Source organism: Homo sapiens, chromosome 19 (genome assembly GCF_000001405.40).
Source record: "Homo sapiens chromosome 19, GRCh38.p14 Primary Assembly".
Classification (NCBI taxonomy): Eukaryota; Metazoa; Chordata; class Mammalia; order Primates; family Hominidae; genus Homo; species Homo sapiens.
The window spans coordinates 20765438-20837526 of record NC_000019.10 but is presented as its reverse complement, the minus strand read 5'-3'; the positions used below and the strand labels follow the sequence as shown (position 1 = coordinate 20837526).

Genomic DNA, 72089 nt, shown 5'->3' with positions numbered 1-72089 from the left:
AATATAAGATTATATGATCTACAAGCAGCAATTTTTTATTTATTTTTCCTCAATTTTAATGGATTTTTAAAATTTCTTTGACTAATTCTTCTGCCACATACTTCCAGTGCTACATTAAAGTAGAAGCATTGACAATGGACAGAATATAGTTTGGTATTTGTGTCTGAATTTGATGGAGCAAACACCACTTTAAATTTTCATAAACTGATTTCAGAAGGTAAAGATCTTTTGTTGGGCCCTTAGGGTGATGAGATGCCCTCTGAATTTGTAGTGAAGAGGGGTTGTAGCTTGGTCACAAGGCTGCTGGGTCTGAACTAGGGTTCACCTTTAGTTGGCTTGTTACAGGGGCTTGGGTAGTTGTAATTCCCATTTCATTTTTGGACAGACTGAATATCCTTCAGGGCTTTGCTCCATAGGGCAAACACTAGGGCAAGTTTTTGCAGTTCGGTCTGCATATGGTGGACCTTGTATCAGGATGTTGATGAGTATGGCTTTCAGTGAGTACCAGAGAGCATTTCCTCAGGTAACTGTGTGGGTTTCTATATAGGGAGAACTGACCATAAACAGTGGCTCGGGTAACTGAAACTGAGTCATTGAACTGCCTCAGTGACCCCAGTAAAGGCCCAGATCTGCAGGCCTGCCTGCATGGATGTAAATGGGCACCTTCCTCCAGGTATCTGGAATAGCAGGACCTCTGCCAGACTGTGGCTGGGAGGAGTTTGGGATGGTTACAGAGTAAGTTTAGAATTCTCAGTGGAACCAAGTTGGGTGAACCCTATCCTGGTCTGTAGCTAAAACAGGAGTCCTGCAGTATCCCACATGAATGAGGGCCTGCCTTCCGAATAGAATCCTTCTCAAACTTAAGCTTTAACATCGTTTCACAACTGCGTCCCTGCATCTCACATCTCTCTTAGAGGCACTTATTTGGGAGATGACATCTTGCTACATAACCCAGGCTGGCCTCAAAATCCTCACCTGAAGCAGTTTTCCAACCTAATGTACCATGAAGCTGTCATTATAGATGTGAGCAATAATGCCCTGTTCTCTCATAAAGGCATTTTTGTCAGGGATGGCTGACTTTTTTTGCTGTAAGGGAATATGAAAATAGGGCACTTTTAATCTTTTTATCTTACTGATGTCACTCTCCTTATACATTTTTACTTTCTATTTTCTATTTCAAATTTTTCTGTAATTTTAGATTCAGATATTTAGGACAATATGCTAGAATTTGCATGGTATGCCTCAAGTAAATTAGATAATTAATAGGCACTCCATATTTACTAAAACATTTACATATAAGTTTAAGTTTGATACAGGCAAAAAGGAATTATAGGATTTTCATCTACTTATTTCAGGCTATATCTAAATAATAACATAGTTTATTTCTTAATATTTGTTTCACATATGAGAGGGCCTAACCATATTCTGCAAAATATATATCTTTTTCTGTACTTAACAACGTAAGGCTATTCTTTCCTTTTAAAGTTGGATTACAGCAGTTTCATTTTGTTTAACAATAGCATATATTTAAAACATAAAAAGCAACTCTAGTTTCTTTAAAATGCTAATTTATTGTTTCTCTTTAGAATCTTCTATTTATAATTATACTGCATATTCTCTGAAATTTTACTGCCACACAATGCATGCCAATGATTTAAAATATTTGTATATGATGAGTACATAGTAACAGCTAAATATTGCAGTTACATAGTTTTTTTTTTTTGTTTTTTTTTTGAGAAGCAATTACACTTTCTCACCCAGGCTGGATTGCCGTCGGGTGATCTTGGCTCACTACAACATTCACCTCCCGGGTTCAAGCAATTCTTGTGCCTCAGCCTCCCAAGTAGCTGGTATTACAGGTATGTGCCACCATGCCCAGCTAATTTTTGTATTTTTAGTAGAGATGTGGTTTTACCACTTTAGCCAGGGTGGTCTTAAACTCTTGACCTCAGGTGATCTGTCCCCCTTGGCCTCCCAAAGTGCTGAGATTATAGGCATGAATCACTACACCCTGCCTGACAAATTTTGTTTGATGATACATCAATGTAGTATACCAGATTTTATGAGCAAACATTTCTCTTATTATTGTTTGAAGTTCTATGTTAGTGAGTTTCTCCGGTGTAGATTTATTTATTACTTTTTTTTTTTTTTTGAGAGGGAGTCTCTCTCCGTCACCCAGGCTAAAGTGCAGTGGCACAGTCTCAGCTCACAGCAACTTCTGCCTTCCGAGTTTAAGCCATTCTTCTGCCTCAGCCTCTTGAGTAGCTGGGACTACAGGCACGCCACCAAGCCCAGCTAATTTTTGTATTATTATTAGAGACAGTGTTTCACCTTATTGGCCAGGCTGGTCTCAAACTCCTGACCTCGTGATACGCCTGCCTCAGCCTCCCAAAGTGCTGGGATTATAGTCATGAGCCACCGAGTCCAGCCTCGGTGTAGGTTTCCCAACATCAGTTTATTGTGTCTATTGGTTATACTTACGTATTATAATTTTAGACAATTTGCAATTCCGTTTGTATATTTAAGTCAATATGAGTTTTATCTAAGAAATAAATTGCGCATGTCTATCACAACCGGATTACATGTGTATGTGTGCTAACCTATAAATATGACCCAAATTTTAGTTATGGCTTATTTCATATTCTCTCAGCTAATTTTCGATGGTAATTTTATCTTGTCTGAGTAGTCATGGAGATAGCCTTATTTTCACCATGTGTTTAATGATTAATATATATTTCTTTTTGTGAGAGAAACACTTTTGTGATTTGAAGTTAATTTCCAAAAAGATTTATAATTCTGGATTTTTTAAAGTTTTTCTCTATAAACATTGTTTTAAAAACACATAACATAATATTTACCATCTTAAATTTATTGATGTGTATACTTCAGGGCCAGGCATGGTTGTGGCTCTCATCTGTAATCCCAAGATTTTGGGAGGCCAAGACAGGAGGATCCCTGGAGCCCAAAAGTTTGAGACCAGCCTGGGAAACATAGGGAGACCCCTCTCTATAAAAAGAAAAAATTAATGATAGCCGTGTATGGTGGTGTGAAGCTGTGGTCCCAGCTACATGGGAGATTGAATTGTGCCACTACACTCCAGCTCGGGTGACCCTGTCTCAAAAAAAAAAAAAAAAAAGCTTTTCATTTCAGGCATGTTAAGTTTATTTACATTGTTATGCAAAAGACTTCTAGAAACTTTACATCTTGCAAAACTAAAACTCAGTACTCATTAAGTAACAACTTCTCATTTTACCCTCTCTCCAGCTTTTGACAAACCTTCCATTTTCTGTTTTTATGATTTTGACTACTTAAGATATCTCACATAAGTGGTACAGTATCCATAATTTTGTTACTAGATTAATTCAGGTGACATAAGATTCTCAATGTTCATCTTAAAATGTAACAAGATTTTTTTGAAGGTGGAATAATATTCTATTGTATGTATAGGTTACATTTTTTGATATGTTTATAAATCAAGAGACATCTGGGTTATTGCTTCGGCCCTTTGGCTTTTGTGAATACTGCTGCAATAAAATGGATTTTCAAATATGCCTCCCATATCCTGTGTTGCTTTTTTTTTTTTTTTTCAGATGGAGTCTTGCTCTGTCGCCTAGGCTGTTGACAGTGGTGAGATCTCAGCTAACTGCAACCTCTGCCTCCTGGTTTCAAGCAATTCTTCTGCTTCAGCCTTTCAAGTAGCTGGGGTTACAAGTTCCCACCATGATGCCCAGCTAATTTTTTGTATTTTTAGTAGAGAAGGGATCAGGTTGGTCTCAAACTCCTGATCTCAGTTGATCTGCCCCCCTTGGACTCCCAAATTGCTAGGATTACAGGCTTGAGCCACTGCACCTGGCCTTTGTTACATATTTTGGATATAGACTTATAAATGAGGAGCATTTGTAACTTTCTAAAATAATGGCTGCATCTTTGTTTTCCACCAACAATTAACATGGGTTTCACTTTTATTGCATCGTCAACAGATTTGATGTTTTTAAAAATATTTGTAGTGGTCCTCCTAATGGGTGTGAGGTGATTTTGTTTGTCAGTGGTTTTTTTTGTTTTTTTGTTTTTTTTTTCATTTCTTTACAAGTTAGTAATTTTTTGTGTCCTTTCAAATGCTTTTTCCCATTTGTGTACTTGTCTAATGAAAAATTTTTTGTCCATTTCTAAATCAAGTTATTCAATTTTATTGTTTAAAGAGTTGTTTATATATTTTGAATATTAACTTCTTTCACATGTGATTTGCAAATGTTTTCACCCGTTTTCTAAGGGATGTTGTTACTCTTGAATTGTTTTTTGGTATGCAGAAATTTTGAAGTCTAGTGTAGTTAAACTTTTCTGTTATTTCATTTGCTGCTCATGCATTTAATTTTGTAGCTAAGAAAATGATGCCAAGACCAATGTCATGTCTTTTTTCCGTAGTTTTTCTAAAAGATTTGTTAGTTTTTTTATGTCCAAGCATTTTATTTAAAATATATTTTAATTCAAGGAAATAATCCAACTTTTTTATCAGTTTTGATATTCAGTTTTCAACATCATTTTTTGAAGAGATTATTTTTCTCTGTTTTGTGCTCATGGCAACGTTGTGGAAGATCATTTGATCATATATAGAAGGGTTCATTTCTGAACTCTATTTTGTTCTTTCATCTGTTAATCTTTGTGTCAATATCACACTGTTTATGTTCTGTAGCTTTTAACTGTAGGTTGGATTGACATCTTTGAAAAATGACATTTTTTGACACAGAGCAAGAATATGTTGAAGAGTGTGTTTCATATTCACATAGTTTTGAATATGCCAGTTTGACTTTTGCTTTTAATTCCTAGTTTCATTCAGTTTTTGTTAGAAAACACGCAATGTATAATTTTAGTCTTCTTAACGTAATTTGTTGTTGTTTTGAGACAACATCTTGCATCCCAGGCTGCGGTGCAGTGGCATAATTTTGGCTCACTATAGCCTCAGCCTCCTGGGCTCAAGAGATCCTTTCACTTCAGTTTTCTGAGTAGTTAGGACTACAGACATGCACTACCATGTCTGGATAATTGTTTGCTTGTTTGTAGTTTTAGGATCTCACAATGTTGTCCAGGCTAGTCTCAAACATTTGGCACCAATGGATCCTCTTACCTTGGTATCACAAAGTGTTAGGATTATAGGCAAGAGCCACTGCACCCAGTTAGTATTTTTAAATTTAATAAAACTTGCTGTGTCCTAACAGAATGCATCAGGTGCAAATAGGAATATTGTGTATTATCTTGGTTTTCACTGGAGAGTTTTGTATGTGTCTGTGAAGCCTAGTTCGTTCATAATATTATTTGGACGTCCATGTTCTCCAAACTTCAAGCTGCAATGTAAATCCTCAATGTTGATTGTGGGACCTGGTGGGACATGTTTTTGTCACGGGGGGAAAATTTCTCATGAATGGCTTCGTACAACCTCTTGGTAACCAAAAAGTTTACACTCTATTAATTCAAATGAAAACTGGTTCACTAAAATAATCTGGCACCTTCACCTCACACTTGCTCTGTCTCTTATCATATAATATGTCCAGTTACTCTTTACCTTCCACCATGATTTTAAGCTTCCTGAAATCCTCACCAGAAGCAGATGCTGGCACACACTTATACAGTCTGCCAAACTGTGAGCCAAATAAACCTTTTTTCTTTATAAATTATGCACTCTCAAGTATTCCTCTATATGCAAAATAGTTAATATAGTCTATAATGTCTTAGTTTTCTGTTTCTTATTTTTACCTTAATTTTCTATTTATTACTGCAAATGGGGTCTTGATGTCTACAATTATTATGTTGTTATGTATGTCTTGCTTCACTTTTGTCAATATTTGCTTTATATATTTTAAAGCTCTGATGTTATATACACATATGCAGATAGATAAATAGTTATAGATTCCTGCTAAATCAACTCACTTTATCATAATATAATATCAGTCATTGTCTCATGGCAGTACTTGACTTAAAGCATATTATGTCTAATATAATTATGACCACCTCACTCAATTGTGGTACTATTTTCATGGAATATACTTTTTTTATTCTATTACTTTCAGCCTACTTGAATCAATGCTAAAATGAGTCTCTTGTAGGGAGCATATTGTTTGCTTTATAAAAAAACCAATCAGGCATTCTATTTTTTCTTCATATAATTGTATTTATTTATAAATTCTTTGCTTTTTTATTCCAGATGGAGTTTCGCTCGTTGCCCAGACTGGACAAGTGCAATGGTGCAATCTCAGCTCACTGCAACCTCTGCCTCCCAGGTTCAAGCGATTTTCCTGCCTCAGCCTCCCAAGTAGCTGGGATTACAGGAACCTGCCACCATGCTTGGCTAATTTTTTTCTATTTTTAGTAGAGACCAGGCGGCCTACCTCAGCATCTTAACGTGTTGGGATTACAGGCCTGAGCCACCACACCCAGCCTCGTGTATTTTGGAGATAGGGTCTCACTCTGTCAACCAGGTTGATTTGCTGGGTTCACTGCTGCCCGAACCTCCCAAACTCAGATGATCCTCTCATTTCAGCCTCTCAAGTAGCTGGATTACAAGTATGTGCCATCACACCCAGCTACCTTTTTTGTATTCTTTGCTGAGACAGAGTTTTGCCATACTGCCCATTCTGCTCTTGAACTCCTGGGATCAAGTGATCAGCCTACCTTGGCCTTACAAAGTCCTACGATTACATTTCATTTTATTAAATAGTTTAATTAATTTATATTTAAAATGATTGCTTAAAGAAATGAAGTTGTTATTGCCAGTTATATTGTTATTGTTTTATGTGTTTTTAGTAGTATATTTCCCTCATTTCCTTTTTTACTTTCTTAAATTTAATTTAATTAATTAATTAATTAATTATTATTATACTTTAAGTTTTAGGGTACATGTGCACAATGTGCAGGTTAGTTACATATCTATACATGTGACATGCTGGTGCGCAGCACCCACTAACTCGTCATCTAGCATTAGGTATATCTTCCAATGCTATCCCTCCCCCCTCCCCCCACCCCACAACAGTCCCCAGAGTGTGATGTTCCCCTTCCTGTGTCCATGTGTTCTCATTGTTCAATTCCCACCTATGAGTGAGAATATGTGGTGTTTGGTTTTTTTGTTCTTGCAATAGTTTACTGAGAATGATGATTTCCAATCTCATCCATGTCCCTACAAAGGACATGAACTCATCATTTTTTATAGCTGCATAATATTTCATGGTGTATATGTGCCACATTTTCTTAATCCAGTCTATCATTGTTGGACATTTGGCTTGGTTCCAAGTCTTTGCTATTGTGAATAATGCCACAATAAACATACGTGTGCATGTGTCTTTATAGCAGCATGATTTATAGTCCTTTGGGTATATACCCAGTAATGGGATGGCTGGGTCAAATGGTATTTCTAGTTCTAGATCCCTGAGGAATCGCCACACTGACTTCCACAATGGTTGAACTAGTTTACAGTCCCACCAACAGTGTGAAAGTGTTCCTGTTTCTCCACATCCTCTCCAGCACCTGTTGTTTCATGACTTTTTAATGATTGCCATTCTAACTGGTGTGAGATGGTATCTCATTGTGGTTTTGATTTGCATTTCTCTGATGGCCAGTGATGGTGAGAATTTTTTCATGTGTTTTTTGGCTGCATAAATGTCTTCTTTTGAGAAGTGTCTGTTCATGTCCTTCACCCACTTTTTGATGGGGTTGTTTGTTTTTTTCTTGTAAATTTGTTTGAGTTCATTGTAGATTCTGGATATTAGCCCTTTGTCAGATGAGTAGGTTGCGAAAATTTTCTCCCATTTTGTAGGTTGCCTGTTCACTCTGATGGTAGTTTCTTTTGCTGTGCAGAAGGTCTTTAGTTTAATTAGATCCCATTTGTCAATTTTGGCTTCTGTTGCCATTACTTTTGGTGTTTGAGACATGAGGTCCTTGCCCATGCCTATGTCCTGAGTGGTAATGCCTAGGTTTTCTTCTAGGGTTTTTATGGTTCTAGGTCTAACATTTAAGTCTTTAATCCATATTGAATTAATTTTTATATAAGGTGTAAGGAAGGGATCCAGTTTCAGCTTTCTGCATATGGCTAGACAGTTTTCCCAGCACCAGTTATTAAATAGGGAATCATTTCCCCATTTCTTGTTTTTGTCAGGTTTGCAAAAGATCAGATTCTTGTAGATATGGGGCATTATTTCTGAGGGCTCTGTTCTGTTCCGTTGGTCTATATCTCTGTTTTGGTACCAGTACCATGCTGTTTTGGTTACTGTAGCACTGTAGGATAGTTTGAAGTCAGGTAGTGTGATGCCTCCAGCTTTGTTCTTTTTGCTTAGGATTGACTTGGCAATGCAGGCTCTTTTTTGATTCCATATGAACTTTAAAGTAATTTTTTCCAATTCTGTGAAGAAAGTCATTGGTAGCTTGATGGGGATGGCATTGAATCTATAAATTACCTTGGGCAGCATGGCCATTTTCATGATATTGATTCTTCCTACCCATGAGTATGGAATGTTCTTCCATTTGTTTGTATCCTCTTTTATTTCGTTGAGCAGTGGTTTGTAGTTCTCCTTGAAGAGGTCCTTCACGTCCCTTGTAAGTTGGATTCCTAGGTATTTTATTCTCTTTGAAGCAATTGTGAATGGGAGTTCACTCATGACTTGGCTCTCTGTTTGTCTGTTATTTGTGTATAAGAATACTTGTGATTTTTGCACATTGATTTTGTATCCTGAGACTTTGCTGAAGTTGCCTATCAGCTTAAGGAGATTTTGGGCTGAGACAATGGGATTTTTCTAGATATACAATCATGTCATCTGCAAACAGGTACAATTTGACTTCCTCTTTTCCTAATTGAATACCCTTTATTTCCTTCTCCTGCCTGATTGCCCTGGCCAGAACTTCCAACACTATGTTGAATAGGAGTGGTGAGAGAGGGCAACCCTGTCTTGTGCCAGTTTTCAAAGGGAATGCTTCCAGTTTTTGCCCATTCAGTATGATATTGGTTGTGGCTTTGTCATAGATAGCTCTTATTATTTTGAGATATGTCCCATCAATACCTAATTTATTAAGAGTTTTCAGCATGAAGGTTGTTGAATTTTGTCAAAGGCCTTTTCTGCACCTATTGAGATAACATATGGTGTTTGTTACTGGTTCTGTTTATATGCTGGATTATGTTTATTGATTTGTGTATGTTGAACCAGCCTTGCATCCCAGGGATGAAGCCCACTTGATCATGGTGGATAAGCTTTTTGATGTGCTGCTGGATTCAGTTTGCCAGTATTTTATTGAGGATTTTTGCATCGATGTTCATCAGGGATATTGGTCTAAAATTCTCTCTTTTTGTTGTGTCTCTGCCAGGTTTTGGTATCATATTGATGCTGGCCTCATAAAATGAGTTAGGGAGGATTCCCTCTTTTTCTATTGATTGGAAGAGTTTCAGAAGGAATAGTACCAGCTCCTCCTTGTACCTCTGATAGAATTCAGCTGTGAATCCATCTGGTCCTGGACTTTTTTTGATTGGTAAGCTATTAATTATCACCTCAATCCCGAGGCTGTTACTGGTCTATTCAGAGATTCAACTTCTTCCCGGTTTAGTCTTGGGAGGGTGTATGTGTTGAGGAATTTATCCATTTCTTATATATTCTCTCGTTTATTTGCGTAGAGGTGTTTGTAGTATTCTCTGATGGTAGTTTATATTCCTGTGGGATTGGTGGTGATATCCCCTTTATCATTTTTTATTGCGTCTATTTGATTCTTCTGTTTTCTTCTTTATTAGTCTTGCTAGTGGTCTATCAATTTTGTTGGTCTTTTCAAAAAACCACCTCCTGGATTCATTGATTTTTTTGAAGTGTTTTTTGTGTCTCTATTTCCTTCAGTTCTGTTCTGATCTTAGTTATTTCTTGCCTTCTGCTAGCTTTTGAATGTGTTTGCTCTTGCTTCTCTAGTTCTTTTAATTGTGGTGTTAGCGTGTCAATTTTAGATCTTTCCTGCTTTCTCTTGTGGGCATTTAGTGCTATAAATTTCCCTCTACACACTGCTTTGAATGTGTCCCAGAGATTCTGGCATGTTCTGTCTTTGTTCTCATTGGTTTCAAAGAACATCTTTATTTCTGCCTTTGTTTTGTTATGTACCCAGTAGTCATTCAGGAGCAGGTTGTTCAGTTTCCATGTAGTTGAGCGGTTTTGAGTGAGTTTCTTAATCCTGAGTTCTAGTTTGATTGCACTGTGGTCTGAGAGACAGTTTGTTATAATTTCTGTTCTTTTACATTTGCTGAGGAGTGCTTTACTTCCAACTATGTGTTCAATTTTGGAATAACTGCAGTGTGGTGCTAAGAAGAATGTATATTCTGTTGATTTGGGGTGGAGAGTTCTGTAGATGTCTATTAGGTCTGCTTGGTGCAGAGCTGAGTTGAATTCCTGGATATCCTTGTTAACTTTCTGTCTCGTTGATCTGTCTAATGTTGACAGTGGGGTGTTAAAGTCTCCCATTATTATTGTGTGGGAGTCTAAGTCTCTTTGTAGGTCTCTAACGCTTGCTTTATGAATCTGGGTACTCCTGTATTGGGTGCATATATATTTAGGATAGTTAGCTCTTCTTGTTGAATTGATCCCTTTACTATTATGTAATGGCCTTCTTTGTCTCTTTTGATCTTTGTTGGTTTAAAGTCTGTTTTATCAGAGACTAGAATTGCAACCCCTGCCTTTTTTTTGTTTTCCATTTGCTTGGTAGATCTTCCTCCATCCCTTTATTTTGAGCCTGTATAATATCCTGCAGAGTGTTTTCCAGCTTGGTTCCATTCTCCCCATCACTTTCAAGTACATCAATCAGACGTAGATTTGGTTTTAGTAGAGATAAGGTTTCACCATGTTGGCCAGGCTATTCTTGAACTTCTGACCTCAGGTGATCCACCCACCTCAGCCTCTCAAAGTGCTGGGCTTACAGGTGTGAGCCACAGCATCCAACTGGAAGTTACTTTTTATCTCACTATTCACAACGTTTCATATCAATACAAAGATTGACACATCTACATATATACATAGGAAGACAAAAACCCACATAGAGAATTATATAAATATTTCTATCTAAATATTTATGTATACAAAACATATTCCCCAAGAGATATTTTTAACCTTTTAGCATGCTCTAAAGACGCTAATGTAGAATCAATTTTTCCTTCTTTAGCTAAATAACATTTCAGAATGGAACATATCAACAAAGCTCTATCTTCAAGGGCAAGTCCACAGAAATAAGCTGAAAATAAAGTCATGTAACACATCTGTCCAGGACAGTATTTCAGCGCCCTGCATTTGGTACATGTTCCGTTCACATGCACCATTTGGCGCCTGTCTTGACAAAGTCACAGTCACCATTTAGATAATTGGATGATTGGATCCACCTGGACTGAGCTCCTTGGCTGGTTGAAATCACCAAGGCTGTGCAAATTGGCTGATTGCAATCACCCGGTTTCTGCTCATTTACTTATTTAATTGATCTTGGCTTCAGGGGTAGCATATGGAGATGTCTTCTGACCTACTTTTTTTCTGTGGCTTTTTTTTGAGAGTCGTATGCAGAAATAAACATTACATAGACATAACCATGTGGCTCATTTTGTGTGTATATGTTTAACGAGCCACCTATTTTATATCTGTATGTAAAGAAAGAAGCCTATAAAATAAACTTGATCAGAGGTTATTTCCATTTTCTTTCCGAACAGGTTAGATAAATTCAATCAGCTACTGAGCTCAGTGAAGATTTATTCAAACCAAGCCATACACCACATTTTTTTAAATAAATGTAAAAATGTGTTTAATAATGTGGCTCCTGGGTGTTTTTAATTCTGGTCTCATTAAACCAGCCCGGTGAGCTTCTTTTCATCTTTCTGGAAACTGCCAGAAATGCTTGACACCAGTGGGCTGAGCCTTCCTCACAAAGATTTGACCTGGCAAATAGAGCCACCTGTGACACTTCAGCGAATGTTCACTATCACCCATTTGAAATGTGGCCAAGTACCATGTACCATTATATTTGCTTCCATGATCACCATCTGTCTTCTAAAAAGAGACCTAGACTAATATTTTCTTACCATAAATACCCAACTTCTGCCACAAAGACAAAAAGACAAGAGTGTGATTTTACATCACACACTCTTGGGAATACACACAGTTCTTGTCTTGATGAAAGTTCTAAAGAGAAAGAGTAAGTATTCTCATATTTAGGTTAGAACCTTTGGACTGGGGCTGGTTCATCTCTGACCTTACGTACAACAATAAAAGAAAAGTCAACCCTGATATGGCAGTAAATAACTCCAATGGCCTTAGAAAATTTGTATCATCCAGAAGTGCACAACAAAGTTCAGTGCTTCCTTTGAATATATTAAGTGCAGCAGGATGTATATCAGAGCATTCCTCTATTTCTGTACTATTCTAGAAATAGTATTCTACAGGGAAAATATTTTATGCATGTATGAAAGGTTTTGTATTACTGTTTGTAGCAATACCTATCAATACTTCCACAGTCAACATCTTTATTCTGTATGAATATAAATACAAAGATTGTTACAGCTTCAGATATTATATATATATTTATATATACTTAGGTATATATATGAATATATGTACACACCTGGTAGATACATAAACGCAAACTTATATGAATGTGTATATGTAAATAATGTATACATAAAATATTTTCCCACTTTTTAAAATATAGAGCATATACTAAGGATGCAGATGTAGAATTAATTGCCTTCTGTTTTTTTCAATAGCATAACAGAATAAAACATAGCCATACAATGTGGTTTATATAAACAAAAACCTTCAGCTTCAGGTTTCAGGTCTTGTAAATAAGCTGACAGTAAAGCTGTATGGTACATACTGTCCAGCTTAGCATATAGGGCCCTGCATTTCTTCTTGGTGTGCCTGGGCTATTTACATTTACCATTTTGGGCATGCCTTAATGAATTGGCAGCTGCTAGATAATTGGCTGATTGGGATCACCTGGACTGAGCTAATTAGCTAATTGAATTCACCTGGATTGATTAATTGGCTGATAGAAATCACCTGGGTTAAGCTGATTCACTGATTGAAATCACCTGGGCTGAGTGACGCGGTGGTTTAAAATCACCTGTGCTAAACTAATTGGCTTATAAGATTCACATCAGCTGAGATAACTGGCTGATTAATATCACCTGGAGTAAGTTAGCTGGCTCTTAAAAATTACCTGGGCTAATCAGCTGGGCTGAGCTAATTTGCTGATTGGATTCTCCTGGGATGTGCTAATGGGCTGCTTGGAATCCCCAGAGGTAAGCTAATTGGCTGACTTAAATTATCTGAGCTGAGATAATTTATTCAGAAAAGTTCAACACTTGACCCAGCCAGCAGCTCATGCCTGTAATCCCAGTACTTTGGGCGGCCAAGGCAGAGGGATTACTTGATGTCAGGAGTTCGAGACCAGCCTGGCCAACATGATGAAACCCCATCTATAGTAAAACTGTAAAAATTAGCCAGGTGTGGTGGTGGGCGCCTGTAAGCCCAGGTACTGGCAAGGCTGAGGCAGGAGAATCACTTGAACCCGGAAGGTGGAGGTTGCAGTGAGGCGAGATTGTGCCATTGCACTCCAGCCTGGGCAAGAGTGAAACTTTGTCTCAAAAAAAGAAAAAAATATATATAATATATTATATATTATATAAAAACATATATAATATATTATATATTATATAAAAATATATATTATATATAATATATATTTACATATACAAAATATATATTCATATATAAATATACATATATATTAAATATATATTTACATATATATGATATATATTATATATTATATATTTCTATATATTATATATAATATATAAATATATATCATATATGATATATAGTATATAATATATATCATATATGATATATATCTCATATATATGAGATATATCAAATATCTCATATATATGAGATATATCAAATATCTCATATATATGAGATATATCATAAATATCTCATATGTGAGATATATATCATATATCTCACATATATGAGATATATATCATATATGATATTATATATATTTATATATGATATATCATATATTTATGTAGTATATAAATATAATTATATTTTAAATATAATTTTATATTTAAATTATATATTTAAATATATAATTTAAATATAACTGTATATTTAAAATATAATTTAAACATAACTGTATATTTAAAATATAATTTAAACATAACTGTATATTTAAATATATAATTTAAACATAACTGTATATTTAAATATATAATTTAAACATAACTGTATATTTAAATATATAATTTAAACATAACTGTATATTTAAATATATAATTTAAACATAACTGTATATTTAAATATATAATTTAAACATAACTGTATATTTAAATATATAATTTAAACATAACTGTGTATTTAAATATATAATTTAAACATAACTGTATATTTAAACATATAATTTAAACATAATTGTATATTTAAACATATAATTTAAACATAATTATATATTTAAACATAATTTAAACATAATTATATATTTAAACATATAATTTAAATATAATTATATATTTAAATATATAATTTAAATATAATTATATATTTAAATATATAAACATATAAATATTACATATTATATATAATATATAATGTAAATATATATTTTATACATTACATATTATATATAATATATAATGTAAATATATATTTTATACATTATATATTATATATTATTTTTATATATTATATTTATTATATATTATATATATTTATATATTATATATATTTTATATATATATAGTGTCAGAAGATAACTTGAAGTATTTTAAAGATGTTCTCTAGGAATCTAAAACTATTTTTACTTTTAGTTTCTATAAATATTTCTTAAGCATTTTTAATTTCCAAAAAAAACTTTTACATAATGTCAGTTTCATTTTTCTGAAGAATTTAAATAGAGTAAAATTATACACATCAGAAAACCTACTTTTCTGGTAATGGATCAACTTAATTTTCAGAACATATATGTTAAACTTCACAAAATTTTATGCTGACCAGTTTGCTCAGTAGCCTCTTACATACAACTGGGAGAGATGACACAAAGACGTAGCGTTCATGTTGGGTGAGAGATTAAATGACTACCAGTAGCTAATTTCTGTTTTACTAACAAATGTTGATTTTCATTTCCATATTGTCTCAAGTTATCTTAATAATGAAGTAATAAACTTTATCCAGGAAATTTCAAAAAACTTATCTTTTAATCAGCCATAATAGTATGCAAAAACAGAGAAATGAAGGTTAACAGTCATAATTTATATATTAAAATTAAAATACTTCTAGAGATAAAGACGGGAAAGGAGAAAGAAATATACAAACAAATGAAAGGCAGCCTGGTGAACATGGTGAAAGCCTGCCTCTACTAAAATTACAAAAATTAGCCTGGTGTGGTGGCTTACACCTGTAACCTCAGCTACTCAGGAGGCTTAGGCATGAGTATCACTGAACCTGGGAGGCAGAGTTTGCAGTGAGCAGAGATCACGCCACTGCACTCCAGCATGGGCGACAGAATGAGACTCCATCTCAAACAAAGCAAAACAAAAACAAAATCAAAATAGAAGGAAGGAAGTGGATTACTCACAATAGCTAAGGTATGAAATCAACCTAAGTGTCCATCAATAGGTGAATGGAAAAAGAAAATATGGTATGTGTACACAATGAAATGCTATTCAGCCCTTAAAAATAAGGTCTTGTTATTTGCAACAACATTCATGAACCTGAAAGACATTATACTAAGTAAAATAAGTCAACACGGAAAAAAACAGAAAACATAATCCTTTTTTTTTTTTTTTTGAGGTGGAGTTTTGCTCTTGTCACCCAGGCTGGAGTGCAGTGGCACCATCTCCACTCACTGCAACATCTGCCTCCAGGTTCAAGAGATTCTCCTGCCTCAGCTTCCTCAGTACCTGGGATTACAGGCACTTGCCACCATACCCAGCAAATTTTTATATTTTCTGTAGAGACAGAGTTTTCCTATGTTGGCCAGGCTAGTTTCAAACTCCTGACCTCAAGTGATCCACCCACCTCGGCCTCTCAAAGTGTTGGGATTACAGGCATGAGCCACTGTGCCTGACTCATATAATCCTATTTCTATGTAAAGTGTAAAAAAAAATTTAAACTCATAGAAGCAGACAGTACAATAATGAAACAAAAAAAATCCCCTAAGAGGTTTTTTGTCTGATAAAGAGAGCTTCTTCATGATCTTTCAGGGATTTTTTTTTTTTAATTTTCTGCATTCTCCTGTTCTTCAGCCAATGGTTGAAAAAAGATACAGAGAAGACACATTTGCCTTTTATCCACTTCACTTCCTCTTACTATTAGTCAATGTTGGTACAGCCGAGAATAGCTATTTTCTGGGAGGACAGCCACTTCTCAGCAATATTTGAATGCTTTCTTCACTTTATATCAGTGAAAAACAGGCCAGCAAGTCCTAGGAAAGCACAAGGTGCTATTGCTACTTTAACAATGATCAGGCCGAGCATGGTGGTTCATGCCTGTATTCCCAGTACTTTGAGAGGCCGAGGTGGGTGGATCACAACGTCAGAAGTTTGAGACCAGCCTGGCCAATATGGTGAAACCCTGTCTCTTCTAAAAGTACAGAAATTGCTGAGCACAATGGCTCATGCCTGTAATCCCAGCAGTTTGGGAGGTGGAGGGCAGTGGATTGCTTGAGGTCAGCAGTTTGAGACCAGCCTGGGCAACATGGTGAAATCTGGTCTCTACTAAAAATATAAAAAATTAGCTGGGCGTGGTGGCAGGTGCCTGTAATCCCAGCTTCTTAAGAGGCTGAGGCAGGAGAATCGCTGGAACCTGGAGGCCAAGGTTGCAGTGAGCCATGATTGTGCCACTGCACTCCAGCCAAGATGACAGAGTGACTCCTCTTAAAAAAAAAATAAATTAGCTGGGCATGGTGGTGGGCACCTGTACTCCCAGCTACTAGGGAGGCTGAGGCAGGAGAATCATGTAAACCAGAAAGTTAGAGGTTGCAGGGAGCCAAGATCATGTCACGGCACTCCAACCTGGGTGACCTAGTGAGACTGTCTCAAAAAAAAAAAGTTATTATGAAATCATGAATAGCACTTGTTTGGTTGCTACTCCCATGTCAAACAATGTTATTTGGCTTAAGGTACTGGTTTTTATTTTATTTTATTTTTGAGACGGAGTCTTGCTCTTGTTGCCCAGGCTGGAGGGCAATGGCATGATCTTGGCTCACTGTAACCTCTGTCCCCGAGTTTCCCACAATTCTTCTACCTCAGCCTCCCCAGTAGCTGGGATTACAGGCACCTGCCACCATGCCCAGCTAATTTTTTGTATTTTTAGTAGAGATGGGGGTCTCACCATGTTAGTCAGGCTGGTCTCGAGCTCTAGACCATAGGTGATCCACCTGCCTCAGCCTCCCAAAGTGCTGAGATTACAGGCATGAGCCACCGCATTCAGCCTGGTTTTCTTTTTTTTCTAACTACCGGTAATATAAAATTCTTCACTAAGAAGACTTTATCTTATTCAAATGTTTTGAGATTTCATTGACATTTAACTGTCTGAATTATGTGGAATATTGAAATTTTCCATGAACTCAAATTGATTACCATAGATAATCTTTTAGTAAAAGCTTTTCTGAGGCAGAGTAAGATTTATAACATTTTATTATCATATGGAAGATGTGTATTAGCCATGTTTTCGGTAATCACTCTGAACACAGCACTCTCTGTTCCAAGTGCAAAAAGTAAAGTAGAGGTTCCTCTTCAAAGACTTTCCTCCCCATCTAATTAGGAATAAACAGTAACTTCTCTTAGAAGCAAAATTTATTCAAAGTCCTGTGCTAACATTCTTAAATATCTGCCAGCCATAATAAAAAAATCAATGTACTTTCTTCTTAGCTCCCACAATTTAGCCTAAATATTTGCCCTGGCATGCTTATACTAGTCCAAGCAAGCATTAGGTCATAGCCTGTTACTCTTCCTTATTTGGTGTTTTTACCTTTCTCAGCATTCCACAAGTTACTTCCTCCTTCCTTCATTCTCCTCTGCCTTTGCCTCTTTTAAAAAGTTCTAAGTCGCTAAACAATGGGGGGAAATACAGAATTTGAGGTCTTGTTTCAGCCAATGAAAACTAGACACAGCAGTAGAAAGGATGCGTCAGGTTATAAATGACCTTGTCTCCTTTGTTTGATGTACTTTGATGGCAAAACTGCTGAAGAGTGCACACTTTCCGCAAAAAGTAAAAATGGCCTTGCTAAGAAAATTAATGTTCGAGTGCTATTTCCTTATGGCACCAGAGAACAAGCATTTCTAACCCAGTATGGACCCTGAGTAACTGAGGAAGAATTGGTATCTCTGTAAAAAGGTAGAAGAAAATGCTGAGTGGAGGTGCACCACACTGCACATCAATGCTTTCCACATGCACCTATTAGGGTCTTAATTTAATTGGGCTGTTATTTGCATAGCTAGATACTTACTAAATTTAGTCATACTATTTTTTAGCAGCTAATGGCATCTGTTACCCATTAATTTTATCCATTTGCTTTTTTGAAAAACAAATCTTTTGTTAATTCACTCTAAATTGAGACTACATTTACAATCTTCAATTTTTCAGTGTTGAAGTAAATCAGAGTAGAGCAATGTGTGTATATAATGTGCATTTTCCTGCCTATCAAAATTCTTCTGGCCGGGCACAGTGGCTCATACCTGCAGTCACAGCACTCTGAGGTCAGCTGTTCAAGATGAGCCTGGCTAACAAGGTGAAATCCCATCTCTACTAAAGATACAAAAATTATCCGGGCATAATGGTGGTTGCCTGTTATCCCAGCTACTCGGGAGGCTGAGGCAGGAGAATCGCTTGAACCAGGGAGGCAGAGTTTGCAGTGAAATGAGAACACACCATTGCACTGCAGCCTGGGTGACAGAGAGAGAATCCATCCTTCATTTACTTGGAAACCCTGGGAAGCCACCTATAAAATATTCCCTTTGAATAGTTTAGCCAGGATTTTAGATTTCAAAAGGTCAAAAACAATCATTGAGCAAAGCCAAAATCTTCCTGTTTCTCATTAGTCATCTGGCCATTTCCGTAAGTATGGCAATTACGCCAAGCCATTGAAAAGATGACAATATTCAAGGTGTTTAGTTTAGCCAAGCCATTGAAAAGATGTGGTTTTGGTTAATTTTATCCCATTTCAAATGTTTTCTCTAGTTGTTATTTTGTCCTGTGACTCTAAAAGAAACTGTCTACTAACTAATCATACATTCAAAAAATATTCATATTAAGGTGTTTACAGTTTAATCTTGTATTACAGTATAGTAGAATCCTCTATAGTTAGAAGTTAATTATAAATTCATTGCTTTTAAGGTTTTTGAAATGTGAAAACAATTAGGTACGCTTTTTGAAATAAGTACAATTCTAGGACATTACCCACTGGTCTTCATGGTATTTCTGTAATGAATACTATAAAACTGGGTCACCAGAATGGTGCAGACATGCTGATTAAAACAGAATGAGTTCAGCATTGTTGGTAAACTATCAGTATCCCAGAGGCTGATCATTCACTACAGCTTACTAAATATTGTTCTATGATGCCAGTGAACACTTTTACTCAGGGTACCCTTTTCCTACCATTAATGTGGTCCTGTTGTGGTCTCCTGTTTCTCTTAAGCTATCCCAGATGAGAGGTGATTATTTCTTGCATGAATGAAAGTCCCTTTTTTACCCTCTGCCATAAGATCCTCTTATTCTCCTTACTGAAATCAACATGCAGGAGGCAGGAATGATGACAATATACAAACATGTTTCCTGTTATGTGGCCACCATAAGCAGCTTACAACATGTTCCACCAAGAAGTCACTTACTTTCAGGCCAGCAGGGGTGTTTTTCTATGACGTGTCTCTTTCTCTCAAAACCACATCTGATTAAGTTTAGCACAAGCAGGATAATCTCCATTTTGATAAACACAAAGGCAACACGAGTAACCTAATTTCATGAGTGATTTCCTACCACAGTCACACGTTTCTACACTCAAGAAGAAAGTATTACACAGCTGGTGTGTAACAGACTGGGAATTCAGGGTATTATCTTAGAACGTTGTCTACCCACATAAATAAACTTTTAAAATAGTCTTTTGCCTGTCACAGTGGCTCATACCTGTAATATCAGCACTGTGGGAGGCTGAGGCAGGCAGATCATGAGGTCAGCTGTTTGAGACCAGTCTGGCCAACATGATGAAACCCTGTCTCTTCTAAAAATATGAAAATTAGTCGGGCGTGGTAGCACACACCTGTAATCCCAGCTACTAAAATGGCTGAGGCACAAGAATTGCTTGAACTCAGGAGGTGGAGGTTACAGTGGGCTATCACGCCACTGCACTCCAGCCTGGGTGACAGAGCAAGACTCCATCTTGAAAAAGAAAAAAAAAAGTCTTTCTGCTGCTTTTGTTATCTACATAAACAAAGATATCAACTGGATATAATAATTAACTACTTTCCAGTTTTATTCACTACAAATCTTAACTAACATTTTTTTCTGGCTCATTTTTCCTTTATGCACCATTTTATATGTTCACACACACATAGAACAATAAAAATATATTCAATTATTCAATTCTGGTTGAATGTTCATTAAAATAGGTGTTAAAATGATTTTTTTGTTTGTTTGAAGAGGGGTTTTATTGTTGTATTCAAGAGTGTTGGTTCTGGAGACAAAGTTGCCTGTGCTTTAATAAGCAGATTCCGGGGAGAATCCGAATCATAAGCCATAACATTTTACACTAATAAATTGAATACAAACCAGAAAGTATAGATTTGCTTTTAGCATTTTCAAGGTGTTTAGTTTTGTTAATCATCTAATTAAAATGATTTGTTTTGTTGCAATAATTGCTCTTTCCTTCTGAAAATATGTACAAACTCATACTCACAAAAACACTCGCTTCATAATTTTCATACACCTAAGGTTTATCTTCAGAGTAATATGAGTATATTTAACCCTATGTAAATTAAAACTAAAAGTCTATATGCTTGCAGGCAGAGAGACCACATGTTCAAAGACAGCTATGTAACAAATATTTATTAATAAACTTTCAGGACTCAGAAATGTATGGACTTTATTTCTATTTCTTTTTTTTTTGAAATGAAGTCTCACTCTGTCATCTATGCTGGAGTGTAGTGGTGCGACCTTGGCTCACTGCAACCTCCACCTCCCGGGTTCAAACAATTCTCCTGCCTCAGCCTCCAGGTGTGCACCAAGATGCCTGGTCAATTTTTGTATTTTTAGTAGAGAAGGGGTTTCACCATGTTGGCCAGGCTGGTCTTGAACCCCTAGCCTCAAGCATTCCACCTGCCTTGGCCTCCCAAAGTGCTGGAATTACAGGCGTGAGCCACTGCACCTGGACATATTTTATTTGTATTTTTGTATAATTATTATAACCATAAAAAAATCCTGTAGTCAATAACAATTTAATTGTACATTTTAAAATGAACAAAAGCATATAATTACACTTTTGGTAATACAAAGGATAAATGCTAGAGGTGACGGACACCTTATTTACCCTAATGTAATTACTGCATATTGTAGGCCTGAGTCAAAAGATGCCATATAAGGCATAAATACATACACATACTATATACGCACAAATACAAATAACAAATTCCAAGAAGAAAATAGAGTACAAATTTAATCTGTGGGAACAATATTCTTTAACTCATTTGCAGTTTAAAGCCACGGGCAAAGTGATTACTAGAAATGTTATTCCACTATATGCCAAATTGTGTATTGTTACCATCTTGTAGCTTCACCCTTGAGTAAGGTAGGATCGTTTAAAGTTAGTGGCATAATAATGCTTCATTAAATGCACAGTAGTCTTAACATGGTTAAAAAATAATAAAATTAAGTTCACACATAATCTAACTTTTTTGGGGGGGGTGGAGGCAGTTTTTTTCTTTTTGTCCAGGGTGGAGTGCAATGGCAAGATCTTGGCTCACCACAACCTCTGCCTCCCTTATTCAAGCAATTCTCCTGCCTCAGCCTCCTAAGTATTTTTTGTATTTTTTGTATTTTTAGTAGAGATGGGGTTTCTCCATGTTGGTCAGGCTGGTCTCGAACTCCTGACCTCAGGTGTTCCACCCACCTCGACCTCCCCAAGTGCTGGGATTACAGGCATGCGCCATTGAGCCCAGCCCTAGCAATTTTTAAATGTACTGTATTTCATTACATAAAAGTACAATTAGTAAAATAATATACTATTTTATTTTAATATACTTTTAACTATAATTATTTCCTTGTGACACTATAATGTAGAAAAGTATTGCTCTGAACATTTACCTTATACTTAATAGAGGTTTACTACAAAGAACCTCTCCACTTATATTTTCATTATGCATCTTACATTTTAATGTCCTTATTCTTTTATAGAAAAGGTCATAATATCCAAATAATTTTTAAAAATATCTAATATCTCTAATGCAGCAGCAATTGATCACATGCTTTCACATGTGAATAAAACAGGAATAAATTAACAGCATGAAGTAATTTGAAAGCTGTATTATATCATTATTCAGTTTTCAAAAAATTTTATTCAAGGAAACAAGTGTACTTTCAATGTAATTACAATGCTTCCAAAAATCTTTTTAAAGTTACATACAAATCATTTATCTAAAAACTGTAGTTGTGGATTAGTTTTTATACTCAACACTCTGATTTAGTGTAATGTCTTAAGTGTCAGTGCCTTAGTTATTCTACTGTAAATTCTGACATTTATATACATTCTATTTTGAATTGTTTTTATATTTACTGCATCTGCAAAATTATACTTTAGTATAAACTCTCTGGTGTTTTCTAAGCTGTTGTTTCTGAAAAAAAAAAAGTGTTTCTAAACTTATTACATTTGCAGGACTAATCTCCAACATAAATTCCCTGATGTTGAACAAAGCTTGAGCAATTGCTTCACTGTTTTCCTCTGGTACAAATGTGTGCAACAAGTAAATGCGCTATAACCCCCTTTATAGTTGTAATAGTTGTCTTCAAAATAAATACTTTTCTTCATTTTAAAGGCTTATAGATTCTGAAAGATTTTTTTGACAGTAATTGCACTTTTAATGCTTTTATTAAAAGGAACCTTTTTATGTTAAGATGTGAGTAGGAATTAATGGTTTTTCCATATTCCTTATATTTGTACAATTTTTCTCAAGGATAATAGCTTTCCTGTGAAATAAGGGGTAAGAACTGATTAAATGTTTTGCCACATTCTTCAAACTTGTAGGAGTTTTGCCAGTATGACAGTAGGAGTTTTGCAGTCTTACCTACAATCAAGTGTGGCAACCACATAAAGGCTATGTCACATTATATATAATTCTAGGGTTTCACACCACAATAATTATTGTTATACATAGAGAATTTGGAGGTGTTGGTAAAAGCACTGTCACATGTTTTTTAGGTTTGTAGAGTTCTTCTTCGGCAGGAATTATCACCAAATCTCTTAAGAATTAAGAAATGGTGGCCAGGCATCATGGTTCATGCCTGTAATTCCAGCACTTTAGGAGGCCAAAGCAGGTGGATCGCCTGAGGTCAGGAGTTTGAGACCACCCTGAAAAACATGATAAAATTGCATCTCTACTAAAAATATGAAAATTAGCTGGGCATGGTGGTAGGCACTTGTAATCTTTTTTAATTTTTTTATTTTATTATTATTGTACTTTAAGTTTTAGGGTACATGTGCACAATGTGCAGGTTTGTTACATATGTATACATGTGCCATGTTGGTGTACTGCACCCATTAACTCATCATTTAGCATTAGGTATATCTCCTAATGCTATCCCTTCCCCCTCCCCCCAACCCACAACAGTCCCCAGAGTGTGATGTTCCCCTTCCTGTGTCCATGTGTTCTCAATGTGCAATTTCCACCTATGAGTGAGAACATGCAGTGTTTGGTTTTCTGTCCTTGCGATAGTTTGCTGAGAATGATGATATCCAGTTTCATCCATGTCCCTACAAAGGACATGAACTCATCATTTTTATGGCTGCATAGTATTCCATGGTGTATATGTGCCACATTTTCTTAATCCAGTCTATCGTTGTTGGACATTTGGCTTGGTTCCAAGTCTTTGCTATTGTGAATAGTGCTGCAATAAACATACGTGTGCATGTGTCTTTATAGCAGCATGATTTATAGTCCTTTGGGTATATACCCAGTAATGGGATGGCTGGGTCAAATGGTATTTCTAGTTCTAGCTCCCTGAGGAATCGCCACACTGACTTCCACAATGGTTGAACTAGTTTACAGTCCCACCAACAGTGTAAAAGTGTTCCTATTTCTCCACATCCTCTCCAGCACCTGTTGTTTCATGACTTTTTAATGATTGCCATTCTAACTGGTGTGAGATGGTATCTCATTGTGGTTTTGATTTGCATTTCTCTGATGGCCAGTGATGGTGAGAATTTTTTCATGTGTTTTTTGGCTGCATAAATGTCTTCTTTTGAGAAGTGTCTGTTCATGTCCTTTGCCGACTTTTTGATGGGGTTGTTTGTTCCTGTAAATTTGTTTGAGTTCATTGTAGATTCTGGATATTAGCCCTTTGTCAGATGAGTAGGTTGCGAAAATTTTCTCCCATTTTGTAGGTTGCCTGTTGACTCTGATGGTAGTTTCTTTTGCTGTGCAGAAGGTCTTTAGTTTAATTAGATCCCATTTGTCAATTTTGGCTTTTGTTGCCATTGCTTTTGGTGTTTTAGACATGAAGTCCTTGCCCATGCCTATGTCCTGAATGGTATTGCCTAGGTTTTCTTCTAGGGTTTTTATGGTTTTAGGTCTAACATGTAAGTCTTTAATCCATCTTGAATTAATTTTTGTATAAGGTGTAAGGAAGGGATCCAGTTTCAGCTTTCTACTTATGGCTAGACAGTTTTCCCAGCACCATTTATTAAATAGGGAATCCTTTCCCCATTGCTTGTTTTTGTCAGGTTTGTCAAAGGTCAGATAGTTGTAGATATGTGGCATTATTTCTGAGGGCTCTGTTCTGTTCTATTGATCTATATCTCTGTTTTGGTACCAGTACCATGCTATTTTGGTTATGTAGCCTTGTAGCATAGTTTGAAGTCAGGTAGCGTGATGCCTCCGGCTTTATTCATTTGGCTTAGGATTGACTTGGCAATGTGGGCTCTTTTTTGGTTCCATATGAACTTTAAAGTAGTGTTTTTCAATTCTGTGAAGAAAGTCATTGGTAGCTTGATGGGGATGGCATTGAATCTATAAATTACCTTGGGCAGTATGGGCCATTTTCATGATATTGATTCTTCCTACCCATGAGCATGGAATGCTCTTCCATTTCTTTGCATCCTCTTTTATTTCGTTAAGCAGTGGTTTGTAGTTCTCCTTGAAGAGGTCCTTCATGTCCCTTGTAAGTTGGATTCCTAGGTATTTTATTCTCTTTGAAGCAATTGTGAATGGGAGTTCACTCATGACTTGGCTCTCTGTTTGTCTGTTGTTGGTGTATAAGAATGTTTGTGATTTTTGTACATTGATTTTGTATCCTGAGACTTTGCTGAAGTTGCCTATCAGCTTAAGGAGATTTTGGGCTGAGACAATGGGGTTTTCTAGATATACAATCATGTCATCTGCAAACAGGGACAATTTGACTTCCTCTTTTCCTAATTGAATACCCTTTATTTTCTTCTCCTGCCTCATTGCCCTGGCCAGAACTTCCAACAATATGTTGAATAGGAGTGGTGAGAGAGGGCATCCTGTCTTGTGCCAGTTTTCAAAGGGAATGCTTCCAGTTTTTGCCCATTCAGTATGATATTGGCTGTGGGCTTGTCATAGTTCTTATTATTTTGAGATACATTCCATCAATACCTAATTTATTGAGAGTTTTTAGCACGAAGTGTTGTTGAATTTTGTCAAAGGCCTTTTCTGCATCTATTGAGATAATCATGTGGTTTCTGTCTTTGGTTCTGTTTATATGCTGGATTACATTTATTGATTTGCGTATGTTGAACCAGCCTTGCATCCCAGGGATGAAGCCCACTTGATCATGGTGGATAAGCTTTTTGATGTGCTGCTGGATTCGGTTTGCCAGTATTTTATTGAGGATTTTCACATCAATGTTCATCAAGGATATTGGTCTAAAATTCTCTTTTTTGGTTTTGTCTCTGCCCAGCTTTGGTAACAGGAAGATGCTGGCCTCATAAAATGAGTTAGGGAGGATTCCCTCTTTTCCCATTGATTGGAATAGTTTCAGAAGGAATAGTACCAGCTCCTCCTTGTACCTCTGGTAGAATTCGGCTGTGAATCCATCTGGTCCTGGACTCTTTTTGGTTGGTAAGCTATTGATTATCACCTCAACCCCAGAGGCTGTTATTGGTCTATTCAGAGATTCAACTTCTTCCTGGTTTAGTCTTGGGAGGGTGTACGTGTTGAGGAATTTATCCATTTCTTCTAGATTTTCTAGTTTATTTGCATAGAGGTGTTTGTAGTATTCTCTGATGGTAGTTTGTATTTCTGTGGGATCAGTGATGATATTCCCTTTATCATTTTTTATTGCATCTATTTGATTCTTCTCTCTTTTCTTCATTAGTCTTGCTAGCGGTCTATCAATTTTGTTGATCCTTTCAAAAAACCAGCTCCTGGATACATTAATTTTTTGAAGGTTTTTTTGTGTCTCTATTTCCTTGAGTTCTGCTGATTTTAGTTATTTCTTGCCTTCTGCTAGTTTTTGACTGTGTTTGCTCTTGCAATTCTAGTTCTTTTAATTGTGATGTTAGGGTGTTAATTTTGGATCTTTCCTGCTTTCTCTTGTGGGCATTTAGTGCTATAAATTTCCCTCTACACACTGCTTTGAATGTGTCCCAGAGATTCTGGTATGTTGTGTCTTTGTTCTCATGGGTTTCAAAGAACATCTTTATTCCTGCCTTCATTTCGTTATGTACCCAGTAGTCATTCAGGAGCAGGTTGTTCAGTTTCCAAGTAGTTGAGCGGTTTTGAGTGAGTTTCTTAATCCTGAGTTCTAGTTTGATTGCACTGTGGTCTGAGAGACAGTTTGTTATAATTTTTGTTCCTTTACATTTGCTGAGGAGTGCTTTACTTCCAACTATGTGGTCAATTTTGGAATAGGTGTGGTGTGGTGCTGAAAAAAATGTATATTCTGTTAATTTGGGGTGGAGAGTTCTGTAGATGTCTATTAGGTCCGCTTGGTGCAGAGCTGTGTTCAATTCCTGGATATCCTTGTTAACTTTCTGTCTCATTGATCTAATGTTGACAGTGGGGTGTTTAAGTCTCCCATTATTATTGTGTGGGAGTGTAAGTCTCTTTGTAAGTCACTCAGGACTTGCTTTATGAATCTGGGTGCTCCTGTATTGGGTGCATATATATTTAGGATAGTTATCTCTTCTTGTTGAATTGATCCATTTACCATTATATAATGGCCTTGTCTCTTTTGATCTTTGTTGGTTTAAATTCTGTTTTATCAGAGACTAGGATTGCAACCCCTGCCTCTTTTTTTGTTTGTTTTCCATTTGCTTCGTAGATCTTCCTCCATCCTTTTATTTTGAGCCTATGTGTGTCTCTGCACGTGAGATGGGTTTCCTGAATACAGCACCCTGATGGGTCTTGACTATTTATCCAATTTGCCTGTCTGTGTCTTTTAATTGGAGCATTTAGCCCATTTACATTTAAAGCTAATATTGTTATGTGAGAATTTGATGCTGTCATTATGATGTTAGCTGGTTATTTTGCTCGTTAGTTCATGCAGTTTCTTCCTAGTCTCGATGGTCTTTACATTTTGGCATGATTTTGCAGCGGCTGGTATCAGTTGTTCCTTTCCATGTTTAGTGCTTCCTTCAGGAGCTCTTTTAGGGCAGGCCTGGTGGTGACAAAATCTCTCAGCATTTGCTTGTCTGTAAAGTATTTTATTTCTCCTTCACTTATGAAGCTTAGTTTGGCTGGATATGAAATTCTGGGTTGAAAATTCTTTTCTTTAAGAATGTTGAATATTGGCCCCCACTCTCTTCTGGCTTATAGAGTTTCTGCCAAGAGGTCAGCTGTGAGTCTGATGGGCTTCCCTTTGTGGGTAACCCGACCTTTCTCTCTGGCTGCCCTTAACATTTTTTCCTTCATTTCAACTTTGGTGAATCTGACAATTATGTGTCTTGGAGTTGCTCTTCTCAAGGAGTATCTTTGTGGCGTTCTCTGTATTTCCTGAATCTGAATGTTGGCCTGCCTTGCTAGATTGGGGAAGTTCTCCTGGATAATATCCTGCAGAGTGTTTTCCAAGTTGGTTCCATTCTCCCCCTCACTTTCAGGTACACCAATCAGAGGTAGATTTGGTCTTTTCACATAGTCCCATATTTCTTGGAGACTTTGTTTCTTTTTAATTTTTTTTCTCTAAACTTCCCTTCTCACTTCATTTCATTCATTTCATCTTCCATCACTGATACCCTTTCTTCCAGTTGATCGCATTGGCTCCTGAGGCTTCTGCATTCTTCACGTAGTTCTTGATCCTTGGCTTTCAGCTCCATCAGCTCCTTTAAGCATTTCTCTGCATTGGTTATTCTAGTTATACATTCGTCTAATTTTTTAACTTCTTTGCCTTTGGTTTGAATTTCCTCCTGTAGCTCGGAGTAGTTTGATCGTCTGAAGCCTTCTTCTCTCAACTCATCAAAGTCATTCTCCATCCAGCTTTGTTCTGTTGCTGGTGGGGAACTGTGTTCCTTTGGAGGAGGAGAGGTGCTCTGCTTTTTAGACTTTCCAGTTTTTCTGCTCTGTTTTTTCCCCATCTTTGTGGTTTTATCTACTTTTGGTCTTTGATGATGGTGATGTACAGATGGGTTTTTGGTGTGGATGTCCTTTCTGTTTGTTAGTTTTCCTTCTAACAGACAGGACCCTCAGCTGCAGGTCTGTTGGAGTTTGCTAGAGGTCCACTCCAGACGCTGTTTGCCTGGGTATCAGCATCAGTGGCTGTAGAACAGCGGATTTTCATGAACCACAAATGCTGCTGCCTGATCGGTCCTCTGGAAGTTTTATATGAGGAGTACCCAGCCGTGTGAAGTGTCAGTCTGCCCCTACTGGGGTGTGCCTCCCAGTTAGGCTGCTCGGGGGTCAGAGACCCACTTGAGGAGGCAGTCTGCCCGTTCTCAGATCTCCAGCTGCGTGCTGGGAGAACCACTACTCTCTTCAAAGCTGTCAGACAGGGACGTTTAAGTCTGCAGAGGTTACTGCTGTCTTTTTGTCTGTGCCCTGACCCCAGAGGTGGAGCCTACAGAGGCAGGCAGGCCTCCTTGAGCTGTGGTGGGCTCCACCCAGTTCTAGCTTCCCAGCTGCTTTACCTAAGCAAGCCTGGGCAATGGCAGGCGCTCCTCCCCCAGCCTCGCTGCTGCCTTGCAGTTTGATCTCAGACTGCTGTGCTAGCAATCAGTGAGACTCCATGGGCATAGGACCCTCTGAGCCAGCTGCAGGATATAATCTGGTGTGCCATTTTTTAAGCCCATTGGAATTGCGCAGTATTAGGGTGGGAGTAACCCAATTTTCCAGGTGCCATCTGTCACCCCTTTCTTTGACTAGGAAAGGGAACTCCCTGACTCCTTGCGCTTCGTGAGTGAGGCAATGCCTCGCCCTGCTTCAGCTCATGCACAGTGCACTGCACCCACTGTCCTGCAGCCACTGTCTGGCACTCCCTAGTGAGATGAACCTGGTACATCAGACGGAAATGCAGAAATCACCCATCTTCTGCGTCGCTCAGGCTGGGAGCTGTAGACAGGAGCTGTACCTATTCAGCCATCTTGGCTCCACCCCCCATAATCTCATCTACTAGACAAGCTGAGGCAGGAAAATGGCTTGAACCCGGGAGGCAGAGGTTTCAGTGATCCGAGATCATCACATTGTATTCCAGCTTGGGTGACAAGCATGAAACTTCATCTCAAAAAAAAAAAAAAAGAATTGATTGAAAATTGTTATAGGCTATGCCACATTCTTCACAGGTGTAGGGTTTCTATCCAGTATGAATTATGTGTAATAAGGGTTGAGAACTTCCTAAAAGCTTTGTCACATTCTTTATATTTGTAGTGTTTGTGTTCCATAAATTCTCATATTTAGTAAAAGTTGATAGCTGGTTAAAGTCTTTCCCACATTCATCAAACTCATAGGGTTTCTCTCCAGTATGAATTATCTTATGTCTAGTAAGGGTAGAGGAGTGTCTAAGGCTTTGCCACATTTTCACATTTGTAGGGATTCCCTCCCATATGAATTATCTCATGTCTACTAAGGTTTGAGGATGAAATAAAGGCTTTGCCACATTTATTGCACTTGTGTGGTTTCCCTCCAGTATGAATTTTCTTATGTCTAGTAAGGGTAGAGGAGTACTTAAAGTCTTTGCCACATTCTTCACATTTGTAGGGTTTATCTGCAGTATGAATTCTCTTATGTGTAGTAAGAATAGAGGAGCACTTAAAGGCCTTGCCACATTCTTCACATTTGTAAGGCTTCTCTCCAGTATGAATTTTCTTGTGTTTAGTAAGGTTAGAGGAGCGGTTAAAGGCTTTGCCACAGTCTTCACATTCGTAGGGTTTCTCTCCAGTGTGAATTATCTTATGTGTAGTAAGAATAGAGGACCGACTGAAGGCTTTGCCACATTCTTCACATTTGTAGGGTTTCTCTCCAGTATGAATTCTCTTATGTTTAGAAAGGGGAGAGGAGTGCTTAAACACTTTGCCACATTCTTCACATTTGTAAGGTTTCTTTCCAGTATGAATTATCTTATGTGCAGTAAGGGAACAGGAGTACTTAAAGGCTTCACCACATTCTTCACATTTGTAGGGTTTCTCTCCAGTATGGATTATTTTATGTTTAGTAAGGGTAGAGGAGTACTTAAAGCCTTTGCCACATTCTTCACATTTGTAGGGTTTCTCTCCAGTATGAATTCTCTTATGTGTAGTAAGGTGTGAGGACCAGTTGAAGGCTTTACCACATTCTTCACATTTGTAGGGTTTCTCTCCAGTATGAATTATCTTATGTGTAGAAAGGGAAGAAAGGTACTTAAAAACTTTGCCACATTCTTCACATTTGTAGGGTTTCTCTCCAGTATGAATTCTCTTATGTGTAGTAAGGATAGAGGAGCGCTTAAAGGCCTTGCCACATTCTTCACATTTGTAGGGTTTCTCTCCAGTATGAATTTTCTTATGTGTAGTAAGGTTAGAGGAGCGGTTAAAGGCTTTGCCACAGTCTTCACATTTGTACCGTTTCTCTCCAGTATGAATTATCTTATGTGTAGTAAGGTGTGAGGACCGGTTGAAGGCTTTGCCACATTCTATACATTTATAGGGTTTCTCTCCAGTATGAATTTTCTTATGTGTAGTAAAGGTTGAGGACCGGTTAAAAGCTTTGCCACATTCTGTAAATTTGCAAGGGTTTTTTCCAGTATGTCTTATCTTATGTCTGTTTGTATTTGAAAATTGATGAAAGACTTTCCCATGTTTATCACATTGAAACATTTTGCTTTGGGTAGTTGTCAAACATTGGTTAAGTCCATTATAACCTCTTTTGTGCACTTTACACTTATCCACACTTTCACAGCCTTTTTTTAACTGCAAATTATCATGTCCACATTTTTTATGCCTTCTCAGTATCAGTTTTTGGAAAGAATCTTTTATGCTCTGCTCTGGCCAAAGGTCTTGGTTAAAATGAGAACACAAAACTGAAAGAAACCATAAAAACACACTACTTCACTTGCTAGACTCAGATAAATATACTTTACAAATCTAACCTATAAAATTATACAAACTACATAAACAAGATGATGTAGCAAAATATCACAAGCTGTAATTTCTTCCTGGACATATAAATGTAAAAAAAACATACTGCCCAAAATACATTTGTAAAAAATTTATAAATGAGTTAAGTGTATGAAGGGCCCAAGGTGAGTACAATGCAAAGAGCCACATAGAAGAAAAAAAAAAAGTCTGTTACTTATACCCAACAGAGCTCTTCCTGCTCTCCAGTATAACATTGTGCCTTTAAAAGTAAATTGCTGGTCAGGTGTGATGGCTCACACCAGTAATCTCAGCACTTTGGGAGGCTGACATGGGTTGATCATGAGGTCAGGAGTTCAAAGGCAGCCTGGCCAAGATGGTGAGAACCCATCTCTACTAAAAACACAAAAAACTAGACAGGCATGGTGCAGGAACTTGTAATCTCAGCTACTCAGGAGGCTGAGGCAGAGAATTGCTTGAACCCAGGAGGCAGAGGTTGCAGTAAGCTGACATCATACCACTGCACTCCAGCCTGGGTGACAGAGTGAGACTCTGTAATGGCAGATATTGTAGTGACCAAGATCATGCCTCTGAACTACAGCATAGGTAACAGGGCGAGACTCTCTCTCTCTCTCTCTCTCTCTCACACACACACACACACACAAATGTAAATTGCCAAATCCTGGTTTCTTTTAAAAAGCAGGAAAAATATTGGCACATACATCTTAATTTTTGGCTTTTAGGGGCTTTTCTAGACACTGGTAAATGTCTCCCATGACATAAAATGCTGAAGGAAATGACGATATAAGTTGGATTAACAGTTTGAGTCTGCTGAGTCTAAACATAAATGTCACAGAAGCAGAGATACTGCCCTACCCCAAACAGGGAATAAGTCTAGCAAGTGATTACTGATTATTAAGAAGAAATATGAATAAGCCAATTTAACTAAACAATAAACACAAAATTTTAGACAAGACACATCCTAAAAACATGTTTGAGAAATTCCCAAAATCTCTAGCCATGACAACTGATTTCAGACTATGCCAGAATAAAGTTATATCTTAAAGATTCTAACAGGTAGCTTTTTGTTAATGTCCAAAGCTCAATCAAAGATTACAATGAATACAAAATATTAGAGCAACATGGCCCCATCAGTGAGTGAAGATTGTACCTCTGCACTACAGCCTGGACAACAGAGGAAGCCTGTCTCAAAAATATAATAAAATAGGGTGGGCAGGATGGCTCACACCTGTAATCCCAGCACTTTGAGAGGCCAAGGTGGATGGATCATTTGAGGTCAGAGGTTCAAGATTAGCCTGGCCAACATGGTGAAACCTTATCTCTACTAAAAATATAAAAAAATAGCCAAGTGTGGTTGTGAGCACCTATAATCCCAGTTACTGAGGAGGCTGAGGCAAGAGAATTGCTTGAACCTGGGAGATGGAGGTTGCAGTGAGCCTGCACCACTGCACTCCAGTTGAGGTGACAGAGACAGACTCTGTCTCAGAAAATAATAATAAAATAAATAAATAAAATAAAATAAATTGAATAATATTCAGTAAGTTAAATAGGAACACAGGCAACTACTGAAGATCAGAAAAATGAGAATAACAACCAGAAACATTTAAATAGCAAAAAACAAAAATCGTGGATATAAAAATACAAAACATAATTGGAAAATTTCTTTAAAAATGTACACACCAAGATATTTATAACAAACACACATAATAAGCAAAATTTCAAAAATCACAGATAAGAGAATTTTGGGAGCTGTAAGATAAAAATGATGTGTCATTTATAAGCATAGTCTCATGATATAACAAGTGAATTTATCAAAAAAATTTTTGCAAGTGAGAAGGAAACTGTGATATTGTTAAAGTTAAAATAATAATTTAAAAAAAGCTTTCAAGTGAGAATAATAGCATCACCACAATTTTACTACCAAATAGAAAGAAGCACTTCCAAAATAACCAAATCCTGAGAATGTATATTGCCACTGCATATGCCTGACATATCAAAGATGGTGAGTTTCCTCCACTGAAAATAACATGGTGAAAGAAAACAACCCATAATCATATGAAAATATGTAACTTTCTGGGAAAGATATGCACATACACAAAAATGGAATTTCTTAACATTATCATAATGGTGCAGAAAACATTTTTAATTGTTCTCTAAAATTTAAAAGATAAAAACTATAGAAATTATTATAAACATGTTAATGAATATACAAACATAAAAAATATAATTGGCAAACTCAATAACAAAATAGAAGGCAGATGTAATGATGAAAAATTTTTGTATGAAACTGAAGTTGATTTTTTACCACATTTAAATATATTGTTGGATCTTTTAGAGGTTTTATGTAATCCCAGAAGGTACCACTTAGAAAATGTCTGTACAGATACACAAAAGAAAATAAGAAACTGAAAGCATGTCAATACAAAGATAAAAAAAAAAGACAGAAAGAGAAAATGAGAGACAAAGACACAAGAATAAAATAAAACAATAAAATAAGTTTTTCTTTTGCAGAAAACTATTTAAATATATATAATTATCTCTCCAAATCAAGAGACATACTTTAAATAAAAAGGTTTATTAAAAAATTTTAAAAATCAAGATTCAACTTGCCTTTTTACAAGAGTCAGTTGAGATCTAATGATAAAAAAAGACTGAAAGTGGCAAGATGGAAGTAGAAATTTCATGTAAATATTAACCAAATTAGAGCAAAAGAGCTCAAAATAATATTACACAAGCTGCATCTTAAGTAAGAAAATGTCATATTTTATAAAATGTACTTTAAGTCAAAACTTCAAGAAGGCAAAGAAGGGCTTTAAACAATATATGTATTCTTTCACTGGGAATCTATGACAAATTTGTTTATACATGTATGTATTTGCATGTGTGTGTCTCAGATTAGAGTTTCAAATATATAAAGCAAATACAAAATTGAATACACACAGAGAGCAATATAATTATAGTAGGATATTTCAATACTTCATTTTCTGTAATAATAAAACAAGACAGAATATTAATAAGGGAACAGAGGACTAGAAGGCAGTAAAAAACAATTATTTCTAATGAAGGTATAGAGAACACTCCTCAACAACATCAGGATACACAGCCTTCTCAATAGCTCATACAGCATTCTCCTATATAGACCACAAGTTAGGCCAAAAATGAAGCCTTAACACATTTTTTAAAACTGAAATTTTATAGATTACTTTCTATGACAAAAATGGAATTAGAGTATAAAACAATAATATAAATAATTGATAAATTTACAAATATATGGAAATGAGAAAACACACTCTTGAGCATGCACTTGTTCAGAAAACTGGGCTGTGTGCAGTGACTCACACCTGTAATCCCAGCACTTTGGGAGGTCGAGGTGAGTGATTTTAACTCCACCTCAAAAACAAACTGAAAAAGAAATAATTAATATTGTGAAGATGTCTGTACTGCTCAATTTAATCTACAGATTTAATTCAATGTTTTTCAAATGTCTCATTGCATTTTTGAAGAAATAAAAACAGCAAATCCAAAAGTATATGGAATCTAAAGAGACAATAAAGTACCCAACAATCTACCAAAATGGAACAATGTTGGAGGCATTACCATTTCTGATTTCAAAACACATCAAAAAGCTACAGAATTAAAATAATTTGTTATGAGTATAAAGGTGAAAAAGTAAACCAATAAAACAGAAGGCAGCACATATATTAGCTTTTGCATAATTACTGCATTGTTACTAATTTTACTAATAGTAAAAGCAATGCAAATTTCTGTCACCACATCATTCAGTAGATACAAAAATACAGGACTCTCATTAAACTACTTAATGAAATGAAATGTAATCTTTGAAATGTAATCTTAGGACTTTGGATGGCCAAGGTGGGCCGATTACTTGATCCCAAAAGTTCAAGATCAGCCTGGGCAACATGGCAAAACTCTGTCTCTATGAAAAATACAAAAAAAGCTAGCTGGGTGTGAGGGCACATTCATGTAACCCAGCTACTTGAGAGGCTGAAATGAGAGGATCATCTGAGTTTGGGAGGTTCAAGCAGCCGTGAGCCATGCAAATCAGCCTGGTTGACAGAGTGAGACCCTATCTCAAAAATACATGAGGCCGGATGCAGTGGCTCACACCTGTAATCCCAATAGTTTGGGAGGCCAAGGTGGGCAGGTTACCTGAGGTCAGGAGTTCAAGATGAGCCTGGCCATCATGGGAAAACCCCATCTCTACTAAAAATGCAAAAAATTAGCCAGGTGTGGTGGCATGTGCCTGTAATCCCAGCTACTTGGAAGGCTGAGGCAGGAGAATCACTTGAACCCAGGAGGTGAAGATTGCAGTGAGCTGAGATTGCACCATTGCACTCCAGCCTGGGTAACAACAGTGAAACTCCATCTCAAAAAATAAAATAAAATAAAATGAATAATAAATGAATATATGCATAATGAAAATATTAAAAAAAGATATAGAATGCCTGAGTGGTTTTTTAAAAAGCATACACTATGCTCCCTACAAGAGACTCATTTTAGCATTGAGTCAAATAGGGTGAAAGTAACAGAATGAAAAAAAGTTATGTACCATGAAAATAGTAACCACAATTGAGTAAGGTGGTCATAATTATATTAGACAGAATATGCTTTAAGTCAAGTACGACCATGGGACAATGACTGATATTATATTATGGTAAAGTGAATTGATTTAGCAGGAATCTATAACTATAATATTTATCTATCTATATGTATATGTGTATATAACATCAGGGCTCCAAAATATATAAAGCAAATATTGACAAAAGTGAAGCAAGGCATACATAGCAACATAATAATTGTAGACAGCAAGAACCCATTTGCAATTAATAAATAGAAAATTCAGATAAAAACTAAGAAAGAGAAAACTGTGACAATATTATAGACCATATTAATTATTTTGCATATAGAGCAATACTTGAGAGTGCATAATTTATAAAGAAAAAAGGTTTATTTGGCTCACAGCTCAGCAGACTGTACAAGAAGTGTGTGTCAGCATGTGCTTCTAATGAGGATTTCAGGAAGCTTAAAATCATGGTGGAAGGTAAGGAATAACTGGATATATTATATGGTAAGAGACAGAGTAAGTGTGAGGTGAAGAAGCCATGTTCTTTTAATGAACCAGCTCTTATTTGAATTGATAGAGTCTAATCTTTTTGGTTGCCAAGAGTATGTACCAAGCCATTCATGAGAAATTCACCCTCATGACCCAAATATGTCCCACCAGGTCCCACACCCAACATTGAGGATTTATATTGCAGCATGAGGTTTGGACAACAAGGACATCCAAACCATATTATAGACCAAATAGGCTTCATAGATACATAAAATACTCTCCCATCAAAACCAAGATAATACACAATATTCTTATTTGCATCTGGTGTATTCTGTTAGGACACATACCCAAGCTTTATTAAATTTAAAAATACCTACTGGGTGCCATGGCTCCTGCCTATAATTCTAACACTTTGGGAGATCCACTGGGGCCAAAAGTTTGAGACCAGCCTGGGCAAAATAGTGAGATCCTAACACTATAAACTAGCAAACAATTAGCCAGACATGGTAGTGCATGTCTGTAGTCCTAGCTACTCAAAAAACTGAGGTGAAAGGATCACTTGAGCCCAGGAGGCTGAGGCTACAGTGAGCCACAATTATGCCACTGCATTGGAGCCTGGGTGACAGTAAGATCTTGTCTCAAAACAACAACCAATCACTTTAAAAACACTAAAATTATACACTGTGTGTTTTCTAACAAAAACTTTATGAAACTAGGAATTAAAAGCAAAAGTCAAACTGGCAGATTCACAAATATGTGAATATGAAACACACTCTTCAACATATTCTTGCTCAGGGGGCAACAAATTTTATTTTTCAAAGATGTCAATACAACCTACAGTTAAAAGCTATGGAATTTAAACAATGTGATACACAAAGACAAACAGATAAAAGAACAGAATAGAGAGCTCAGAAATAAACCGTTCTGTATATGATCAAATGATCTTCCACAGAGTTGCCATGCATACAAAATAGAGAGAAATAATCTCTTCAAAAAATGATGTTGAAAACTGAATGTCAACACTGATAAAATGAAGTTGGATTATTTCCTTGAATGATACAATAATATATTTTAAATAAAATACTTAGACATAAAAATAAACAAATGGGAAAAAGCATTTGAAAAAACACACAAAATTACTAATTTGTAGAGAAATGAAAACAAAAAACACAATACCAACAAAATCGCCTCACACTCATTAGGTGTAAAAATAAAATCCATGTTGATTGCTGGTGGAAAACAAAGACACAGCCATTATTTTAAAATGTTATAAATATTCCTCATTTATAAATCTATATCTAAAATATGTAACACAGGCCAGGTGCAGTAGCTCAAGCCTGTAATCCTAGCACTTTGGGAGGTTGAGGTGGGCAGATAACCTGAGGTCAGGAGTTTGAGACGAGCCTGGCCAACATGGTGAAATACCATTTCTACTAAAAACACAAAAATTACCTTGGCGATGTGACGTGCACCTGTAATCCCAGCTACTTGGGAGGCTGAGGTAGGGGAATCACTTGAACCCAGAAGGCAGAGCTTGCAGTGAGCTGAGATCGCACCACTGCACTTTAGCCTGGGCAACAGAGCAAGATTCCATCTCAAAAAAAAAAAAAAGAAAGAAAGAAAAAGAAAGAAAGAAAGAAAACAACAACAAAAAAACAAAATATGCAACACAGGACCTGGAAGACATAATTGAAAATACATGTATTTTGTACCAGTATTCACAAAAGCCAAAAGGCTAAACCAGCATATATCTCTTAATTTATAAACACATCAAAAAATATAACATACACATACAATGGAATATTATTCCACTTTAAAAAGAATAATCTTGTCACATTTTAAGATGAACATTGAAAATATTATGCCACCTGAATTAATCCAGTAACAAAATTATGGATACTGTATGATTCCACTTATATGAGATATCTTAAGTAGTCAAAATCATAAAATCAGAAAGTAGAAGGTTTGTCTGTCAAGGGCTGGAAAGAGTGTAAAATGAGCAGTTGTTACTTAATGGGCATTGAGTTTTAGTTTTACAAGATGTAAAGTTTCTAGAAGCCTTTTGCATGACAGTGTGAATATAATTAACATGCCTGAAATGAACAGCTCTTTTTTTGAGACGGGGTCTCACTGTGTCACCTAAGCTAAAGTGTAGTGGCACAATTTTGACTCCCCCTCAATCTCCCAAGTAGCTGGGACCACAGCTGCACACCACCATGCCTGGCTATTATTAATTTTTTTTATAGAGGAGAGTCTCCATATGCTGCCCAGGCTGGTCTCAAACTTTTGGGCTCCAGGTATCCTCCTGTCTTGGCCTCCCAAAATCCTGGGATTACAGATCAGAGCCACCACCACGCCTGGCCCTGAAATGTACACTTCAATAGATTTAAGATGGTAAATTTTACATTATGTGTTTTTAAAACAATTTTTTTAAAGAAAAACTGAAAAAAAAATTACATATTTTTTTGAAAATTACCTTCAAATCACAAAAATGTTTCTCTCATGAAAGGAAATACATATTAATTACTAAACACATGGTAAAATAAGACTATCCCCATGAGTACTTACTTAGACAAGATAAAACTACCATGGAAAATAAGCTAAGAAAGAGTATAAGATAAGCCATAACTAAAATTGGTGTCATATTTATAAACAGACATACATATGTAACCTGATTGTGACAGACATGCATAATTTATCTCTTAAACCTAAAATTGACTTAAAGTATACAAGCAGAATTGCAAATTGTCTAAAATTATAATACATAAGTAAAACCAAAACACCCAATAAACTAATGGTAAGAAACCTACACTGAGGCCAGGTGCAGTGGATCATAACTGTAATCCCAGTACTTTGGGAGGCTGAGGTGTGCAAATCACGAGGTCACCAGTTCCAGACCAGACTGGCCAATATGGTGAAACCCCATCTCTTCTAAAAATACAAAAATTAGCCAGGCATGGTGGCACACGCCAGTAGTCCCAGCTACTCAGGAGGTCAAGGCAGAAGAATCACTTGAGCCCTCGAGGAAGAGGTTACAGTGAGCCAAGATCACGCCAATGCACTCCAGCCTGGGTGACAGAGCAAGACTCCATCCCAAAAAAAAAAAACCTACACTGAAAAACACACTAATATAAAACTTCAAAACAATAATAAATGTTTACTCATAAAATCGGCCGGGCGCGGTGGCTCACGCCTGTAATCCCAGCACTTTGGGAGGCCGAGGCGGGCGGATCACGAGGTCAGGAGATCGAGACCATCCTGGCTAACACGGTGAAACCCCGTCTCTACTAAAAATACAAAAAATTAGCCGGGCGAGGTGGCGGGCGCCTGTAGTCCCAGCTACTCGGGAGGCTGAGGCAGGAGAATGGCGTGAACCCCAGGGGGCGGAGCCTGCAGTGAGCCGAGATTGCGCCACTGCACTCCAGCCTGGGCGACAGCGAGACTCCGTCTCAAAAAAAAAAAAAAAAAAAAAAAAAAAAAAAAAAAATCTAGCATGCAACATTGATGCATTATTAAAAAATTGTCAGGCCGGGTGTGGTGGCTCACAACTGTTATCTCAACACTTTGGAAGGCCAAGGCAAGCAGCTCACCTGAGGTCATAAGTTCAAGACCAGCCTGGCGAACTTGGTGAAGCCCTGTCTCTACTAAAAATACAAAAATTTGCCAGGGGTGGTGACACATGCCTGTAACCCCAGCTACTTGAGAGACTGAGGCATGAGAATTGCTTGAACCTGGAAGGTGGAAGTTGCAGTGAGCCACGATCACACCACTGCACCGCAGGCTGGGTGACAGAGTGTGACTCCATCTCAAAAAAAATAAAAATGTTTCTAGGTAACTGAAATATTTAACTGTTAGTGTGTACTCACTAAATGCAGGTATTTTGAATCATTGGCATGCCCTGTGTGGCAGTAAAATTTCAGAGAATATGCAGTATAATTATAAATAGAAGATTCTAATGAGAAACTTAAAAATTAGCATTTTAAGGAAACTAGTTACTTTTAATGTTTTAAATATATGGTATTTTTACACAAAATAAAACAGCTATAATCAAACTTTAGAAGCAAAGAGTAGCCTTACATTGTTAAATTTAAAATTATACAATTTGCAGAATAGGGTTAGACCCTCTGATATGTAAAACAAATATTGAGAAATAAACTATGTTATTATTTAGATATAGGCTAAAAAAAAGATGAAAATCCTTTAATTCCTTTTTGCCTGCAGCAAACTTAAATTCATAAGTAACTATTTTAGTAATATGGGTCCCTATGAGTTATCTAATTTACTTCAGGCATACCATGCAAATTCTAGCACATTGTCCTAAATATCTGAATCTAAATTTACAGACAAATCTGAAAGAGAAAATAGAAAGTAAAAATGTATAGGGAGAGTGACATCAGTAAGATGAAAAGATTAAAAGTCCCTATTTTCATACTCCCTTACAGCAAAAAAAAAAGTCAGCCATCTCTGACAAAAATGCCTTTATGAGAGAAATAGGCATTATGGCTCACACCTGTAATGACAGATACATGGTACATTAACGTTGGAGAACTGCTTCAGGCCAGGATTTTGAGACCAGCCTGGGTTATGTAGCAAGACCCCATCTCCAAAATACACGCCACTAAGAGAGATTTGAGATCCAGGGAGGGAGTTGTGAAATGCTGCTAAAGCTTAAGATTGAGAAGTGTTCTATTCAGAAGAGAACCTGCCCTTAGTCAGGTGGGAAACTGCAGGACCCCTACTCATGGCTACAGACCAGATAGGGTTCACCCAACTTGGTCCCACTGAGAATTCTGAACTTACTCTGTAACCAATCCAAACTCCTCCCAGTCAGAGTCTGGCAGAGGTCCTGACATTCAAGAGACCTGGAGGAAGGCACCCATTTACAACAATGTAGGCAGGCCTGCAGACTTTGGACTTTACTGGGATCCCTGAAGCGGTTCTATGACTCAGTTTCAGTTACCTGAGCCAAGTTTATGGTCAGTTCTGCCTACATAGAAACCCACACAATTGGGCAGGGTACAGTGCCTCACACCTGTAATTCCAGCAATTTGGGAGGCTGAGGCGGGCGGATCGCCTGAGGTCAGGAGTTCAAGACCAGCCTGACCAACATGGAGAAACACCTTCTCTACTAAAAATACAAAATTACCCAGGCATGGTGGCGCATGCCTGTATTTGCAGCTACTTGGGAGGCTGAGGCAGGAGAATCACTGGAACCCAAGAGGCGGAGGTTGTGGTGAGATGAGATCGCACCATTGCACTCCATCTTGGGCAACAGGAGCAAAACTCCATCTCAAAAAAAAAAAAGAAAAAGAAAAAAAGAAACCCACACAGTTCCCTAAGGAAATGCTTCTAAAATCAGTTTATGAAAACTTGAAGAGGTGTTTACTCCATCAAATTCAGACACCAATACAAAACTATATTGTGTCCATTGTCAATGCTTCTATTTGAATGTAGTGATGGAAGTATGTGGCAGAAGAATTATTCACAGAAATAAAAAAATCCAGCCAGGCATGGTGGCTCATGGCTGTAATCCCAACATTTTGGGAGGCAGAGGCGGGCAGATCATCTGAGGTCAGGAGTTTGAGACCAGCCTTGCCAACATGGTGAAACACCGTCTCTACCAAAAAAATACAAAAAAGTAGCTGGGTGTTGTGGTGAACACCTGTAATCCCAGCTACTCAGGAGGCTGAGGCAGGAGAGCCACTTGAGCCCAGGAGGCAAAGGTTGCAGTGAGTCAAAATCACACCATTGCACTTTAGCCTGGGCAAAAAGAGTGAAAGCCCCTCTCAAAAAAAAAAAAAAAAAAGTTGCTGGTTGTAAATCACACAATTTTATATTTAAAAAACCATAAACAGTACATTAAAACCTGTCTAAACTAATAAATACACTCAGTAAATTAGCAAAATATAAAATTAAACACACAAGTATATGTATGGTTTCTTACACTTAAAACAAACTATCTGATGAGGAAGAAAAAATCTTATTTAATATAGCATTAAATAAATTCCTGAGAAAAAAATTAACCAAGGAGGTAAAAAAAAGTTTACAATAACAAAATAAAAAAATTAGAAGATAAAAATTAATTTTAAAATATTTTATGTCAATGAATTAAAAGAATAAATATTATTAAAGAATCATATTATCCAAAGTGATTTACAGACTCAATAATCTTCCTATTAAAATTGCAGTGTTTTTTTTTACAATAATGGAAAATACAATTCTAAAATTTACATGAAACTAAAATAAACTTTGAATAGCCAAAGCAATCTTGAGGAAAAAGAAGAAAACAGAATATCGTACTTACAATTTCAAACTATATTTCAAGACTATATAGTAATAAAAATAGAATGGACTGTGCACAAAAATGAACAAAAAAAAATGCAACAGAAACTACTACTCTCACAAATTTCAGACCGGATACAAAAAGAAAACTAAAAAATAGTTTCAGTTTCTCAAAATTAGGAAGATATTTGTGTGTCCCCAAAACAATGAAAAAGCAGCTGGATTGTGCTGTCTCTTATATGTCATGAAGAGGACTTTGGCTCTCACTGTGAATGTGAAGGAAGCTCACTGAGAGAAAAGTAGAATTTTTAGAGAATTTAGAAGCATAAGACAATATGCCCCTTTGTGACAGCAAAATTTAAAACAACAAAAACAAAAACAAAAAACAAAAAAAACAGCTGCCCAGAAGTTCCTTTGGAACACAGCTTCCAGAATCACACCTTAAGGACTGGCTTTCTTTTTGACCTTGGACTTCTTACTGTGTTGTCTGTTGTATTCATTTTCACTCACACCTACCTGAGGGGTTGGCTACCATCTCATGTCTCTGCATAGTCGAAGGTTTTTTTCCTTGCTCCAGATGGGTGATGAGGTCTGGCTTTGAGACAACAATACCTGTTTTATCAAAAATAAATAACATGAATCTTGCTCACATTCTCCAATTACAAGCTAGTAATGTGCTCAGGAAAGATGATGTGATAAAATATTCTAGTAAATTAATAACAAAATACAAATTTGTAACAGAGATTTCTAAATATTTAGAAAATACTTCCAATTTGCCTGGTGCAGTGGCTCATGCCTGTAATCTCAGCACCTTGGGAGGCCGAGGCAGGCAGATCCTAAGGTCAGGAGTTTGAGACCAGCCTGGCCAGCATGGTGAAACCCCATCTCTACTGAAAATACAAAAATTAGCGGAGCATAGTGATGTGTGCCTGTAGTCCCACATACTCGGGAGGCTGAGGCAGGAGAAACTTGGGAGGTGGATGTTGCAGTAAGCCCAGATTGCACCACTGCACTCCAGCCTGGGGAACAGAGTGAGACTCTGTCTCAAAAAAAAAAAAAAAAGAAAAGAAAAGAAAAGAAAAGAAAAGAAAAGAAAATACTTTCAATTTGTAGGTTTCCTAATTTTACTACCTGGTACTACTGAATCAAAACTTGGTGGTGGCAAGTAGATTTTCAGGTGGAAGCTACAATATTTTAAGTCAGTAAATTTCTGGAATTACCACTAATTTAGAGTGAAGAATATAACTCACCTCAGAAATGTGGAAAGTTTGTATTAAGATGAAATATCTTGAAGAAATTTTTTTCTTTCTTTTTTTTTTTTCTTCCTTGAGACAGAATCTTGCTCTGTTGCCCAGGCTGCAGTGCAATGTCATGATCTCAACTCACTGCAACCTTCACCTCCTGAGTTCAAGTGATTCTCCTGCCTCACCCTCCTGAGTCCTGGGATTATAGGTGCATGCCACAGCCCGCAGCTAATTTTTTGTACTTTTATTAGAGTTGGGGTTTCAGCATTTTGGCCAGCTGGTCTCAAACTCCTGGCCTCAGGTAATCCCCCTGCCTCAGCCTCCCAAAGTGCTGGGATTACAGGCATGAGGCACCAAAGTAATTCTTTTCTAAATGAACAAATTCTGAAGATTTTCTTGAAAAACTGGATCTGAAACTCTTTTATAAAAAGAATAAATTACTAACATTCTACAAAAAAGAGAAATAAAACAATTTGTGTATATTATGAGTTATGTATTAAAGTTTTTCTCACCAAGAAAGACCAGGTTTCTGTAGTTCTCTAACATCACATCCCTATATAAATTCCGCTGTGCCATGTCCAGGCAATGCCACTCCTCCAGAGAGAATTCTATGGCCACATCTCTAAATTGCAATGGCCCCTGAAAAATATACACACACACATTTTCACCAAGTGGTTATGGGCGGAATTTTTAATTTGACTTAAGGTGAAATGAGAGAGTAAAGATAACTGGTTCTGACTTATAGGACTGACTAAAGTTATCCTATAAAATAATTTTCAACACAGAAATATTCTCTAAAGTATTCTCTAACTCTGAGAAAATAAAGGAACATAAGATCCACAACATCAGTTCATATATTTTTCTAGAAAATAAACTATAAAATTAAGGGCATGAACACAAACATGTACATTTTTGAGTGCTATATTTACATCATATGGAATGAGTTGTGAATATTTTTCAGATGAAAAAGGCATGTTTTAATATGTACAATAAGCTGAAGACCTTGTTATGCAGGGTTTTTTTCCAGAAGATCTGGAATAAAGTCTGATTTTTTGAATTTCTAGCAAGCTAACCAATAATGTCAATGTTTTTGGCCCAAGAAGAATATTTTGTCAAACATCCAGTAAGTGGAAGAGCCTGTGTTTTTTCCAGTTTTTCTGGCCTGTAAACAAAGATAAGAGCCTTAATTTTCCAAAGAAAAATATGTAGAAAAAAAGAAAAAAGAACAGCTGCCAGATTAAATGATTGTTTGTTCACATCAGCTGCATAATGAAACTTAATAATGAAGAGAAAAATAATTAGCTATATAGTAAAAAAAAGTCTGTCAGAGACCTATTTAAGCAAGTGAATCATTAACCATTAACTGCACTAGGACAAATTTTTATGATGTGTTAATGCATACAGAAGAATACAGCATCACTATTGAAATATTCCTTTTTAAAAAAAGCAAATAAAATCTGAATGTAATCAAAAAGAATCATCAGTTTTATGCAAACCTCAAAATACAGATACCTCCTATGTTCTGTAATTTTTAGTAGTAATATTAAGCAGGCTTCATTAACACCCTAGAAAGCAGGTATCTCCTAATAATTTTTTTCAGAATTTCTGGGTAATAAATGCCATCACATTTAAATGAGCAATTTTCTTTTTTTTTTTTTTTTTTTTGAGATTAAGTCTCACTCTTGTCCCCCAGGCTGGAGTGCAATGGCACGATCTCAGCTCACTGCAACCTCCGCCTCCTGGGTTCAAGTGGTTCTCCTCCCTCAGCCTCCCAAGTAGCTGGGATTACAGGTGCCTGCCATCACGCCAGGCTAATTGTTATATTTTTAGTAGGGACGGGGTTCCACCATGTTGGCCAGGTTGGTCTCGAATTCCTGACTTCAGGCGATCTGCCTGCCTTGACCTCCCAAAGTGCTGGGATTACAGGCATGAGCCACCACGCCCGACCTAAATAAGCAATTCCTTAATCCTGTTCAGCATACAGCTAATGGAACACATGAATGGAGCCTCAACATTATATTTTCTCCATCTTTACTAAGGACCACAGTTTTCCCCAATAGAAATCTTGAGTATCCACATCTTTCCATGTTCAACAGCCACAAACGGAACATTTTTAATATTGCAGATCATAAATTCCTGTTGATAAATCTGCATGGCGTATAAGAAGTTATGATGTAGAGAATGAAGAGAAGGCTCTGGGATACAGGGAAGAAATACTTTTCAGACACGTTTGACTATCATAAGAATTTTAAGAAGTACTTAAACCAAACTCCTTAGGGAGGAAAAACACAAGTAGAGAAGTAAAAGTTTTCAAGTACTAGATACATGGCATTCCAGGAGGCAGAGTGGACATAGCTTTTCAGCTGAGGCATGTTTACCTGAAGCCCTTTTTTTTTCTCTTTCTGATCTCCTCCTTCTCTGGAATTCCTTCTCAGATGAAGATTCTCTGGACAAATTACCCCTGCATCTTGAGAATATGCCTTTAAAGGTGTCAGTGCCACATGTTTACCAGCTAGCATGGCATCAATTGGCAGAAAAAGACAGAAAAATCCATCCATTTCTATCCTTTAAAACAGAAGAGATTCAGGAGCAATGAGCTGCTCCATGAAGATGAAAATATAAGTTTCTCCTTTCCTGTCCTCAGGTGCCCTCCCCTGCCACAGACACCAGCAATTTCTGCCACAGTAATGGAAATATGCACCACACTGACCTGTCCCTACCAAACCCAAATAGAATAGGCCCTGTGACCACCCTTTAGTGCAAAGGTGGAATTTAACTCTCATGAATGTATTTTGAAGCCTTCATACTTGATTCTGGCCTCACCTTAGAGTCACATGAGGCCCTTCATTAAAACAACGTGGATGCTTCCACCCAGAACAATAAACAGAACCTGTGGGGAGGGCACAAGAGATTTCTGCAAATTGGCCATGTGATCCTAATGAGAACCCTGGGCTGATAATCACTAAGCTAAGCATTGCCTCTCAAGCTTTAACAAGCTTATAAATCACTTGGTAATTTTGGCCCCACTTTATGTAATGTAATTCTGCAGATTTGAAAAGGGTCTATGCATGGGTGTTTTAAACAAGTCCCCTGTCAAAGCTGATGTTGCTCCCCCTTGGCGCATTATTTACATTAGTTAGAGAAGCAGGCACAGCACAGGATCCCTTACACTTAGCACTCTTGTCACAACCAAATACTTCTGGTACAAACAAGGAGAGGAAACAGAAGGCAGCAATGTCTGAATAAGTCTGTATTTTAAAAACAACATGTACACATGTACTAATGCAATGTTTATTAAACAGATACTGTGTGCTCAAGAGCATGATACAGAGCACTGTGCTGGGCATAACACATTATGTGATTTAATTCTCGTAACATCCTGGGAGCTGGTACTAAGGGTTTAATAATTTCCAGGATTTCAAAAAAGGGCCCAGAATCTCTATTTCTTCTTCTGTTCCTCTGTCATCAATTTTTTTTAAATTATAAGGAATAAAAGCTAAATATAGACAGATGAAAGAGATACAGAAAGAAAGAGGTTAATGTAGTTTAGACAAAATTTTATTCTCTTTATATTTACTTTTTTGTGACTTATGGAGCAACTACTGGATCTGCAGGAATAGAAAACAAGTGTCTAAATATAATGTCTCTGCAAACACTGGTTTTAATAGAACATTTAAAATCTAGGACCCTAAAATACATACGTTATTTATCCCATTTATCTGTTTTTGGGTTTCAAGAAATTGTGAACACCAGCTCTAGAAAGGCAACAGGATTCACCAGCCAAAACTCTGATCTCTTCTAATCAGTTCTCTGAGGAAAGACTCCAAGGTATAGTCAGACCAAAATAAGGCCTCCAAAAAGGGTGAATCTGAACAGGTCTGAGGCAGGGTGGGGACTCTATGTAGAATTCTTCCCTCTATGCCACTGCAGTACTACCAGTATTCTTTTTTCAAAGGTTACCTAAAAGAAAAACTTAAATCCCAGAATTTCTGTAATTTTAATATTTTCTAGCCACTGCCCTGTCAACTTTATGCTACATACTAATACGCAATTTAAACAAATCCTTTAAGGTTTTCTAGGGTAACTTTTTTTTTTTTAAATAGATGAAGTCTCACTCTATTGCACAGGCTGGAGTGCAGTGGTGCCATTTCAGCTCACTACAAGCTCTGCCTCCTGGGTTCAAGTGATTCTTCTACCTCAGCCTCCTGAGTAGCTGAAACTACAGATGTGTGCCACCACGCCCAGCTAATTTTTGTATTATTAGTAGAGACGGCGTTTCACCACATTGGTCAGGCTGGTCTCAAACTCCTGACCTTGTGATCCACCTGCCTTAGACCCCCAAAGTGCTGAGATTACAAGCATGAACAACCATGCCCAGCCTTTCTAGGGTAATTTTATTAGAAAATAAATATGTACACTTAGCAAGGTAAAAGAAATAGAAATTATATGGCCAGGCGTGGTGGCTCACACCTGTAATCCCAGCGCTTCAGGAGGATGACGCGGGTAGATCACAACATCAGGAGTTTGAGACCAGTCTGACCAAGATGGTGAAACCCTGTCTCTACTAAAAATGCAAAAATTGGCTGGGCATGGTGGCCAGCAACTGTAATGCCAGCTACTCAGGAGGCTGAAGCAGGAGAATCACTTGAACCAGGGTGGCAGAAGTTGCAGTGAGCCAAGATCACACCACTGTACTCCAGCCTGGGTGACACAGACTCCGTCTCAAAATAAAAATTATAATAATCCTTCTGTTCATAAATATGCCTTGAGATGTAGACATCAGAAGTCACAATATAAACAAAGTAGACTAAATAAAGCCCAAGATTTTGGACACGTGTTTATTGTACCAACCATATGATGCATAATTATTTATCCAGTTGCTAGTCTAGACTAAACATTTCTGGACTGTAGGAACCATGACTGCTTCATGGTTTTTTAATGGCTATATGAAATTGAAGCAACTAGTTTATCTGTTTGAGTCTCCAGATCTCCTCCTTCTTTATCATCCAAGTAACAGGAAACTGGAGAAACTCTCATCTGGGTAGCAACCAAAGATACCTCTTGTATGAGGGGATGAAAAAACACAGGATGACTCATTTCTCTTACACTGAGACAGAAGCAGAATTAACCACTCTTGTCAGTCTAACACAATTCTGCTCTGAACATCCTCAAATACCTCAAAGACACCTAGGTGATTTTGAGGGAATTCCCAGTGACCCTGGGCTGATGGCCCAATGATCAACCAGGCTGGAGAGACTCAGGCTGATTCTAAATAGAAAATGGAACTGCCCTGGTGGAACTCCAGAACCTGGAACACCCATTCTGATTTGCTAGCTCATGGGTAAAGGAAATAACAAAAATAACTCTTCTCCAGTATTCCACTTTACAGGTAATTATAATTGTGATCATGGCTCTGGATACTTTGTGGCCTTGATCTCTCATGCCTAAGATGCTTATTTACACTTACAAATTCTGCCATCAGATTCTATTTCCTCCTGGAGCCTCTCACATCACTGTAGCAGGTCAATGAACAAGATGTGAAAAATCTCAAAGAGCCACACTCCCAAAATGGGGCTGTAAGATGTTTAGGTTGACATCTCACAACGCAGAAAATGCCTTTTGTTAGTTTTCTGTACATTTTCTATCCAAAGTCCAGGCTTTTTTGTAAATCCCAGGCAGAGGCCAGACCTTAATTGCAGATTCTAGGTAGGATCAACCTGGCTCTGCATCCTTTGATGTTACAGCAAGTGGAATACAATCTAAGTAGAGATCCCCTCATGAAGGCTGCTCTAGCACATTCTAAATGATAAGTCTATATATATATTAAAAAAGGCTGACACAACATGAACATAAGTAGACAGTTTATTTGGGTCAAGTTTAAGGATCATAACCTGGGAGCAAAGATTCAAGTTGCCTGGAATCTACACTTTAATTAGCAGCAATTACAAGAGGATTTGTAAAGACAACAACAGAGGGACAGAGAGTGGGCTGACACAAAGTTGTTTTTCAGAAATTTTTATTTACAGAAATAGCATTGATTATTAATTAGATATATATCATAATGGTTTAGGGTATAAAATATAGTGTCCAGGCCAGGCTCAGTGGCTCAAGCCTGTAATCCCAGCACTTTGGGAGGCCGAGGTGGGCAGATCACTTGAGGTCAGAAGTTCAAGACCAGCCTGACCAACATGGAGAAATCCCATCTCTACTAAAAATACAAAATTAGCTGGTCATAGTGGCATATGTCTGTAATCCCAGCTACTGGGGAGGCTGAGACAGAAGAACTGCTTTAACCCAGGAGGCAGAGGTTGCAGGGAGCCAAGATTGTGCCATTGCACTCAGCCTGGGCAACAAGATTGAAACTCCATCTCAAAAACAAACAAACAAAAATATAGTGTCCAATGTGGCATTATTAGTGTCATTTATAGCTACTTGTGCCAATAGGGAACAGTTTCAAGAGATTAATACATAGTTAATAGGATAAAGATGTAACTGCACTTTTATTTTAATGTCTCTCTGAGTTTGATAACCAAAAGGACTTGCATTTTTCAGATAAAAGTTTTTTATTTCTCAAATCTCATGACCTGGATTCAAAATTTGAAGCTGCAGATTTATGGCCTGAATGGCTGGAGTAGCAGCAGGTATTACCTGTACGTTTGTGGGCATTTTGGCAAGAGGAGGAAGAAGAAAGTGGAGATTCTCATGTCTCTATGTCTACTCAATGCACACATGTTACTCTGATTGGGTTTCTGGGCTCCATATTCTCTGAATCAGTTTCAGTCTGAAGATACAAGAGTCAGTGAAAGAGGTAAAATGATTGATTGCTGCCCGTGAAGTTTGTAGAAATTTGATCTAGCCTCTCTAGAAGTGATTGTAGAGAACTCTAGATACCAAATAGGCAGAGACACAATTCTGCCTGCATATTTAGGGGACAGCGTGCACTTTGCTGCACAAGTATAAGTTGACTGGAAGCCTGAGAGGGAAAGTCCCCTCTAGAGTAAATTCTGGTTGGCACCTTATGTGTTTATATCACATCTGGTAATTCTAGACAGTGTTTGGAAACAATAATTAAAAGAAAAATTGGGCTGGGAGTAGTGACTCACACCTGTAATCCCAGGACTAGGACTCTGGGAGGCTGAGGTGGGCAGATCAACTGAGGTCAGGAGTTTGAGACCAGCTTAGCCAACACAGTGAAACCCCATCTTTACTAACAACATGAAAATGAGCCCAGCACAGTGGCAGGTGCCTGTAATCCCAGCTACTCAGGAGGCTGAGGCAGGAGAGTCACTTGAACCCGGGAGCTGTAGGTTGCAGTGAGCTGAGATCATGCCACTACACTCAGCCTTGGTGACAGAGTGAGACCTCTATCTCAAAAAACAAACAAACAAACAAACAAAAACAGAAAAAGAAGAAAAATTTTCTCCAGCCCCAGAGAAGCTCCAGCCCCAGAAAAAGAAAATGGTTTCTTCAGCCCCAGAGAAAGAAAATGGCTTTCTTATAAAATTAAACTTGAAAGTGACATACATCATGGTCAATATGTTTAACAGAATACAAAGATGGAAAGATGGTCACCATAATTAGTCCACAAGTAGAAGAATTTATAGCACCATGTCACACATAGTTCATCCTAAAATCACCTGGAGATGGAATAGGGCATCTGGGTATGCTAAATGCTTATATCCAATGACAAATAAACTTTCCACATCTTCAGAACAGGAGGTAGTTTAGCAGCTTGAAGCCCAGTGGCTGCTGAAGGTAGGCTTTCACTCTGCTACAAAAATGGTTGAATAGGATTCTCTCTTTGGCTATTTACATTTTAGAGCAGTGGCTCTGTACTCCCTGGCACTGGGCTACAGCACTCCTGCTTGCTTTCCCCTGGTTGCTGGTCTCCTCTCTTGACCTCTACTATCTGCCACTGAGGCACAGCCCAGAGCACAGCTCACATTTTATGTGAACTACATTTGCCACAGCAACACTCTAATGTCACAACAGAGAGTGAGGCCTGAGCTGCAGGAGGAGAGCCTGCAGGCCTCCTGGGTAGAATCATATCTTCACAATAATGAAACTGGGAGCAGTGTTTCAGCCTCACTTTCTACTTATAATGGTGACATGGAAAAAATATTGAATTTCCAACATGAGTCCAGATAGAGATAACATCAGAAGTTTTCACTGTGACAACCCACCTCATTCAGACACCACGGGATACTAGTAAGGCTTCTGAAACAGACAAAGCATTGGAGAGAAAAACAGATCTCCCTCTGAGCAAGATAATTTTGAGAGAAGGAAGTTAAAAAGATCTTAAGAAAAAGGTCAGATTAGATATAAGATTGTTAAGTCAGCCAGAAAATATTCTCCTAAAATAAATTTCTCTCGAAACACTCAAAGTGTATAGCTACTCTCACCATGAGAAACATGAGCATTAGGAGGGTGCAGATTTTCAGAAAGAATAATTTTATAAAGTTTCTTTTCCATCTCTGCTGCTGTCTCATCTTCTAGCCATTGAATGGGGGTTCTATATTGAAATACATCTGACAACTTCAAACAACACTTTTTGATGAAGAAATAGAATCTGATTGTGTTCGTATAGTGGAATATATTAGAACTTGCAACATAGCTAACTGAAGAGGTATTATGGTGTTGGGGTGGCCACATCACCTGTCTTTATCTGTCCTGTAATAGGAACATACCAATTTAGTGAAATAAAAGATACCTAAATTGTGTTTACTCATTGTTATTCCTATTGAATAAAGTAATAAATATGTCAGACAAATATCTACTGTAATAATTTGGTAGTAAATTTTCTCTGGCTATTAGATATAAATATCTAAGTATGAATAATTTTAATGAACGTCATAGTATATGTACCATTTTTAAAAACTGTAACTATACTTCAGTTAAAACACTTTATATTTCAAAAGTATAAATTACAATATTAAAATAACCATTTAAGTGATTCAAAGTAAGTATTGTGGCTTTATATTCATAATATTGTAGAAAATACTGCTTATGGCTCACCCCTGTAATCCCAGCAACTTGAGGCTGAGATGGGTAGATCACTTGAGGTCAGGAGTTCAAGATCAAGCTGGACAACATGGTGAGACCCTATCTTTACTAAAAATACAAAAACTTAGCCAGGCATGGTGGTGTGCACTTGTAATCCCAGCTACTCAGGAGGCTGAGGCAGGAGAATCACTTGAATCTGGGAGGCAGCAGTTGCAGTCAGCTGAGATCACGCCACTGCACTCCAGCCTGGGAAACAGAGTGAGAGTCTGTCTCAAAAAAGAGGAAACACTGTTTAATTTATATGAATGCAGTTTGTCTACAAACACTAAACATAACTATGCTAATTGTTCTGAAGTAATAAATAGAAAACAAGGTACAACTACAGATTCCACTGTTGAGTTCATGCATTGAACTGTTCTTGCATTTGCAGTATTAGTACTTCAGCCTGCAAATATTGGATAATTACCTTGGATAATCAGGTTTCTGTCAAAGAAACTTAGTATCTTTTAGTCTTTATCATTCTGTATTGCTAAATTTAATTTTATCTTTGTGCTATGCTTCTGTGTGCTCTTAAATGAGTTTTAACTAAACAAATCTGTGTCTACCTTAAAGGACTAAAAATGAAAAAAATAAACTTTTCAGAAGCAAAAACAAAGCAATAAATCTGAAGTACCAGATAAAGATAATCTGGAGTCATAAAAAATGAAAAAGGTTTATTTAGCTGTTAATATGATTTACATATATTTCAAAAAAGCAGAGAAAAATATCTACATATAATCTAAATCCCTTAAGAACAGACAGAATAGCAAAATTTGTTTTGGAACTTTTTAAATAGTTTTGAACTCTTGGACATCTGAATTTTTCACACTGTATGCACTTCAAAGAATGTTTATGGGGAAAAAGGAGAAGAGAGAAAGATGTTATAAAAAATCCACGAGTGCACAAGACCAATGCAACAGAATAGAGAGCCCAGAAATAATGCCACCCTCCTATAACCATCAGATTTTTGACAAAGCTGACAAGAGGAATGCAGCAAGAATTCTCTATTTAACAAATGGTGCTAAAATAACTACCTAGCACTATGTAGAAGACTGAAACTAGATCCCTTCATTACACCATATACAAAAATCAACTCAAGATAAATTAAACACTTAAATGTAAACTTAAAATTATAAGAAAATCTGCACGATAACCTAAGAAACACCATTCTAGACACAGAAACTGGCAAAGACTTCATGATGAAGCTACCAAAAGCAATTGCAACAAAAGCAAAAATTGACAAATGGAACTTCTTCACAGCAAAGGAAACTATCAACAGAGGAAAAAGACAACCTACAGAATGAAAGAAAATATTTGCAAACTTTGCCTCTGACAAAGGTCTAATATCCAGAATTTATTAAAAACTTATACAAGTTTAAAAGAAAAAACCAAACAACTTCATTAAATTGTAGGCAAAAACACAGATTCTTTTCAAAAGAAGATATACATGTGGCTAACAAGCATATGAAAAAAATGCTCATTACTAATCACTAGAGAAATTAAAAGAAAAACCACAATGAGATACCACCTCACACCAGTCAGAATGGCTATTTTTAAAAAGTCAAAAAATAACAGATGCTGGCAAGGTTGCAGAGAAAACAGAATGCTTATACTCTTCTGGTGGGAGTGTAAATTAGTTTAACAATTGTAAAAAGCAGTGTGGCGGTTCCTCACAGAACTAATAACAGAATTATCATTTGACCCAGAAATCTCAAAATTGGGTATATACCCAAGGAAATATAAATTATTATATTATAAAGACACATCCACATGCATGTTCACTGCAGCACTATTCACAATAGCAAAGACAAGGACAGGCCCTAAATGCCTATCAATGGTAGACTGGGTAAAGAAAATATGGTATGGTCAGAAGCGGTGGCCCATGCCTGTAATTCCAGCACTTTGGGAGGCCAAGGCAGGTGAACTGCCTGAACTTAGAAGTTTGAGAACAGCCTGGGCAACATGGCAAAATCCTGTCTCCACGGAAAATACAAAAAGAAAATTTGGCCAGGTGTGGTAACGCCCAGGTGTAGTCCTAGCTTCTTGGGAAGATGAGGTAGGAGAGAATTGCTTTAGCCTGGGAGGTTGAGGTTAAAGTAAGCCAATATCACGCCATGGCACTCTGGCCTGGGCAATAAGTGAGACTCTGTCTCCAACTATAAAATAAAATAAAAGATTTAGTCAAAACAAAATATGGTACGTAAACATCATGGAATACTCTGTGGCCATTAAAAAAAAATCACGTCCTTTGCAATAACATCAATGAAGCTGGACACTATTTTTCTTAGAAAACAAATGCAGAGGCCTGGCGCAGTGCTCACACCTGTAATCCCAGCGCTTTGGGAGGCCGAGGTGGGTTGATCACTTGAGGTTAGGAGTTGGAGACCAGCCTGCCCAACATGGAGAAACTCCATCTCTATTAAAAATACAAAATTAGCTGGGCATGGTGGAATGCACCTGTAATCCCAGCTACTCATGAGGCTGAGGCAGGAGAATCACTTGAACCGGGAGGTGGAAGTTGAGGTGAGCCTACATCACACCATTGCACTCCAGCCTGGGCAACAAGAGTAAAACTCCGTCTCCAAAAAAAAAAAAGATAAAATAATGCAGAAACAGAAAACCAAATGAATGTACTATCATTTATAAGTAAGAGCTAAATAATAAGAACACACGAACACAAAGAGGAGAACAACAGACACTGAGGCCTAGTTGAGGGTGGAGGGTGGGAGAACTCAGAGGATCAGAAAACATACCTGTTTGGTGCTATGCTTAGTACGTAAGTTAACAAAATAATCTGCACACAAAACCCCCATGACATAATTTTACCTGTAAAAGAAACCCACGTGTACCCCGAATCAAAAATAAAAGCTAAAATAAAAAATTAAATCCCTGGGCAGGAGAGAGTGCAATGCAGGTGAGAGGACTGATTTTTGCTGCAGATAGTGGTCCCAATGCAGCCATACTCTGATTTATTACTGTGTGCAGGCAGATGAGATTATGAACAGCTGATCCAAAATGGTAGGTTGGTGGAGAAAACTGGTTGCTGCTGCAGATTTAGCATCTGTGGATGGGGATATGCCAGGAGACTTGCAGAGACTTGTGGGTTCTTGGCAAGAAACACTAGGGTCAAAAATGCTGTGGTGAAGTTTCTGAGGGTGGTGCCTAGTCCTGGGAGGAGTGTGGACGTGTCAATGTCTAGTGTGTGTGTTTGTGAGTGGGTGGGAATCTTGTGGTGGCAGCTGTGGGAAAAGGGGGTCTGTAATCAGAGCTCCTGTCCTCTAAGTTTTCAGTCCTCTGTCACCCTGGGAGAAGACCTGAATCACAGGACAATGGGCAGTGTGACAGCCTGTGTATGGGAAAGCAGAGCTCCCATTCCCAAACACCTAGTTTTATTCCAGGCCAGGCCTCTGTGATATCTTTTTTCTGGCACCAAATCTGTAGAGTTAGCTGAACATTAAACAATTCTCCAACACCAACTTATTGTCTAACATTTGAATTCTGACACCACCCAGAGTCAACACAGACCCTGATTCAGGGCTTGGTCCTACAACACTGTCCTCACTGCAGATGCCAGTCAAAAACCCCATGGGCCCATCTATGCTTCTGAGCTACTGTTTAAAAACTTGTTAGTCCCATAACCTCTCTGAATTTTAATAATCTGGTAGAGCTACTCACAGAACTTAGCAAAACACTGTAGTTATGTTTACCAGTTTAATATGTGAGACGCAGCCCAGGAAAAGCCAAATGGGAGAAATGCATAGAACAAAGAAAAGAAATGGGGAAAGATGAAACACATAGATAATACTGGAAAATGTTTGTGATTAATAAAATTCTCCATTCTTTGTGTGCTCCAGGAACAATTTATGCAAACAAACACTCTTCCCATTATGACTAAGATAGTGCTCTCTTTTCTTACCTATCACACAGGCAGACACACGCTCTGCACATTTTCTCCTTTTTCTCATTAAAAAAACAGCTGAATTTGTCTTCAGTGCTCAAAATAATTTCTTCACTTTGTCACCCAGGCTGGAGTGCAGTGATGCGATCTTGGCTAACAGCAACCTCCACCTCCTGGGTTCAAGCAATTATCCTGCCTCAGCCTCCCAAGTAGCTGGGATTACAGGTGCCCATCACCACACCTGGCGAATTTTTGTTGTTTTGGTGTTTTTTTTTTTTTTTTGAGACAGAGTTTCACTCTCGTTGCCCAGGCTGGAGTGCACTGGTGCAATCTCAGCTCAGTACAACATTTACCTCCCGAGTTCAAGCGATTCTCCTGCCTCAGCCTCCCGAGTAGATGGGATTACAGGCATGCACCACCACACCTGTTGATTTTTTTTTTTTTTTTGTAGTGATGGGATTTCTCCATGTTGGTCAGGCTGGTCTTAAACTCCCAACCTCAGGTGATCCGCCCACCTCAGCCTTCCAGTAATTTTTGTATTTTTAGTAGAGACAGGATTTCATCATGTTGGCCAGGCTGGTCTCAAACACCTGTCCTCAGGTGATCCGACTGCCTCAGACTCCCAAAGTGTTGAGATCACAGGCATGAGCCACTGGGCCCGGACTAAAATAAAATATTTCTTAATCATACTTTTCTTAAGTTTATTTCCCTCCCTCAGGCTCCTGAACTTTGAGCTACCCTCAGTCTGAGTCAACATACAACCCCATTTTACATTCCTCCTAAGAACATGCTGATTTCAGGGTAAGACATCCTCTGATCTAAAATCTGACTTTTTCACTCTCCATTTGCCATTCACCTCCCACCTCCTTTCTTATCTTGTTTACCTCTCCCTAAAAAAGAAAGCCCTTTTCTGCCTACATCTTTGCAAGCCATAAAGATCTTATATTTAGTTGGTACTTTCTCCTGTTGCAATAATTTTTTGGAATTCATTTTTTTTTTACATAAATCTAATGTTTTTATTTTACAAAGTACAGAAAGTGCCACAAAACATAACGACTGCATCATCAGTAAGACCCTCTCAGTTTCCTTTCATCTTAACCTCAACTGCATCTGCCTGTGGGACCCCAGCTTTCCAGGGCTCTGTAGCTTCTCTCAGGATAAAGGCTCCTTCTATGGCTGGGGTGAGCAGGCTGGACACCTGCACGGGAGGCTCCCCAGAAAAAACTAACTGAGTCTTCAATATCCAGTTGCAGGCTTAATTATTAGCCTTAGCTTGGAGTCACTAGGTTCAAGCTTTAATTTCCATGTCAGAATTACTCACTTAGTTTTTGAAACTATGTGTTTGAAAAATCCAGGGAAATTACTCAAACGCAGTGTTTACATAAGGGAAGGAAATTTTAAGGTTCTTACTTTTTTTTTTTTTTTTTTGAGACGAAGTCTCACTCTGTGGCCCAGGCTGGAGTTCAGTGGCATGATCTCGGCTCACTGCAACCTCCACCTCCCGGGTTCAAGACATTCTTGTTCCTCAGCCTCCCAAGTAGCTGGGAATACAGGCATATGCCACCACACCTGGCTAACTTTTGTATTTTTAGTAGAGATGAGTTTCACCATGTTGGGCAGGCTGGTCTCAAATTCCTGACCTCAAGTAATCAACCTGTCTAGGCCTCCCAAAGTGCTGAAACTACAGGCATGAGCCACTGCACCTGGCTAAGATGCTTGCATTTTATACCCCTATAAGAAAAGCATATATATCTACTTCTTTCAGACAATGTATGTATTATTTTATTATTTATCTTAAAAATAATGCAGTAGGCCGGGCACTGTGGCTCACGCCTCTAATCCCAACACTTTGGAAGGCCAAGGTGGGTAGATCACGAGGTCAGAAGATTGAGAACATTTTGGCCAACATGGTGAAACCCTGTCTCTACTAAAAACACAAAAAAATTGGCTGGACGTGGTGACACACACCTGTAATCCCAGCTACTTGGGAGGCTGAGGCAGGAGAACTGCTTGAACCTGGGAGGCAGAGGTTGCGTGAGCCGAGATCACGCCACTGCACTCCAACCTGGTGACGGAGTGAGACTCTGTTTCAAAAAAATAAGTAAATAAATAAAATAATGTAGTAAAAAATTAGTCATATGGGAACACTTCTAGAAGGTACCATGTTTCATCACTTAAAATTTAGCATTTAACTCAGAAATCAAAATAAAAGGATATAGAAAAAATTTACCCTGCAAAAAGAGGAACTAATGTGTTGATGAATCCATGTAACTCCTCAATTATCTACCACATTTTCCTGTGGAAATATATTCATTGTCTACAGCCAAAATGGAAGAGAGATTTTCCCTATATTTTTCCTTGGTAACTAGCATTCCTGGCAAACATGGTGAAACCTCATCTCTACTAAAAATATGAAAACTAGCTGGGAGTGGTGGCGCTTGCCTGTAGTCCCAACTACTGGAGAGGCTGAAGCAGGAGAATCGCTTGAACCCATGAGGTGGAGGTTGCAGTGAGCCAAGATCTGACACTGCACTCTAGCCTGGCGACAGAGCAAGACTCCGTCTCAAAAAATAATAATAATAATAATAATTAATTGAGGAACATGGGGGACACTTGAGGCCCTGCTTGGGACACATGTGAAAAATGCCAGGGAAAGTCAGTCCCCTGTGGGATGTGAAAATAATTAAGTGGCAGGCAATTAGACTGAAGAGGCTCTAGTCCCCGGATTTCTATTTCTAAAAAAAAAAAAAAAAAAAAATCTAAGCTCAAGTGCATTTTTTGGCAAATTACTACATTAGGGGAAACAAAATTCAGGCTTCAGCAACTATAAACTGCCAATTAAGCTCTAATTACATAACCAGGAAATTTCCACCTTGATTGTACAAATTAAGAAACTACATTACTAAACCTAACAAATTATTGAATTTGGTTTTCCTCATCATGCATTTTATAAATGTCTTTTCTTCAAGCCTCTCCCATGGACCACAAACTACAAACTATAGCTGGGTGCTCTACAATTCTTGAATCACTCTTTGATTAAATTGTTTGATATTTTTGCAGTGACTCCCATAATTTTTTTTTTTTTTTTTTTTTTTTAGACAAGAGTCTTGCTCTGTCGCCCAGGCTGGAGTGCAGTGGCAGGATTTCAGCTCACTGCAACCTCCGCCTCCCGGGTTCAAGCGATTCTCTCACTTCTGCCTCCCGAGAAGCTGGGACTACAGACATTCGCCAACATATCCACCTAATTTTTGTATTTTTAGTAGACAAGGGGTTTCCCCATTTTGGTCAGTCTGGTCTTCAACTCCTGACCTCAAGTGATCCGCCCGCCTCGGCCTCCCAACGTGCGGGGATTACAGGCTTGAACGACCGCGCCCGGCCCCATACAATTTTAATAGCAGAAAAGAGAAACTGTGAACCCCACAGACCAAAGCTCTTCCCATTCATGAACCCGCACCGCGAGTCAGCATTCTCCCCTGAAGACCCTCCGGTGGTCCCTGCACAATCTGGGAGAGACACGGCACTGCGGGTGCAGAGCTGCCCACAGAGCGCTCCAGGCCAGGGGCACAGTCACTGCGCGGGGAAGCGACAGGACGCCCGGGGGCCAGGCTGTCAGCGTAGCCGCCATCTTATGGCTGAATGGGACTGAGGCAGAGCTGGGTAAGGAGAATTCGGGGTGCAGATTGTGGAGCTGACTGAGGGGAGGCCTGAGTCCCGCCACAGACACTTCACCTCTCTCGGGATGCTGGACCGGCACTCTCACCATTTCTAGGCTTCCAGGGGGTCCTGGCGTCTTAGCTGTGGATCTCCCAATACCTGCAGGACACAGGGCCACAGAGGCTGGGCCTCTAGGAGAAGAAGACAGAGAGCAGTGAACAGACGACCTGGAGCTCCAGCTGCAGGGAGAGACAAAGACCCCGCCAAATCCGGAAGCCGTCCTGTTCATTCCAGCTGCGTGCCTGATTGGACGGTTTCCAGCCCAGCGCCTCTGATTGGCTAATGCTTAAGGTCCCGCCCCCTCAGACACTGAGTGACAGAAGATGTGATCAGCTGCTGGGCGGAGTGAAGAAAAGAGTGACAGCCTAAGCTGCAGCCTTTTCAGGCAGGGCTTCCTCCCAGAGCTGAGCCTGGTCCATGCCAGAGCATGGGAACATTTTATCTCTTTTTTACTCTCTGTCTTGTTGAATGTATTCAAAGGTGAACAGAAGTATTTTGCTGTCATATTAATAATACATAAAATTTTTGTTCAAGAGAAAATCAGCTTTTACTTTGGTAATAGTGTATTAACGATTAAAGCTAATTTTAATAAAACCTTATAAATAAATCAAATTTGTCATTTTTGACCACTCCAGATTTACATATATATTTTGTAATCCCTGTAATTTTTTTATCTATTTATATTTTATTTTTATCCACATTCTTCTTATTTTTTCAACTTGAAACAACCTTTAAGTAATTTCAAACTGCTATAAGAGATAGAAATAATTTAGGGTCAGGCACAGGTAGCTCATGCCAGTAATCCCAACACTTTGGGAGGCCAAGGTGGGTGGATCACTTGAGGTCAGGAGTTCAAGACTAGCCTGGCCAACATGGTGAAACCCCATCTCTACTCACAATGTAAAAAATTAGCTGGGTATGGTGGTGCACATCTGTGGTCCCAGCTACTCCGGAGGCTGAGGCAGGAGAATCACTTGAACCCAGGAGGTGGAGGTTATGTAACAGCCCAAGGGGTTCATTTTGCCCTTTGCCTAGACAGAGCCAATTCATGAAGACAGGAGAATTTATGGAGGAAAAGTTAAATGTTAAATTTGAACTCAATTGAACGTGGACACAATGGTCACCAAGTCCCAGAACAGGTCCTGGTTGTGAGCCCCTGAGGTGTTCATCCAGAGCTGTATCAAAGAAATGTCTATTTCATTCTATTACTATACATTAGTTGTTGAAAAACAATAGACAATCACAAAAACAACTTGACCCTTTTGTGTTCCGTGAGGCAAGTCCCAAATGGCCCTCCTCACTGGGCCTTATGCCAAACAACTCGTTACAAAAGAGCTAGGGTCCCAGACCACCCTGAAGCTTCATGAGACTCCTTGTCTGTGCATGAATGGGTGGCCGACTCTGGAGCCTGGGCTGTTTCTTCCTACTCAGTTGGTAATCCTCCATAGTCTAGTGAGGGTAAATATATATATATATCTTTTCCCATCTCCTCTTCTTACTGCAATTTGCTTATTATATCAATCTGTGTATTATATTTATTTGCTTATTATATCATTTGCTTATTATATCATTAGTTTATTCTGTCTGCATTGATATTGATGTGGGTTAAAGCTTGTTTACCATTAAAGTTATTGTATGTATGTCTTTTCTTCTCCTCTCCCACGTTTCCCATACAGAACATTTTTGGCATCACAAACAGGATTTGAAAACAAAAGTGGGCCCCTTTTTGACCAGAAGGATAGGGCTGGAGGCTCAAGGATTTCCCATATCCTGAGATGGGATCACTCCCAGTTCTCCTTCTTTGTGATTGAATGGTTCAGGGGAACTGGCCTTTGTGGGAATTGGGAATCTAAATTAGTGCAATTTAAACCTTTGACTGTGCGTGAAGTGCTGCAGGGGATTCCAGTCACCAAAGGAGATGCTGAGGGAATCTCACAAAGTGGATAGTGTTTGATTGCTGCTTATAAGTTAATGTGTCAAGATAGGGGCTGGTTGCTACAAGAGAAATATAAGCTGGAAAAGGAAAATGCTAATCTGACTTCCGGACTGGCCCTGGCCCAATGCCAGTCAATGTCTTGACTGATCAGGCTCAAAGCTATCAGCCTATTGCTGAAAAAAGCAGCTGTCCAGGTGGCCCAATCAGGGTAAAACTGAAGAACTAGTCAGCCGGGGCTTAGAGCATGTAAAAACCCAGTTCCTATCTCAAAAATGGGAAATTAAGCCTAGTAAAATTAAGGATCCGCACAAAGTGTAAAATTCTTTGGCATCCTATGGAATGCAAAGAAACAGTCCACTTCACCAAAGGCTAAGGCTAAAATACTATAATTTGCAACCCCTACCACTAAGAAGGAGGCCCAGAAATGTATTGACTTGTTTGGATTCTGAACACATCATATTCCTTACTTGGGTAACATTTTACAACATCTGAATGCAGCCACTAGAAAAAGGTATGACTCTCACTGTGGAGAGAAAGACAGCATGGCTTTTGAACAAGCTAAACAAGCAGTGCAACTGGCCCTGGATCTATGGCCTATATGGGATGGGCCTGATGAACTGCGAGTAACTGTCGTAGATCAACATGCTAATTGGAGCCTTAGGCAGAAACAAGATGGAAAGAGGGTACTTTTCATGTTTTGGACCCAGAAACTGCCAGAGGCTGGAAAAGCTTATTCCTCTTTTGAGAAGCAATTGTTAGCTTGCTATTGAGCTTTGCTGGAAATGGAACACCTCTGCTTCAACCACGATGTCTTTATGAGGCCTGAAATTTCTATTATGACTTTGGTCATGAGTTCCCCCAAAACCCACCAGATAGGGCATGCCCAGAAAGTAGCATCATAAAATGGAAATGGGACATACAAAACCAGGCTAAGCCAAAATCATAGGGGCTATCACTTTTACATGAGGATGTGGAAAACCTGCGAGCTCAGGAAACAACCAAGCAAGTCCTGCAGATAGGGAAAGAAACACCCCCCACACACACACATCAAATGGGGCAAATCCTTTAAAGAACTAAGCCCAGAGGATCAGAAACATGCTTGGTTTACTGATGGATCCACCAAATACTTTGGTGGGACCCAATGCTGGAGGGCTGTGGCTTATAATCCTGTTAAAAACATAAGCATTTCTGATGAAGGAAGGGGTGGGAGCAGCCAGTTAGCTGAACTAGTAGTCGTTTCTCCGAGCTATTCAGGAGGAGGCCAGAGGGATTTGTTACTTTTATATCAACTCTTTGTCAGTAGCAAATGGTCTTACTACCTGGGTGCCCAAGTGGCAATGAAACAAATGGTTAATGCGGAATAAAGAGGTTTGGGGAAAACAATATTGGTAAGGTATCTGAATCCTGGTGCATACTCCCATCGTCACTGTGTTCCATGTTTTTTTGTTGTTGTTTTTTGTTTTTGAGATGGAATCCAGCCCTGTCACCAAATTGAAGTGCAGTGGTGCAATCTCAGCTCACTGCCACCTCCATCTCCACGGTTCAAGTGATTCTTCTGGCCTCTGCCTCCCAAGTAGCTTGGATTACAGGCACAGGCTGCCACGCCCAGCTAATTTTGTATTATTTTTTATTTATTCATTTTTTAGATGCAGTCTCACTCTTTCATTAGGCTGGAGTGCAGTGGCACAATCTGGGTTCACCACAACCTTCATGTCCCAGGTTCAAGCAATTCTCCTGCCTCAGCCTCCCGAGTAGCTGGGACTACAGGCACACACCACCATACCCAGCTAATTTTTGTATTTTTAGTAGAGATGAGGTTTCACCATGTTAAACAGGATGGTCTCCATCTCTTGACCTCCTGATCAGCAGGCCTTGGCCTCCCAAAGTGCTGGGATTAGAGGTATGAGCCACCATGCTCAGTTTATTTTTGTAATTTTAGAGACGGGGTTTTGCCATGTTGGCCAGGATGGTCCCAATCTCTTGACCTTGTGATCTGCCCACCTCAGCCTCCCAAAATGCTGGGATTACAGGTGTGAGTCACTGTGCCTGGCCCTGTTTTCCATGTTGATGCTAGTGTGTCTCTGCTTCCTCTTGACAGACTATTTAATCAGCAGGAAGATCAACAGGCAAAAATTTCCACCATAACTGTGATCTTGAATGTGGGTAAATGGATTACAACATGTTCAAGCCTTGCAATGAGAAGCATAATAATGTATGGTGGAATAATTGATAGTGATTACCGGGGAGAGTTAAAGGACATTTTATACAATACCTCTCCAGATTCTTTTGCTATAAAACCACAGATGCTGGTTGCTCAATTGTTAGTGGTACCTTGTCCACAATTAACCCCTGAGGAAATCTTTGCCCAACAGAGGCTACATACAGAACTTGGGGATTCAGATCCCCTGGTACAGGAAGCTTAAATCCTGGAGCCAAAATATGGGTACAGCGTCCATCAGATCCCAACCCTAAGGCTGGTGACCTTGTAGCTATGAAAGCAGAAAATGAAGGCATAGTACAATTTCCTAAAGATGAAAAACAATATGATGTTCCCCTCTGTTTTTGTTATTACAGGGAATAACCTATCTACTAATGGTCAGCACCTGTGTCTTTGTGTCTGAGGCCAAGAATAAATTCATCAACTTTTTAGCCACTGCTGCAACAGAAGCCAACTGCAATCAATGTTGGCTATACGTGGAGTTGCTAGAGGCCGCCAAAAATGGTCTACCTTGGAGAATCATCCCTGACAACATTTCTGAATGGCTATGTTGTTACCAATGGGGCTGCAACAACAGCACTTGCAATCCAACCTGGACTTCATTTGACCACACTAAAAAATCAATCTTTGCCAAGTCAGACAAAAGATGAACTCCACCCTCACCTTGCATTGAAAGCCTTGGTATTCTGCCCAATGTTCCTGGAATGGTATATACTACGAACCTTCTGTGCTGGTGGCTGGATTCCATATAGCCCCTGCTTTGTCTAGAGGCCTTAAATGGCTCCTCTAATGTTACTCTGGGGTTTCTCCACTCAATTGTCAACACATACTCCAAATCAACAACATTGCACCCAATGAACAACAATCTCTTTCCTATTTTAATAAGAGATTAGTACACTATGATTACAGTAGCTCCATTGCTGTCCCCTGGGGGGCCCTCTGGGTATGCAGATCCTATCGGTGGTGATACTGCCCCCACTTTGGATGGGGAGATGCACTTGGGGGTGACCATTAATTCTATTCACCATCCAGGATAATATTCCCCTCCCCAGTAATCTAGATGCTTACAAACATCGCTGGTTACAAATGTGCTGGACTCCCTGGTGGTGGTACCCTATCACAGTATTCTCCCCTGCCACTGGTACAATCTTGCTTCACCAACAAATTATAATATTTAGCTTACATGTAGAAAAAGCTCTTAATGATAGTAGCACTGGGCTTATGTTGTTATCAGATGAATTTGCTCAGCTGCGTATTGTTGTGTTGCAAAATCAAATGGCATTAGATATGCTTACCACAGCCCAAGGAGGGGTTTGCGCCTTACTGCATACTAAATGTTGTGTGTATATTCCTGGCAAGTCTCACAATATTACTCTGCTTGCAACGCCATGTGGGGTTTAATTTTTATTAATTGTGCCTTTAATTCTCCTGTGCTTACCCTGTATCTGTAATATATATCAACTATGCCTTCCCGATGTATCCGTAAGGGTATTTTAATACAATTGAATATCCAATTGAGGCCGAATGTACTGGAAAAGTTAAATATTAAATTTGAACTCAATTGAACGTGGACAAAAATAATGGTCACCAAGTCTCAGAGCAGGTTGTGTGAGCCCCTTTAGGCATTCATCCGGCGCTGTTTCAGAGAAATTTCTGTTTCAATCTATTCCTATACGTTAGTTACTGAAAAACAATAGCCAATCACAAAAACACGTTAACCTTTTTACAGGTGTGAGCCACCATGCCTGGCCTTGGATGAGGTTTTTGTGGGTACTTTTTTGTTGTTGATGCTGTTGTTCCTTTCTGTTTGTTTGTTTTTCTTTCAATGGTCAGGTACATCTTCTGTAGGGCTTCTGCAGTTTGAGGGGGGTTCACTTCAGGCCCTATTAATCTGGTTCACTCCCATGCCTGGAGATGTCACTCAAGGAGGTTGGAGAAAAGCAGAGTCTGCTCCTTCCTCTGTGATCTCTGATCTCAAGAGGCACCAACCTGATGCCATTAAGATGGCTCCTGTATAGGGTGTCTGACAACCCCTGTTGAAGTGTCACCAGTTGGGTGGCATGGGGAGCAGAACCCATTTAATGAAGCACTTTGACTGTTCCTTGGTGGAGGGGGGTGTTTTGCTGGGGGGAAACCCACTCATCTGGGCTGCTCAAATTCCTCAGAACTAGCAGGAGGAAAGGCTAAGTCTGCTGGTCCACAGAGACTGCAGCCACCCCTCCCCCTAGGGGCTCAGGCCCAGGGAGATCAGAGTTATGTCCCTGAGCCCCTGGCTGGAGATGTTGGAGTTCCTGCAGGGAGGCCCTGACCAGTGAGGAGAGATGGGTCAGCGTCAGGCCTGAAGAGACATTCTGGCCACAGTCTGCCACAGCCCATGTGTTGGGCTGTGGGGGACACCTCTTGAGACCAAGCTGTCCAGTTTTCCTGGATCTAGCAGAGGAAAAGTGAGGCCAGGAGCTATAGAGATGGCTGCTTCCCTTTCCCCATCCAGGGATCTTAGCCTGTTAGGCAGTTTCGAGTCCCAGTGCTGGCTGCTGTCCCTCCCTCAAGGAGCTCAAACAGCTTAGACAGCAGCCAACTGCAACGGTGGTGCTGGTCTCCCCCACCGTGGGAACTCGGCAGGCTTAAGCAGATTCTACCTGACAGGCTGTTCATAATCTGCTCAGCTCCAGGGTTGTGTCAGGCATAATAAGTTCCTCTTCAAAGGGTAACTTCCTTGTTGTTTGTTCTCAAAATCAACTTCCTTATACCTTCCCGCTCCTAGCTACCTGCTCTGTAAACATCTCTTCTCCCCAGTCGCAATCCGTAACCCACATCTCTTCCTTATTTGGAAGAAGTCCTCCTCACTCCTAGTTACCTGCTCTGTAAACAACCTTCCTGCCAGTCTCGATTTAAAATAGCCATCGAGTTAGCTTAGATTGTGTGGTCTGACTCCAGCCAATGGGGGCAGCACACAGAAGTAGGGACTGTGTTAGGGATAAAAACTCCTTCCCTCTCTTGTATGCTGTGCTCTCAAAACAGCCAGAGACATGACTGGCACCCTTCTGCAGAAGTAAATGTGCCTTGCCTTGCTGAGAAATTCCTTGTTTCAGTGCCCATGTTCTTTGCGACTCTGAGCTCTTGCTTCCAACAGTTGGGACCTTAGGTTCCAGTGGTGTGGGTTCATGAGTGGAATCTTCTAATCCGTGGGTTGCATAGTTCCATGGAAAAAGCAGTTTCCCAGGCTGGGTAGCATGCTCACTCACTGCATCCCTTGGCTGTGGGGTGGGGGCTCCCCAGGCCCATGTGGGTGTCAGGTGGGCTGCCACACCACACTGCTCTTCCTTCCTCTCCATGGATCACGCCAGCCACCTAGTCAGTTCTGATGAAAGAACATGGATACCTCAGGTTATGGTACAGCATTCACACACTGTTATGGTTCTTTTCTATGGGATGCCGCTTCTAATCAGCCATCTTGGCCCTGCCCCTGTAGCAGGATGAGCCACAGACAAAACTCCTCAGACACCAAATTAAAGAAGGAAGGGGTTTATTCGGCTGGGGACATCGGTAAGACTCCTGTCTCAAGAGCTGAGCTCCCCGAGTGAGCAATTCTAGTCCCTTTTAAGGGCTCACAACTCTAAGGGGGTCTGCGTGAGAGGGTCATGATCGATTGAGCAAGCAGGGGGTACATGACTGGGGGCTGCATACACTGGTAATTAGAATGGAACATAACAGGATAGGGATTTTCACAGTGCTTTTCTATACAATGTCTGTAATGTATGGATAACATAACCAATTAGGTCAGGGGTCGATCTTTAACTACCAGGCCCAGGGTGTGGCGCTGGGCTGTCTGCTTGTGGATTTCATTTCTGCCTTTTAGTTTTTACTTTTTCTTTCTTTGGAGGCAGAAATTGGGCATAAGACAATATGAGGGGTGGTCTCCTCCCTTACCCCCACCAATTTTTCTTTGAAAGGCTAGTAGAATTCAGCTGTGAATCCACCTGGTTCTGAACATTTTTTTTTTGGTTGGCAATTTTTTAAATTATTATTTCAATCTTGCTTCTTGTTATTAGTCTGTTCAGAGTTGTTTTTTTTTTAATCTAGGAGGATTGTACATTTGCAGGAATTTATTCATCTCCTTTACATTTTCTAATTTGTGCACATAAAGGTGTTCACAGTATCCCTAAATGATCTTTTGTATTTCTGTGGCAGCGGTTGCAATATCTTCTGTTTCATTTCTAATTGAGCTTATTTGGATCTTCTCTCTTCTTGGTTAATGCTGTTAATGGTCTATCAATTTTGTTTATCTTTTCTAAGAGCCAGCTTTTCATTTCATTTATCATTTGGATTTTCGTTGTTGTTGTTGTTTCAGTTTCATTTAGTTCTGCTCTGATCTTTGATATTTCTTTTCTACTGCTGGGTTTGGGCTTGGCTTGTTCTTGTGCCTCTAGTTCCTTGAGGTGTTATCTTACATTGTCAACCTATGCTCTTTCAGACTTTTTGATGGAAGAACTTGATGCTATGAACTTTCCTTTCAGCACCACTTCTGCTGTATCCCAGACGTTTTGATAGGTTGTGCCATTATTATTGTTCAGTTCAAAGAATTTTTAAATTTAAATCTTGATTTCATCCAAAGATCATTCAGAACCAGGTTGATCTTAAATTTAATTATTTATTTAATTTCCATGTATTTATTTAATTTCTACAATTTATTTAATTTCCATGTATTTGCATTGTTTTGATGGTTCATTTAGAGTTGATTTTGAATTTTATTCCACTGCAGTCTGAGAGAGTAGTTGATATAATTTTGATTGTCTTAAATTTATTGCGACTTGTTTTGTGACCTATCATGTGTCTATCTTGGAGAATGTTCCATGTGCTGATGAATAAAATGTATATTCTGCAGTTGTTGTGTGGAATGTTCTGTAAATATTTGTCAAGTCCATTTGTTCTAGGTTATAGTTTAAGTCCATTCCCTTTTTTGTTGTTATTGTTGACTTTGTCTTGATGACTTGTCTAGTGCTGTCAGTAGAGTATTGAAGTTCCCCATTATTATTGTGTTGCCATTTATCCCTTTTCTTAGATCTAGTAGTAATTGTTTCATGAATTTGGGAGCTCCAATGTTAGGTGCATATATATTTAGGATTATGATATTTTCCTATTGGACTAGTCCTTTTTTATCATTATATAATGTCCCTCTTTGTGTTTTTTATTTTTTACCTGTTTTTGCTTTAAAGCTTGTTTGTCTGATGTAAGAATGGCTACTACTGCTTGCTTTCAGGGTATCAGGGTACGTTTACATGGAATATCTTTTTCCAATCCTTTACCTTAAGTTTATGTTAGTCCTTATGTGTTGGGTGAGTCTCTGGAAGACAGCAGATATTTTATTGGTAAACTCTTATCTATTCTGCTATTGTGTATGTTTTAAGTGGAGCATTTAGGCCATTTACATTCAACATTAGTATTGAGGTGTGAAGGACTGTTCTATTCATTGTGCCAGTAGTTTCCTGAATACCTCTTATATTGTGTTATTGTTTTATAGGCCTTGTGAGATTTATGCCTTAAGGAGGTTCTATTTCAGTGTATTTTGAGGTTTTGTTTCAAGATTTAGAACACTTTTTAGCAGTTCTTACAGTGGTGGCTTGGTAGTGGTGAATTCTCTAAGCATTTGTTTGTCTGGAAAAGACCGTATCTTTCTTCATTTATGAAGCTTATTTTCACTGAATACAAAATTTGGGCTGATGCTTGTCTTGTTTAAGGAGGCTAAACATAGGACCCCAATCCCTTCTAGCTTGTAGGGATTCTGTTGAGAAATCTGCTGGTAATCTGATATGTTTTTCTTTATAGGTTACCTGATGCTTTTTTCTCACAGCTCTTAAAAATCTTTCCTGTATATTGACTTCAGATAACCTGATGACTGTGTGCCTAGGTGATGATCTTCTTGTGATGAATTTCCTTGGAGTTCTTTGAACTTCTTGTATTTGGATGTCTAGATCTCTAGTAAGGCCAGGAAAGTTTTTCTCAGTTATTTCCTCAAATAAGTTTTCCAAACTTTTAGATTTCACTTCTTCCCTGGGGACACCAATTATTCTTAGGTTTGGTTTTTTACATAATTCCAAGCTTCTTGGAGGTTTGGTTCATTTTTTAAATTCTTTTTTGTCTTCATTAGATTGGGTTAATTCAAAAGCCTTGTCTTTGAGCTCTGAAGTTCTTTCTTTTACTTGTTTGGATCTATTTTTGTAATTTTCTACTATGTTTTGCATTTCTCTAAGTGTGCCTTTCATTTCCAGAAGTTGTGATTTTTTTTTATTTATGCTATCTATTTCTCTGGTAATTTTTTTCACCCATATCCTGTATTTTAAAAAAAAAATTCTTTCAGTTAGTATTTATCTTTCTCCAGTGCCTCTTTAAGTGGCTTAATAATGGACCTTATGAATTCTTTTTTCTGCAATTCAGAGATTTCTTCTTGGTTTGCATCCATTGCTAGGGAGCTAGTGTGGTCTTTCCAAGGTGTTAAAAAATTTTTCCTTTGTTATGTTACCAAAATTGTTTTTTTGGTTCCTTCTCATTTGGGTTTTCTATGTCAGAGGAAAGAGCTGAGGCTCTAGGCTGCTGTTCAGATTATTTTGTTTCATGGGGTGATCCCTTGACATGATAGTCTCCCCTTTTCCCTTGGGATGGGGCTTCCTGAGAGCCAGGAATTGTTATTGATCTTCTGGGTTTAACCACCCAGTGGAGCTACTGGGCTCTGGGCTGGTACTGGGGAGTGTCTGCAAAGAGTCCTGTGATGTGATCTGTCTTCAGGTTTCTCAGCCATGGATTCTACCACCTGCTCTGGTAGAGGTAGCAGGGGAGTAAAGTGGACTCTGTGAGGGTGGTTGGTTGTAGTTCTGTTTAGTGCACTGGTTTTTTTTTTTCTTTTTTTG

At 38.4% G+C, this 72089-nt stretch overlaps 1 protein-coding gene and 1 pseudogene across 2 annotated transcripts; one reads left to right on the top strand and one right to left on the bottom strand.

Moving 5' to 3' along the window:
- Nucleotides 1-27531: 27531 nt before the first annotated feature.
- Nucleotides 27532-61223, bottom strand: ZNF66 (zinc finger protein 66). 2 transcript variants are annotated; one of them, XM_047439350.1, is made up of 4 exons: nucleotides 61046-61223; nucleotides 44889-45015; nucleotides 43649-43744; nucleotides 27532-31700 (listed from the first exon to the last, which is right to left on the bottom strand). In XM_047439350.1, exons 2-4 carry the CDS (start codon nucleotides 44950-44952, stop codon nucleotides 30205-30207), a joined length of 1656 nt encoding a protein of 551 aa, XP_047295306.1. In that variant the 5' UTR covers nucleotides 44953-45015; nucleotides 61046-61223; the 3' UTR covers nucleotides 27532-30204. The 2 variants fall into 2 exon arrangements, with proteins under 2 accessions (XP_047295306.1, NP_001342126.2); NM_001355197.2 differs by having other exon boundaries at nucleotides 61077-61223.
- On the top strand, nucleotides 52375-52928 carry BNIP3P24 (BCL2 interacting protein 3 pseudogene 24; annotated as a pseudogene).
- Nucleotides 61224-72089: the final 10866 nt, after the last annotated feature.

What these genes read in the sequence shown, in the direction of transcription:
- ZNF66 (NM_001355197.2), bottom strand. An exon ending in CAGAAACCTGGTCTTTCTTG is followed by an intron (nt 43,745 to 44,888) that starts GTGAGAAAAACT and finishes TTGATAAAACAG; the next exon opens with GTATTGTTGTCTCAAAGCCA. An exon ending in GATGGTAGCCAACCCCTCAG is followed by an intron (nt 31,701 to 43,648) that starts GTAGGTGTGAGT and finishes GGTTTCTTTCAG; the next exon opens with TTTTGTGTTCTCATTTTAAC.